Source organism: Podarcis pityusensis, assembly GCF_964106645.2.
Source record: "Podarcis pityusensis genome assembly, chromosome: 13".
NCBI classification, from domain to species: domain Eukaryota; kingdom Metazoa; phylum Chordata; class Lepidosauria; order Squamata; family Lacertidae; genus Podarcis; species Podarcis pityusensis.
Genome location: NC_138038.1, coordinates 18760754 through 18832431, shown reverse-complemented (window position 1 = coordinate 18832431; position 71678 = coordinate 18760754). Strand labels below are relative to the sequence as shown.

General features: G+C 47.2%; 1 protein-coding gene across 1 annotated transcript; it reads right to left on the bottom strand.

Moving 5' to 3' along the window:
- Positions 1 to 37491: 37491 nt before the first annotated feature.
- Positions 37492 to 51229, bottom strand: MEOX1 (mesenchyme homeobox 1). Its single transcript, XM_080979511.1, has 3 exons — positions 50492 to 51229; positions 42237 to 42436; positions 37492 to 39945 (listed from the first exon to the last, which is right to left on the bottom strand). Exons 1-3 carry the CDS (start codon positions 50943 to 50945, stop codon positions 39823 to 39825), a joined length of 777 nt encoding a protein of 258 aa, XP_080835637.1. The 5' UTR covers positions 50946 to 51229; the 3' UTR covers positions 37492 to 39822.
- Between the last annotated feature and the right edge of the window lie 20449 nt (positions 51230 to 71678).

Genomic DNA, 71678 nt, shown 5'->3' with positions numbered 1-71678 from the left:
CATGAAACATGGTCCAGGATCAGTCCAGAATCCATAGGTTCTGCTGGAAGTCAGTCCGATAGGGCCAAGGCAGGACACGAGGCAGGAAACCAGGCAAGGACAGGTACAGGATCTCAGGCAGGATCTAGCATACAGCAATGTTGCTCCCGCAACCTGGGGCGGGGTCTGACAGCCTTTTATCTTTGTTGGGGTAGCGACCGGTCCTGATCCCCCGGCGACTCACCTCCCTGTTTCGCCCGAAGGCGAGTACCCCTCCTGCGAGTACTCAGGTCTCTCCTTCTCTCAGACCTTAATCTCTGCAGTTCGGGAGGCGTCGGTGGGTTACCAGATCCAGGAGCGGCCTCAGCCTCCCCTGACCAAACCGGTAGTGGAGCAGCTGTAAGTGATGGCCCAGCTGGAGGCAACGAGGTAATCCCCGCATCTGGAGCCAGGGCAGGCTCAGGCCCCTGACTCAGCCCAGCTGGTGTTGCAGGGGAACCTGTGCAGACTGGGACTCTTCAGGATCAGGCCCCAGACTAGGTTCAGATGATGCCTGAGGCAAAGGATCCGGTGCAGACTGAGTCTCCTCTGGTTCCGAGTCCAAGCCCAAGTCCCAGGCCATCACAATGGGGAAATAAGACGTTCGTACCATGGTATTTTATTCAATATTCACAGAGAGAGACTAAGGACTGCAGTCTCTCTTAGATAATGTCATTGCTCCAAGTAAAGTCCCACCCTTTCAGTCCCTCCTATTCTACGTCACCCCTGTGCCGGCTGATCTGTGCTTTCTGCTTCTGAGTTTTCTGTTCTACTACAGTGGTGCCCCGCAAGATGAATGCCTCGCAAGACGGAAAACCCGCTAGACGAAAGGGTTTTCCGTTTTTTAGTTGCTTCACAGGACGAATTTCCCTATGGGCTTGCTTCGCAAGACGAAAATGTCTTGCGAGTCTTGAGATTTTTTTTTCGCTTCCCCCCCCCTTTGTCTAAGCCGCTAAGCCTTTAATAGCCTTTTAGCAGCTAATCCGCTAAGCCTTTAAGCCTTTAATAGCCGCTAAACCGCTAATAGCGCTAATCCGTTAAGCCGCTAATAGGGTTGCTTCGCAAGACGAAAAAACCGCTAGACGAAGACACTCGCGGAACGGATTAATTTCGTCTTGCGAGGCACCACTGTACTCTCAATGCACACCGGGTCCTGGGAGAAGGGAGGTCAGGAATGCTTTCTAGAGACACTGAGTTTGTCGGCTGTCTCTCTCCTGGTGGTGCTTCTTCTTCCTGCTGTTCCTCCCCCAATATTTCCCAGCTCCTCCCCTCTGCAGCCTCTGATCAACGTCCTTCTACAAACCACTGTTCTAAGTCTATACTGTCCTCCTCTTCTCGGGAACGTGCAGGAAGAGGGAGGCGGCGGTTCCCACTATTCCTCCTCAGTCCAGCCCCTGACACTGAGACATTTGTGAATGGGTTGTGTAGCTTTCAGGTGCAATCAGGTCCCCAGGGGCTAAGCCAGCATTCAAAATCTACCAGGCACATTTTGACCTGTTTTATTGGCCACTTGCGAACAAGTGTGGATGCCAGGGTGGCACCCAACATTTTCACCATCTGGAGGTGCCTACCCAGTGCTGGATTTACGTATAAGCTAAACAAGCTATAGCTTAGGGCCCCACTCTCTTGGAGCCCCCCCAAAAAATTAAAGAAAAAAACCCCTGCATGTACATTTCCAAAATATAAGCTATAAAACAAATAAAATAAAACCTACATACAGCAACAGTGTTTTGTGTTGTGTAGGCTCCTATGACGTAAGTGATGGGCCGCGCCTGCTAGCCTGCTCCCTAAAATATCACTGGTTTGCTCCTTTCTATATATAGGGTGCCTACATTCTGCATGGACTGGTTGCCTGGCAACATGGTCAAATGGCTTTAGATACCTATTAGGTCCATAAAATACCATATAGCATATAGGAAAAGGTAAAGGGACCCCTGACCATTAGGTCCAGTCACGGACGACTCTGGGGTTGCGGCGCTCATCCCGCTTTACTGGCCGAGGGAGCTGACGTTTGTCCGCAGACAGCTTCCGGGTCATGTGGCCAGCATGACTAAGCCGCTTCTGGCGAACCAGAGCAGCACACGGAAACGCTGTTTACCTTCCCGCCGGAGTGGTACCTACTTATCTACTTGCACTTTGACGTGCTTTTGAACTGCTAGGTTGGCAGGAGCAGGGACCGAGCAATGGGAGCTCACCCCGTTGCAGGGATTTGAACTCCGACCTTCTGATCAGCAAGCCCTAGGCTCTGTGGTTTAACCCATATATTCAACACAAAAAACAGTGGCAATTTGTTGTTGACAAAGGACAGCTGGACATATAAAGGGCCCCATTACCTTCAGCAGCCTAGGGCCTCATCAAACCTAAATCCGGCCCTGCAGCCTGCCCATGGTGAGGGGAGTCCCACACGCCAGCCACGGGAGCAGGTGGGGAGGCAGCCAGTGTCTTAGCCAAGGGTGTTTGGGTCTTTAGCGACGTTCCTGCACCACACACCACGCACACACACTTGGAGGAGCCGCCAATAAAACCCAATCAATGGACGGCCTTTTAAGTTGCGGTGGATCAGCGACCCAGCTAATAGCTCCCCTGCAGAAAAAGGAAGTGATAGTCAATAAAGGGAGAAATCAATGGGAGAAATCTATTAACGAGAGTGAGCAATGGGGGGACCTTTGGTTTAACAGCAACCTCTTTTGGAAAGGAGCCACCAAACGGCGCAAGCAGGCTTTTAACTCTCAGAGCCCCAGAGAGCTGCCGATACAGGTGCATTTGGTGTAGGAAAACCCCTGTTCTTCTCTGGGCACTTCCAGATGATCTGTTTATCAATTGTGTTTGTTCTGATTTGATTGCAGGGAGGTTAGATGATGCTGGCTATTGAGTGAGCCTTCATTCTGGTTTTAGGCAGTGAGGTGTGGGGATGTTGCATCCAAGCCAACTGTTGTCTCACAGTGTCTGGTGCGTTTCCCCACTGATTTCCCTGATTGCAAGAAGTGGGAGCTTTTGGGGGAAGTCGGTTTGTGTTGCACAAGGCCTCCCGAGCAACTATAATCACGCATCCTGAATTTGGCAGTACAGTGGTACCTTGGTTCTCAAACTTAATCCGTTCCAGAAGTCCATTCCAAAACCAAAGTGTTCTGAAACCAAGGCACGCTTTCCCATAGAAAGTAATGCAAAACGGATTAATCCGTTCCAGACTTTTAAAAACAACCCCTAAAACAGCAATTTAACATGAATTTTACTATCGAACGAGACCACTGATCCATCAAATAAAAGCAATAATCAATGTACTGTACTGTACTATAAAATAAGATAGTATTGTACCTGCACTGATGATAGTCATTGTTTGGATGGGGGGCTTTTATCGATTTCTGCAGTCACACAATCAATCAATCAATCAATCAATCAGTAGCTGAACTGGGTTGCACACAGTCACAAACCCAAATTAACCGAAAAAGCTTCAGAAACAAAAACGCAAAATAAATAGCAAAAACAAAAGCGCCAAACTTAATCCATTCCGGAAGTCCGTTTGACTTCTGAAATGTTTGAAAACCAAGGCGCAGCTTCTGCTTGGTGCAGGTGCCCCGGAAACAATAGCCGACAACCGCATCGGATGTTCGGCTTCTGCAAAACATTTGAAGACCGAAACACTCCAGGTTTTCAGCATTTGGCATTTGAGAACCAAGGTACCACTGTACGTGGTGAAATCCCACTGGAAATGAGTGACAACTTGGAAGCGCCCTCTGCTTCCAACCAGGCAAACCAGGCATAGGCAAACTTGGCCCTCCAGATGTTTTGGGACTACAACTCCCATCATCCCTAGCTAACAGGACCAATGGTCAGGGATGATGGGAACTGTAGTCTCAAAACACCTGGAGGGCCAAGTTTGCCTATGCCTGGCTTAGAGCATCCAGGGGCGAGGGCATCTCATTAGATGGCATTCATACTGTTAAAACGGAAAGGGGTCAAACCACCACAAGAGGTGTTGAAATTTTGGAAGGTTGGATAGTTACAATGGAATGGTCTCGGGAGTGGGGTGCACGTTTTTGTTCTTGTCTATTTGTGATTGTTGCTTTGTCAAAATAATTATTTTAAAAAGGGAAAGAATAGACTGCATTCAATGGAAGAAGGAAGCGCAAAGCAAGGGTTCTGGGCCACCCATCCTGGAGAGGGCATCGGAAAAGCAGGTGTTATGTGGCTTGGTCCGCGGGAAAGACCCAATAATGTTGCATTTCCAAGGGTTGTCCACAAGAGGGTACTGTCCAAATGTCTAAGTTCCACCCGTTTTCTCCGGAGCCCTGGCACTCATTTCTCAATGTACCTTTTTCCTTTTCGGTTTTCGGAGAAGGGGGCAGAATTCAGACTGGAGGTGGACGCACGGCACGGATATGGCCCTTGGGTGACCCCAGCTGGCCTGCTAGTCATATCCACCCCCACTTTTGTTTGCTGTGCTTGCCACTAAATAAGGACCCCAGTGGCGCTGTGGGTTAAACCACAGAGCTTAGGGCTTGCCATCAGAAGGTTGGCGGTTTGAATCCCTGCGATGGGGTGAGCTCCCGTTGCTCGGTCCCTGCTCCTGCCCACTTAGCAGTTCAAAAGCATGTCAAAGTGCAAGTAGATAAATAGGTACCGCTCCGGCGGGAAGGTAAATGGCGTTTCCGTGCGCTGCTCTGGTTCGCCAGAAGCAGCTTAGTCATGCTGGCCACATGACCCAGAAGCTGTACACCGGCTCCCTCGGCCAATAAAGCAAGATGAGTGCCGCAACTCCAGAGTCGGTCACGACTGGACCTAATGGTCAGGGGTCCCTTTACCTTTACCTTTAACTTTACCTCCTTCCTTCCATCTCAGTGTGGTGTAGTGGTTAAGAGCGGTAGTCTCGTAATCTGGGGAACCGGGTTTGCGTCTCCGCTCCTCCACAGGCAGCTGCTGGGTGACCTTGGGCCAGTCACACTTCTCTGAAGTCTCTCAGCCCCACTCACCTCACAGAGTGTTTGTTGTGGGGGAGGAAGGGAAAGGAGAATGTTAGCCACTTTGAGACTTCTTAAAGGGAGTGAAAGGCGGGATATCAAATCCAAACTACTACTACTACTACTACTACTACTCTTTTTCTTCTTCTTCTTCTTCTTCTTCTTCTCCTCCTCCTCCTCCTCCTCCTCCTCCTCTCTCTCTCACACACAGTTATACAGCAGCGATGGGAAACCTGTAGTACAGCCCAGATGTTACTGGAACTACAACTCCCATCATCCCTGGCTGGTTGGCCATGTGTCTGCCTGGGGCTGATGTCTGGAAGCCCAACAGCATCTAGAGAGCCGCAGGTTCCCCATCTCTGCTCTGCAGAGAAGAAAGAAATAGGCAGGGCATGCCTAGGAAAACGGCTGGTGTTTGATGCTGTGGCCCTAATCAAGATTAATAAAGATCAAAAGATCTCAAGACGATTCACAAGATAAAAACATGAGATGATGTTTAGTCGTTTAGTCGTGTCCGACTCTTCGTGACCCCATGGACCAGAGCCCGCCAGGCATGAGATAAAAGCACAAATAAATAGTTAAAGCAGAAACAACAAAACAGCAAACCCCCCACATGTTTGCACTTTTTAACAAAAATCAATAAAATATTAAATATCACAAGCATCTACCGAGGAAAATATACAGGTACCCACAGAATACATTGAAGGCGTTTCCCACATGGCAAAATAGCGGCAGGAGTTAAAATTTAGGTCAGGAAAGCAAGACATTGAAAAGAATTAAAACATTTCTCTCATCTCTGGTGTCGCAGTCCCAAACTAAGCCTCCCTCTTGTGGCTGCTTTTAACTTCTTCTTTTCAAAAATGCATATCTGATCATGGTTCTCCTAACGTTTCGTTTAGTTTGGCCCTAAGCCCTCCAGGCTTTTAGAGTCTGAACATTTTTAGACAAATGTCACACCAAGTGTTCTATTACATTAGGGTGCTATGTGATATGTCGCCGTGAGGTGGCAGCATCGGAAGTAACAGGAAGCAGACAGGGACAGATAGGTAAGAAATTAAAGCACATTTAACTTATGCACATTCAGCTTTTTGGGCAATTTTTTTTTTTAAGAAACAGAAAGGGGCAGATGTCCGGGGGGAAAGACTGGCAATCTCACCCGCTGTTGAACTCACGATTTTGGCTTTGGGTGTAATATCCGGAACGTAGTCTCTGTATAAGTTGCAGGCTTACTGTGTTGCAAGGGCTGTTCAGACCCCAAAATTCCTGCCAGCCGATCATCCAACCCAGGAGAGGACTGAGATAGGTGGTGAAATAAATAAATTAAGATCTTATGTATATAATAAAGGTTCATAAATGTACCAAGCAAACATGTACAGAGATATATAGGCCACATGTCTGAAGCTGCACAGGAGAGCAGCCATGAAGCCATTTTGACTCCCAGGCTGACCAGGTGTTTTTTTCTGCAAGGTCAAATGGAAGAACCTCCCCATTGTCTTTTCTTTCACAAATGCTGTCTTAAGAGTAGGTCTGTGTATGAATAGGGTGAGCCTGTGACTTGGTTCAGGAACTAAGTACTTATCATTACAAAAGACTGGCCAGGCTCCCCAGGGTATCAATCCAGTAAACATTAACAGGTAACTTGCCAGACAGGAGGTAAACAACCCACTCAGGTTTCTGCCTTAGCCCGCCCTTTCTGTGATGTGGGTATGATGTATCTGGGGGTGGTCTTTGACTTCAAGGTGGACAGTTTAAAATGTCTATATAAGGGCGGACACACCTTGGTTCTGGGTCCTCCTCCTTTCCTGCGTGTGAGAGGAGCACCCCGTTGCAACAGTCCAATAAAGATCAGGCTTACAAGCTGCTTTGCTTCTCAATATTCTCTGGTTGGCCTCTGTTTTTTTCCTCCGACCGATGGAGAACCTACAAAGGACTCTATAAGGGCTCTTGTGTCCCCCATAAGGGAATAAGGGCAGGTTTTAGTTTATTACAGTGGTGTTCAAATACTTAGGGTTATGGTTAACTGCAAAAAATATAAATAAATAAAAACCTACAGGTGTGGGGAAGGATGAATTTATCATTTTGGGGAAGGATATCGGCTATAAAAGTGAATGTGCTACCAAGAATGCTATTTTTGTTTCAATCAATAGCTGTGATCAGTGGGGCAGGGCACTTTAAAGAATGGCAAAAAACAATATCTAAATGTATCTGGCAGGGGGGAAAGCCAAGAATAAAATATAAGTTACTGATAGATTCCAAAGAAAGAGGTGGCTTCTCCCTGCCAGATGTGAAGTTATATTATGAAGCGTCCTGCTTATGCTGGATTTGGGATCGGATACTGTTAAAAAATACAGATGTATTAGATTTGGAAGGTCATGGCAACCCAGAATCTGGGTTTATGGCCCACCTCTGCTCTGCAGTAACATTGTGTGGTCCCTCATAAGTTGCTGCCTCAGCCTTAGTTCTCCATCTGTAAAACAGGGATAATTTCAGACCTCTCTCTCTCAGAGGTACTGTGAGCAGAGACGCCAGACTCTCCGGAGGATTGAGGGGACCTCATATGACGTCCTGACTCGTGCGTAATGACACACGATGTCTGACGTTGCGCACAAGGCCCATTGAACATGGGGGGGACCAGCCCCCTCAAACAAATAAAAAAGATTGAGGGGCCCCAAAGTGCCTTGGCCCCCAGGAGCCAGCGCCCTTGGCTGTGAGGATTTATATTGATTTATTTCCAATATTTCCTCCCTCCCTTTCTAGCACAAGCCATCCAAGACCACCGGCAAGATTAAGAGATAAACACAATGCAGAAGAATCCATTCCATTAGATAAACCCTATAATTAACAAAACGTAAAGCAATTGAAAACATCAGCAGGAAAAAAAGAAACGCCCTCAGAAGTACGAAAAGAGGAACAACCAAATTAAGTATAGAAACCAAAGGAGATTTTGACAAATGAATTCCCGGTTGTTTCCAGACCACCTGCTTATTGAGCGTTCCTCCTCATTTGCTTGCGCTTTTGATTTGCAGGGAGGTTAAATGACGACGGCTATTTATTGAACCTTCATTCTTATTTGGTTGGCAGGGAGGCTAACGTTAAGTCAAGCAAGTGTTATCCCTCATTTTCCCAGCATGTTTTCCCGCCGCCCCCATCACTTTCCTTACTGCAAAAAGTCCAGTTTGGTGGAGGGGGAGCAAGTTTGTTGTGAAAGAGCTCCAAATCACCTTTAATTGTGCAGCCAGAATTTGCCGGGGGGGGGGGGCGTTTCTTAGATGCTGAGCTGATGTGTAAACCAGGGCTGTGTTTAAACCTTCCCTGCCAACCCCTACAGTCCCATCCCCCCCCCACCCCCGTTCCCTTGAGAGCAAAACCTACATGATTGATGATCCCAGGGCACCGCCACTGCTAGCAGCTGAATAAACAGGCCTAGCTGCCTGCTGAGCTGGGGCAGCGGGTGGATGCAGTTATGAAAAGAGACCAGATGAACTCAGCAGCAACAGCAGGCCTGGGAGGCAAGGAAGGTCTCTGGGGTCGCAGGCTGCAGCTTGGGATTTATTTAAAAAAAAGGAAAGGAAGAGTCCCTTTGCTCCAAACCTCTGGAAAAGCCTAACCTTTCACTGTTGCAGCTTTACTAATTTTTAGATTGCCCAGCAATGTAATTCGAACCCAAGACCCATCAGGATAGGTTTTGGATGCAGTGGATCTTGGACTTTCTCAGCTGAGCCAGGGCTACACCAGTGAAAGCCACTCAGCCAGAGATAACACTGGAATATCAGACAGCATAGGAGCCAATTTCTAGGGGTCGAGGTCTCACCTGGCCTCCCCAATATTTTATTCATGTTGGCACTGCTGTCAGTGTAATTTATGCTGGGTTAAGCCTCCAAAAAATGGGTGTTCTGGGGGAGTAGAGGGGCAAGGAGAGACTTGTAGCTATTCCAAATTCTGTTCAGCTGGGTTCATGTGACCCAAACCTCACAACTCGGTCCCACACTCACCTGCCAGCTCATCCCTCCTAGAGGCTCCTGTACTGAGTTTAGGGTAACCTATGCCAGCCTAATTTACACCAGCTTCCTATAGCTGAGGTTGCTCTGCAAATAACTTAGAACGAGCCGGTTCTGTGTCAAAAAGAGAGGGTGGTATTCAATAGAACAATTAATAAAGTTTTTTTTTAAAAAAGCCTCCTAGTGGTGCAGCAATAAAACTGCCAGTGCATTTGCAAAGCTAAGCAGGGTCCGGTCTGGTTTCAAATTGGATGAGGAGCCGCATGTTGAGATTGCTGCATTGCAAGGGGTTGGGCTGGACGACTGTATGCGAAAGCATGGTTCTATGCCTTAGTGCACCCCACTGCAGTGATAGGTGATGCAGGGAGGGATGGGAAAGAAGGAGCCCTGAAATGATGGCCCGAATATGCTCACAAGATGAACAGGGATCAAATGGTCTTATGTGTCCACAGGTGAAACCCACATGGCTTTAAAAGAGGGCTAGACCGATGGAATGGAAGTGTATGGAAGTGAGAGCTGGACCATAAAGAAGGCTGATTGCCGAAGAATTGATGCTTTTGAATTATGGTGCTGGAGGAGACTCTTGAGAGTCCCATGGACTGCAAGAAGATCAAACCTCTCCATTCTGAAGGAAATCAGCCCTGAGTGCTCACTGGAAGGACAGATCCTGAAGCTGAGGCTCCAATACTTTGGCCACCTCATGAGAAGAGAAGACTCCCTGGAAAAGACCCAGATGTTGGGAAAGATGGAGGGCACAAGGAGAAGGGGACGACAGAGGACGAGACGGTTGGACAGTGTTCTTGAAGCTACCAACATTAGTTTGACCAAACTGCGGGAGGCAGTGGGAGAAAGAAGTGCCTGGCGTGCTCTGGTCCATGGGGTCACGAAGAGTCAGAGACGATTAAATGACTAAACAAAAACAACAGACCAATTCATGGAGGAGACAGCCACTGATGGCTACTAGCCACAAGGGTTAAGCTTCTGCCTCTGCAGCTGCAAACCCCTCCAACATTCCTCAGATGAAAATAGGGACGTTTCTCACTCCCCCTCCACAACTGACCTTATTTTATTTTATTCTTTGGTAGATTGACAAAAAGAAAAACACAAGATGTTTAAAATGAGAAAGCCCGAAGCGTTTCTGATAGGGATTATAGGGGCAGAAATCCCCACCACCATGTTATGTATGAATGTGGACGTGGGTGGCGCTGTGGTCTAAACCACTGAGCCTCTTGGACTTGTCGATCGGAAGGTCGGCCGTTTGAATCCCCGTCACAGAGTGAGCTCCCGTTGCTCTGTCCCAGCTCCTGCCAACCTAGCAGTTCAAAAGCACACCAGTGCAAGTAGATAAATAGGTACCGCTCCAGTGGGAAGGTAAACGGCGTTTCTGTGCGCTCTGGTTTCCGCCATGGTGTTCTGTTGCGCCAGAAGCGGTTTAGTCCTGCTGGCCACATGATCCAGAAAGCTGTCTGTGGACAACCGCCGGTTCCCTTGGCCTAAAAGTGAGATGAGCGCCACAACCCCATAGTCGCCTTTGACTGGACCTAACCATCCGGGGTCCTTTACCTTTACCTTATGTATGTATGCAGACATGCCCCCCCTTTTTAAGTCAAGACTCTCCCTTTCTTCATGCCCAGGGCAGCCCTTGCCCTCTGGATGTCAGCATCCGGGGGTTGAGAGGCCAGCTGGTTAGGCCCCAGCTGGATCATCTCCCTCTCAGCCTTCATGCTGCAGAGATTCATCAACCTCTGGCTCCGACGTAAATCAGCGACTCAAGCTTGCTGCCTTGAGCACACAATACGTAGCAGAGTAAACTGCACAACAGAAGAGGCTGAGGCTGTGGATACATACTAAAACGACGGATTTATTTTACATAAATCAGAACAAGGAAACATGTCGTCTCTCCTTGCCGTCTTCTCGGACAGAGAGTAAAAAACAAAAGTTATACACAGAGCAGAAGTTCCGCTCATGGGACCCAGCAGTCTGTGCTGGAATGTAAACAGACATGTGACACGCAACAATCCCATGTCTGCAACAAAAGGTGGAATGGAATCTCCAATACTGCTTACCCTTCAGAACTGGCATGTCACGCAGGGCTGGGCCTTCACAGTGGCAGCTTCTCCTCGTCCTTGTCCACTCTCCAGCAGCTGCTACGAGCTGCTCAAGGAAGGAGGCCGGCAGCAGTGGCCATGGAGAGGCCAAGGGATGCTCTCTCGCATCCGCCACTACTGCCACTGCCGCTCAGGACAAGCACCGGCTCATCCTCCTCCCCAAACTCAGAGCTGGAGAAGCTGGCAGGGAAAATAGGGGCATTCCGGGTTCAAATCAGAAGCCGGGGTGGCTTTTGTAATTCCGGGACTGTCCCTGGAAAATCAGGACACTCGGAGGTGTACGCGAGTTGGAGGCAGCCATGTTTGGGAACGCCGCTCACTGGAAACCACAGGAAGGAAGAGTGCTCTTGCACTCAAATCCTGCTTCCTGGTTTCCCCCAACTTTTCGGCCTCTGTGGGAGCAGGATGCTGGATAATAATAATAATTTATTATTTATACCCCACCCATCTGGCTGGGCTTCCCCAGCCACTCTGGGCGGCTTCCAACCAAATATTAAAATACAGTAATACATCAATCATGAAAAGCTTCCCTAAACAGGGCTGCCTTCAGATGTCTTCTAAAAGCTTGGTAGTTGTTTTTCTCTTTGATATCTGGTGGGAGGGCGTTCCACAGGCGGGCGCCACTACCGAGAAGGCCCTCTGCCTGGATCCCTGTAACTTGGCTTCTCGCAGTGAGGGAACCACCAGAAGGCCCTCGGCGCTGGACCTCAGTGTCAGGGTAGGGGGTGGAGACGCTCCTCCAGATATACTGGACCGAAGCCATTTAAATGAGCCTGATCCAGTAGGATCTTCTTTTGCCCTTCAACCTTGGTTTATGTAGAAGTCAAAGGGCTATTCCATGTCGTGCGACAGCAGAGCATCTATTGATGGTCCCAACCCAGAGGCTGGCCCGGTCCCAGCAAACAAAGGGACTCGGGGCTTTCCAGATTGGCTTACTCAGGGATGAAGTCATGGTTTCCGTTTGGCGAATGCCAACTCCCCCCCCCCTTGAAAACAGAAAAGCAGCTCCTGCCCAGAGAGTCTTTTCGGTTGTAGGTTTCAGTCGATGAAACCTCAAACCCTGATTTAGTGTGATTCAGAGGAAGAAGTGTTTGCTACTTGCTGCAGCAGCAGCTGCCAGGAGCAGATTCCGACAGCCAGGAAAATGTCATCCATCTGGAATTCAACAGGAAAGATGGGGCTGTGCAGCTCTGGGGGGAAGCTGATGCTGTATTCGGGACGGCTGGGGAAGGCCTCCTTCAGCTGCCCAAGGACCACCGAAAAGGCTTTTGCATAACACCAAAATTGAAGTGGCCGTCAGCACACTTAGCAACTGAACACCTTCTGGCTTGGCGCTTGATATACCTTTAGGGCCACAAAGGAACTATACACACACGATTTAGGAGGAGAGGCTGTAGCTCAGCCGTAGAGCTTTGGCCTCGCATGTAGAAGGTCTCAAGTTCAATCCTCAGCATCTCCAGGTAGTCCTGGGAACAATCCCCAGCTTGAAATCCCCCTAGTGTTGACAGTACTGAGCTGGCTGGACCAGTGCTCTGATCCTGTATAAGTGTCGTGAGCGAGCCTGCAGTAAATCACACGGATTAGATGAAGTTAACTCTTTACTGGAAGAAACAGAATCTGCTCAGGAGTGCCAGGCCCAATGACCACAGCCGCTCTTCTCCAGTAAGTCTGAAGGTTGTGGAGACTGAAGGTCGGAGAATCATAGAACTGTGAGCTAGAAGGGACCCCAAGGGTCATCTAGTCCAACCCCCTGCAATGCAGGAATCTCAGCTAAAGCACCCATGACAGATGGCCATCCAACCTCTGCTTAAATACCTCCAAGGAAGGAGAGTCCACAACCTCCCGAGAGAGACCATTCCCCTGTTGAACAGCTCTCACTATCAGTTTTTCCGTATGTTTAGTCAGAATCTCCTTTCCCCACCTTCCCAGAGCTGCCTAAGTCTCATCTCCTGGGCCCTTCCCAAGTAATCTGAGATTGTGCCCATGTGAAGCTAACTTCCCCTCCACCCTTTTCATGCCTCTCCTGGTTCTGGGAGACCAGAGAAGAGGGAAGCTTGTTGCAGCAGGAGGGGGAGATACTTGTGACTCTTCAGCAGCCAGCCTTCTCTGCCTCTTAGCCCCCCGCCCCCCTTTTCTCCTGCTTCAGCTTCTGCCTCTGATGCTAGACTTCTGTCTGCCACAGATTCTCCCCGCTCACTAAACCCTGTGACCGCTTCAGCTTCCAACTCCTCCTCTTTCTAGTCTTCTCCCTGTGACCACCCATCATTGTCCCACCACCACTCCCTGGGCTCTTAGCCTTCTTCCCTTGGGGGTTCCCCAGCTGGTTGGTTCCTCCCACCATTCCTCTACATCCAGCCAATTCATGACAATAAGGCACCTTCCTGTTGTTGATTAGTCGTTTAGTCATGTCCAACTCTTCGTGACCCCATGGACCAGAGCACGCCAGGCACTCCTATCTTCCACTGCCTCCCACAGTTTGGTCAAACTCATGTTCGTAGCTTCGAGAACACTATCCAACCATCTCGTCCTCTGTCGTCCCCTTCCCCTTGTGCCCTCCATACTTCCCAACATCAGGGTCTTTTCCAGGGAGTCTTCTCTTCTCATGAGGTGGCCAAAGTATTGGAATTTCAGCTTCAGGATCTGTCCTTCCAGTGAGCACTCAGGGCTGATTTCGTTAAGAATGGATAGATTTGATCTTCTTGCAGTCCATGGGACTCTCAAGAGTCTCCTCCAGCACCAGAATTCAAAAGCATCAATTCTTTGGCGATCAGCCTTCTTTATGATCCAGCTCTCACTTCCATACATTACTACTGGGAAAACCATAGCTTTTACGGATCTTTGTTGGCAAGGTGATGTCTCTGCTTTTTAAGATGCTGTCTAGGCACCTTCCTATGTTCCACCAAACACAACTTTCCTGCAGTTTCTTCGTGCCCCTTCATTCTCCTGTAGCAGTTGGCTTTGCTCACTTGCTTGAGTCATGCGGGTTGACGGTGACCTATGCTTTTAAAATGTCCACAAAACCAAGGCGGAACACATGTTGCTCCTTCAGTTTTCACTGAAAAAATAAGAATTCCAGCCCACGTTTCAGCACCAGGGGTTTTATCAACCGTGAGCCAACCAAAATACGCAATGGGTTTTCATACAGTCTGGCATTTGTAGATGACAATGGGGACAAATGGGCAGCCAGCCAGTCACTTGGAACATGTGTCATGCCTTGGCTGTCTAAGCCTGGAAATGGATCTTCAGGATTTTGCGGTGCTGTTCTCCAACCCTTAAAAAGTAAAGGGACCCCTGACCATTAGGTCCAGTCGTGGCCGACTCTGGGGTTGCGGCGCTCATCTTGCTTTACTGGCCGAGAGAGCCGGCGTACAGCTTCTGGGTCATGTGGTCAGCATGACTAAGCCGCTTCTGGCGAACCAGAGCAGTGCACGGAAACGCCGTTTACCTTCCTGCTGGAGTGGTACCTATTTATGTACTTGCACTTTGCTGTGCTTTTGAACTGCTAGGTTGGCAGGAGCAGGGACCGAGCAACGGGAGCTCACCCCAATGTGGAGATTCGAACTGCCAACCTTCTGATCGGCAAGTCCTAGGCTCTGAGGTTTAACCCACAGCGCCACCCATGTCCCAGTCTCCAACCCTTAAGGTGTGCATAAAAATTGCAACTCTTAAGGAACGTAGCACACAAAAATTGGGCATATTTGCATGCAAAAAAAATATGTGTCTATTAGGGAAAAATCTGCATGGAAATGCTGCTGGCTTTGCACAAGGACTTTAAAATATAACAAACGGATGGGGAAATGTAGCAAAGTGAATTTAAGATTAGGAAAATGAGAAGCAGAGGGAAATCGAAATTGACAGATTCACCGTTCCCTCTTTAGAATACTAGAAATGTAGGTACTTTGCAGCAACATCCTCCTTCTTCTGGCTCATTTCTCTTTCTGGGAGGAAAACGAACTAATTTTGCTCCCTATAATGATGCCTGTCCCAGGCCAGGAAAGTGATTCTCTCGCCAGTTTCCTGGATTCCGTCTGCGTCCAAATCCAATGTTATAAACCCGCATTGTTTTCCAAGTGCTTCTTTACATCCTCTCTCTCTCTCTCTCTCTTTCCCTCTTTTTTTCCTGGCATTTGTAAGAGATGGCAAAGCAACAAACAGCTCCGTGAACATCTGGAGAAGGAGCAGCCTTGGAGCACAGGGTCTCTATCCAAGCTGCGGCTTTTAGAGCATCCCACACATTTCTTTCCTTGCAGCTGCTCTTTTCCACGTGTGAATAATAGAGATCAAAACGTCCCTAATGTCAGGGAGGCCTTAGGCCCCTTTTTAAATGCAGGAATAGGTGACCCGGTGAAAAAGAAAATAGTGCTTCTGGGCTACGGTTTCTGCACAAATCTGGCAGCATTGCAGAATTGCTTGTGGGGGAAAGTTTTCCGTTTTGCTCCATTTGAAATTCGTTTATTCGTTTGTTTCAGTGATGCCTTGAAACAGGGGTAGGAAACCTTTTTCAGTCTAAGGGCCACATTCCCTTTTAGGTGACTTTTCAAGGGCCACACGGAAGTTGTTATGTACTGAGTTGAATAGGATCCAAAATGCATCAGTCTGATTGGTCCTAGAACAATAGGATTCAGAATGCATCAGTCTGATTGGTCCTAGAACAATAGGATTCAGAATGCATCAGTCTGATTGGTCCTAGAACAATAGGATTCAGAATGCAGCAGTCTGACTGGTCCACAGGAGCCACCCAATCCAGCTCCAGGTGGAAGTGAATCTGCAACGTGATTGGCCTACAGGAGAATCCCAGAAATAGCCAATCACGTGGGGCCCATTGTGTAAATAATGTGTATAAAGCAGACATTCTGGGGGAACTTCCATTCCTCCTCACCACTATGAGCTGAATAAAGAGCATGAAATCCACTTTCAGAAGTGGTGGGCGAGGCCAGAGGCAAAAGTAGGCGGAGCAACAAAGGATTACTTTTAACCTTTGTACAAAGTAGACTAGATTCTATACACAGTAGGCTAGTTTCTCTCTATTGTCCATCCAACATTGTCTTCTTAATAAAGCCCCCTTTAAAAACCATACAAATTAGCTAAAGAAGAATGTCAGCCCTCCAGTTTTTCAAAAAAGATAGGACTGACGTTTTGCAGTTTGGAAAGTGATGGGGAAACATGGTGAGAAGTATGGGAGGAATGAATGAATGAATGAATGAATGAGCAGGAAGATGTATCACCACCCAGCAAAAAAATCAGAATGAATGATCAGCATGGCTGTATACACACATTTAAATCCCATCTTCCCCCTGCCCAAAGAAACCTCAGCACTGCAGTTTGACAAGGGTTCTGGGAATTGTAGCTCTGTGTGGGGTGGTAAACTACAGTTCCCAAGATTCTTTGAGGGTGAGCTTTACGGGATGGTGTGCATGCAGTCGTAGTCTGACCGTTGTGTAAATGCTGGGCAAGAAAACCAGGACCAATGCTCAGTCTAGAGGAGCACAGTCCAGTGAGATGGAGAGTTTGGGGAAATGTTATAAGTTTGCTTGTTTGCTGCATTTCTGTCTCCCAGGAGGTTAAGGTGGTGTACAGTGGCATGCAATGAAATTTTCCGCAAGGGAACAGTTAGGGCCAGAGGCGCCAGCTTGCGAGGGTGATGGGGAGGGCCGACGTCATGCATGTGAGCATCGTGCCTAGGCACCCCCCCCCTTCTCCTGAACCTTCCCAAGAACAGGGGACAGTATAGATTTAGAACAGTGGCTCGAAGAAGGGCATCGTTCAGAGGCTGCAGAGGGGAGAAGCTGGGAAATATTGGGGGAGGAACAGCAGGAAGAAGAAAAAGCACCAGGGGAGTGTGATGGCCTGGGATTCGGACTCAGAGGCTGAACCTGAGGAATCCCAGCCTGCACAGGAGTCCCTGCCTCCAGAACCAGCTGAGCCGGGGCTGGGGCTTGAGCCTGAAGGGTCCTCACCTGTGCTGGATCCTCAGGTGCAGGCACCAGCTGAGTCTGCTCTGGCTCCTGAGGTGATGGAGGACCCATTGCCTGCAGGTGCTCCACTCTCAGCCTCGTCAGAGGAAGCTGAGGTTGCCTCTGGGTCTGGTAACCCTCCAGCCTCTCCTCAGTTGCAGAGGCTCAGGGCAGAGAGGCAGAGGGAACTAAGTTTCTGCAGGAGTGCTCGCCTCCAGGCCAGGAGAGGCAAGTCACCTGCGGACCGGGGCCGCCCTATGCCTCGGGCAGATAAAAGCCAGTCAGTCCCAGGTTGCTGGAGCAACATTGTTGGTAGCTTGTTCCTGCCTGCACCCTGTCCTGCTCTCCTGCCAGAGTTCCTGACCCCACCCGACTCCCTGCCTTGGACCCTGCTTCTGCCTTGACTGACAGCTTACACACCACACCCTCGACCCCGGACTGGACACGGACCTTGCCGCACGGTAACCCCCCGGGACCAGCACAGGGAGAGACAGCCGACAGACTCAGTGTCCTTGGAAGGCATTCCTGACCCCCCCCCCCTTCTCCCAGGACCAGGCGGGCATTGAGGGTATTACAACAGAGAGCTCAGAGGCAGAAAAGTCAGATTAACCAGCACAGGAGTGACGTCTAATAGGGGGAAATGTAGGGGGGCAGGACTTTACTTGGAGAAACACCATTACAGTGGTACCTCAGGTTACAGACACTTCAGGTTACAGACTCCACTAACCCAGAAATAGTACCTTGGCTTAAGAGCTTTGCTTCAGGATGAGAACAGAAATCATGCTCTGGCGGTGCAGCGGGAGCCCCCATTAGCTGAAGTGGTACCTCAGGTTAAGAACAGTTTCAGGAACAAATTAAGTTCTTAACCGGAGGTTCTACTGTATTAGGGAAGGCTGCATTCCTTTGGCACTGTCTGTGAATTATTGAATAAATTGCTTGGTAAATAAAATATAAATAAAAATTTATTATTATTATTATTATTATTATTATTATTATTATTATTATTGGTTTCTGAGTTTTCCAGTCAGTTTTGCCATTTCAGCGTAGTCCATCAGCTTGGTTTGCCATTCTTCTATGATAGGGATTTCTTTCCAACTCTGGGCTAATAGCATCCGGGCAGCTGTTGTTCCATACATAAAGAGTCTTTTGTGCTCCTTTGGAATATTGGTACCTGTAATTCCTAGTAAGAAATTCTGGTTTCTTAACTTTTAAGCATTTTTTCCCTTTTATTATATGTCATCTCCCAGAAAGCTTTTATTACCTTACACATCCACCACATATGATAAAAGGTACCTTCTTCTTCTTTACATTTCCAGCAGATATTTGAACTTGTCCTATACATCTTTGCTAACTTTTGTTGTTGTTTAGTCGTTTAGTCGTGTCCGACTCTTCGTGACCCCATGGACCAGAGCACGCCAGGCACTCCTCTCCTCCACTGCCTCCCGCAGTTTGGTCAAACTCATGTTTGTAGCTTCAAAGACACTATCCAACCATCTCGTCCTCTGTCGTCCCCTTCTCCTTGTGCCCTCCATCTTTCCCAACATGAGGGTCTTTTCCAGGGAGTCTTCTCTTCTCATGAGGTGGCCAAAGTATTGGAGCCTCAGCTTCACGATCTGTCCTTCCAGTGAGCACTCAGGGCTGATTTCCTTCAGAATGGATAGGTTTGATCTTCTTGCAGTCCATAGGACTCTCAAGAGTCTCCTCCAGCACCATAATTCAAAAGCATCCATTCTTCGGCGATCTTAGTAGGAGTCAAATACCACTGGTACATAATTTTCATATAGTTTTACAGTGGTACCTTGGGTTAAGAACTTAATTCGTTCTGGAGGTCCGTTCTTAACCTGAAACTGTTCTTAACCTGAGGTACCACTTTAGCTAATGGGGCCTCCCGCTGCCGCAACGCGATTTCTGTTCTCATCCTGAAGCAAAGTTCTTAATCCGAGGTACTATTTCTAGGTTAGCGGAGTCTGTAACGTGAAGCTTCTGTAACCCGAGGCACCACTGTATTTCAATGTACAACATGCTGTAAATTTCAAATCTGATTTCCATAACCTTTCCCAGTCTGCCATCTGAATATTATGTCCCAAGTCCTTTGCCCAGTGTATCATAACCCACTTAACCTGTTCCTAGTCTGACACTCTAACCACTGTGCCACATTGCCCCTCAGAGAAATGTCAGGCCCACAGAAATGAAACGATCGTTGGCTGTTGTGGAGAGAGAGGGGAAAAATGGGTTTGGAGGAGGAGGAGGAGGAGGGTAGAGGCCCAAGACTGACTCAGAGCTGTTCCCTTTTACCTCTGAAATAAAACCACGCGCCGGAGGAGAGGAAACCACACGGCTTAGCTTGCACCTGCCTGCGCTCAGCCTTGCAATAGATACCGCAAACAGCTTCGCCGTGATTCAGACATGCCGCCCCAAAAGCGGTTGTCCAGGGGGGGCGTGTTTGGAGAAGTGGGAGAGGGGAAGCCTTCCCGGGGTCCCTGGCAAGCCCCAGCCAGACTGAAGCCCCTCCAGTGTCGGAATTGTGAAAATGGAGGAAAGGCATTTCCTGACTCTTCGTCAGAGCTGCAGAGACCTTGGCCTGTGTGGGACGCCTGGCTCGCCAGAGGAAAATGTCTCCTCTTTCTCAAGGAGGGTCTTATCTTCCACAAACACGTGCACCCCTCTGGTGCGAGGAGTCAAGTCCCGGCATGATTTAGTGGTTGAGGCAATGTCATATTAGCCACGGGCACAGACAGGGGGAGAAAGGAAAAGAGACCCAGAGGGGCTCTCTCCTTAAATGGCGCAATGCATTTGGAGAGTAGTGGAAAATCCCACCGGTAGTCTAGATGGGCAAGATCTTTAACTGCTAACCCCCCGGCGTATCAGATTTAAAATAAGGGCACTTGGAGGTCTCAGGTGAGCTCATTCGGCTGAAACCAGGCCTCAGAAAGCAGACTGCATCGCCGTGCATAAGTGTCCTGTTTTGTGAGGGCTCTGGGAGCGTCCACAGACACGTGGCAGAATGTGGACAGTATGAATCTTCGCCCTTGTTTCAGTACTGAACCCCATCTTCGCATCTAACTGCCCCAGATTTAGTGAAGGGGCCCTAGCCAGAGAATCTCTGGTTCCTAGAATTATTATTATTATTATTATTATTATTATTATTATTATTATTGACGTGGGTGGCGCTGTGGGTTAAACCACAGAGCCTAGGACTTGCCGATCAGAAGGTCGGCGGTTCGAATCCCCGCGACGGGGTAAGCTCCCGTTGCTCGGTCCCTGCTCCTGCCAACCTAGCAGTTTGAAAGCGCGTCAAAGTGCAAGTAGATAAATAGGTACCGCTCTGGCGGGAAGGTAAACGGCGTTTCCGTGCGCTGCTCTGATTCGCCAGAAGTGGCTTAGTTATGCTGGCCACATGACCCGGAAGCTGTACGCCAGCTCCCTCGGCCAATAAAGCGAGATGAGCGCCGCAGCCCCAGAGTCAGTCACAACTGGACCTAATGGTCAGGGGTCCCTTTACCTTTACCTATTATTATTATTATTATTATTAATACCCCACCCATCTGGCTGAGTTTCCCCAGCCACTCTGGGCGGCTTCCAACAGAATATTAAAAACACAATTGTCAGGGGTTCAGGAGCAGAGGCAAGGGCAAGGGAGGAAACAGAGAGCGAGGGGGAGGAGGCAGAAGAAAAGATGAGTGATGACGACGACCCGAGATCTCCGAGTCTTTCCAGTGAATCAGAAGATTCACAGAAAGGAGCACCAGTGGCCAGGGCAAGGGGGGAGCCTAGGGGGACACCCCAGGAAGATAGAGCCAGAGGGGACTCAGAGGGGAGCAGTTGGAAATCGGGACCAGCGTCACCGCCAGAGAGCAGGGAAGAGGAAGGGCGCCAGGGATCAAGCGCTGGCAGCTCACAACAGGGGGGAGGGCACGAGTCAGGAGTGGCCACACCTCCATCGGGGAGCGAAGAAACGGTCAGACGGAAGGTGGAAGGTTGGGCGCGCGCGACAAGTTCAAATGCACAGGAAGGTGGCGCAGTAGGCAGCCCGGAAAGGGAGCCAGGTCCTAAAGCCCGCCGAAAGGAGGGAGAAGAGTCAGGGGGGTCAGAGTCAGCGTCAGAGGAATCCCGGAAGGAAGAGACCCCGGGGGGCAGAGGGACCCAGAGAAGAACAGTCAGGCGGAAAAGGTGGAGCAAGGCTAGGATATTAAGTTGGTGTACAAGGGGCGGAGACTCAGATGGAGCTTCGCCGATCTAACCATTAGACGTAGGGTTGCACGCAGCAGCTTGAGAATGGAAACTGTAACTCAATAAAGACTTTTATTTAATGATCGCTGGCTAGCGTGATCCTCTGTGAGCTAGGATCTGGAAGCAACTCTGACAACAATAAAACTTCAAACTTCCCTAAACAGAGCTGCCTTCAGATGTCTTCTGAAAGTCAGGTAGTTCCTTATTTCCTTGACATCTGACAGGAGGGCATTCCACAGGGCGGGCGCCACCTCCGAGAAGGCCCTCTGCCTGGTTCCCTGCAACCTCACTTCTCGCTAGGAGGGAACTGCCAGAAGGCCCTTGGAGCTGGACCCCAGTGTCCGGGCTGAATGATGGGGGTGGAGACGTTCCTTCAGGTATACTGGGCCGAGGCCGCTTAGGGCTTTGAAGATCAGCACCAACACTTTGAATTGTGCTCGGAAACACAACTGAATGGGAGCACTAGGATCATCTAGTCCACCGCCTGCAATGTAGGAATCTTTTGCCCGACGTGGGGCTTGAACCCACAACCCTGAGATTAAGAGTCTCATGCTCTACTATCTGAGCTATCCCAGACCTCCATCCCCAGTTATCTCCAGTGGTAGTCCATCAGGAGAAGACACCCTGCCCCAAGCCCAGCTGTATGGCTGGAATGCAGCCTATGGCTAGTTCCTAAGAGTCAGGTCTATTCCCTGCCCACCAGCAGCAGAACGCAGCTCCCGGAAGGTTCTCTGTGAGGGAACGGGACCCTCGAACCCGAAAAGGTTCCCAAACCCTGATCTAGCTTAGTCTCAACTGACTGGCGGTGGCTTTCCAAGTTTTCAGACTGGGCTCTTTCGCAATGCTAGTTGGAGACATCCAGGAATGAAACCCGTGACCTTGGTGAAATCTACACACATATATATTTAAAAAACGCTGTGAAAATGCTTTTGTTTAAAACATTTTGAAAAACATATTGAAATTGACATAGCTCGGCATCGCCATCTAGTGTCACATCTGTATATTGCAGTTTGCAATGCACTTGAAACGTTTTATTTACAGCTGCATAGCTGAGTCCCTTGTGAATGCAAAGCAAGTTCTCCAGCACTGGTCATAACTGGCAGCATGTAAGTCACCCAAGCAGATTTGCCGATGCAAGAATGTGGCTTTGCCTACATCACTCATGTCTGTAATATAGGCATGCTTGAAAAGAACTCCCTAAATGTTTCTAAAAAGCTCTCTACAAGAAGGAATCCGAAGGGGACTAGTGTCATGAGAGATGATGTGAGCAGTCTTTCTGCTGGACACCCCCTCTCTCAATAGTGGCGGCGGCTTCCCCTCTTTCAAGTGAAGAACTAATATTTTCCCTGGATTTTGAGCCTTGCACGCTTTGAGCAGATCGGTTCTCCCTAGAAATATGCGAGCACCTGTTGCACGTTAACCTTTGCCCCTCTTAACCAAACATTAGCCTTTGACAGTCATACGATAAGACAGATTCATATCTAAGGGGAGGGGAGAGGGAAAGGGGGAGTCTGGTCTTTCCACTGACTTCGGGAAGAGAGGCTGTAATTTCTAAAACGAGCTCTCTCCCTGGGCAGGTTGAAGGAAGCGGTGGGATTTTGTGCAAGATGCTTGATTTATTTACTTAGGTTGTTTATATCCTGCTCAGCATCCAAAAGTTTCTGGGCAGGTAATGATAAAATTCCATAAAACATCATCAACCTCATAAAAAAACAACATAAAACACAATTTAAACAGTGTGCAGCACAGGGCACTCCCAGTCTGTCACTACTTTTGAGTGGGATTCAATTGCATACCAGCAAATTCGTGCCACCTGATTATAATTGACTAGGAGATCTTGCACAACAAAACTGCTTCCCCCAAAGATCGGTCTTTTCGTGATAAGGAAAGTCTTGGAAAACTGCATGTGACAGTGTGGGATTTGCTTTGATGCAACATCATCTAATCTCGCTGCAAACAATTCGGAATGAATGCTCATTGAATAGCCAACGCCCTGCAAATAAGCCAGGCTGAATGCTCTGTTAAGTATAATTGCTTTAATTCATACTGAAATGCAGAATGCCTGGCTGTTTATTACTGAAGGCTTTAACATGGGGATTTTCCATGGGGCTATATTAAGCTCTCTAGATGGGTTGGTCTCTAGATGGGACACGGGTGGCGCTGTGGGTTAAACCAAAGAGCCTAGGACTTGCCAATCAGAAGGTCGGTGGTTCGAATCCCCGCCACAGGGTGAGCTCCCGTTGCTCGATCCCTGCTCCTGCCAACCTAGCAGTTCAAAAGCACAGCAAAGTGCAAGTAGATAAATAGGTACCGCTCCAGCGGGAAGGTAAACGGCGTTTCCGTGCGCTGCTCTGGTTCACCAGAAGCGGCTTAGTCATGCTGGCCACATGACCCAGAAGCTGTATGCTGGCTCCCTCGGCCAACAAAGCGAGATGAGTGCCGCAACCCCAGAGTCGGCCACGACTGGACCTAATGGTCAGGGGTCCCTTTACCTTTACCTAGATGGGTTGGTAATTAACTGTTGAATGTTTTCCACTCTAGTCGTACCTTCAATCCCGAACGCCTTGTGACTCGAACATTTTGGCTTCCGAACGCCGTAAACCTGGAAGTGAGTGTTCCGGTTTGTGAACGTTTTTTGGAAGCCGGCCATCCGATGTGGCTTCCGCAGCTTCCGATTGGCTGCAGGTAGATTGGTGCTAAGTCATTCAGAGCAGATCATCTGTAAAACCTTGAATTCAGCCCAGAGATTTATCAGCAGCCATGGGCGATTCTTTAAGAACCAGAACACAGTTCTGATAGGTGTCAGAACCTGTACTTAACCATGAAGTTGTTAGTGCCACACTTTTTAACAAAAACAGAAAGAGCTGCTGGTACTGCTGCTTCAAAATAAGAGCGGCTCGCTTAAGCATACTTTTATTTGTTATAGGAAAATCCTTGGGCTCACTTGGATTACCAAACAAAGACACTAGCCATGAATATAGGAGCAAAACAGCAGCCAGTAGGCCTGGTCTTTATTTTAAAAGACTGTTGCAACAGGACTTCTACTCACCACATGGAAGAAGCCCAGAACAAAGGATGGCTCCCGCTTTTATCAGTTTTACAAAGATACCCACAACACCCCTAAAATTACATCATGTGTACATCAGAAATACATCACAAATTGGGAGGGTCTCGTGACAGAAACCTGAGCATCAGGTTTGCCCCCACCCTTCCCTTGACCTCCACCTCACACCCATCAAGTAAGACAAAAGAAATACTTACAAGTTCCTGGTTTCCCAGGCCAAGTTAATCACACCTCTTTGTCCCAACCAAGAACCTAATCCATTCCTGGGTGGTTTACCATTGTCCATGGGATGACTGCCTGTCTGACACCCATTTGCCAGGATGCCAGCGATTACCTCTTGTGCAAGAGACTGCTGTGTATGTGATCCCAGGTTTCAGGGATTATGTCCGCCCAGCTCCCAGACTCATAAGCCATTCCTTTCCTGAACAGAACAAAGTTGGAATGGTGCAAATCCATACTGGAGCGATTTTATGTGACTTTCTAAAATTTTCCCAGTGAGCCAGTACATAGATACACTTATCAGTGAATTGTTACATTTGGTAATGTGCAGCAGAGGCCCTTTGAATGTTGTTGTTGTTTAGTCGTGTCTGACTCTTCGTGACCCCATGGACCAGAGCACGCCAGGCACTCCTGTCTTCCACTGCCTCCCACAGCTTGGTCAAACTCATGTTGGTGGCTTCAAGAACACTATCCAACCATCTCGTCCTCTGTCGTCCCCTTCTCCATGTGTCCTCAATCTTTCCAAACATCACGGTCTTTTCCAGGGAGTCTTTTCTTCTCATGAGGTGGCCAAAGTATTGGAGCCTCAGCTTCAGGATCTGTCCTTCAAGTGAGCACTCAGGGCTGATTTCCTTAAGAATGGATAGGTTTGATCTTCTTGCAGTCCATGGGACTCTCAAGAGTCTCCTCCAGCACCATAATTCAAAAGCATCAATTCTTTGGTGATCAGCCTTCTTTATGGTCCAGCTCTCACTTCCATACATCACTACGGGGAAAAACCATAGCTTTAACTATACAGACCTTTGAATAGAGATAGGAAAAACTGTGATGAAGTGTTTTGTGGGGACATTTGCCGAAGTGATTGTGTTGATTTTGGTAGTCGTCTGTGTGTATGATATCTGCTGGAGGGGCAACCCCCCAACCTTTACATAAATTCCTGCAACATATTAAAAAACAAAAACTTATCATAACGTTTTGTTTGGCCCTCTGTTCCCTTCTCCAGGTGTTTATGGAAGCTAAATATCAACCAGGGCTTAACTGTCTGGGCTGCTGTTAGAAGAGACCCAGCAGCTGGGTTGCAGGAGCCAGGATTTGTGTTGAGAACACTCAGGGGACACAGCGAGGAGTCGGAGCCAAGGAACGAAAACCAGGAGTCTGAACATAACCCAAACACGCCAAAGAGCCAGGAGAACCATTGTTTGCCAGACAAAGCCCCAGGATAAACAGGAAGCCCTGAAAGCATCTTTCTGTCTAGGTGAGGGACCAGCGGTCCACTTGGGTGGGCAAGGCCGGTCCTGACTCAGCCAAGATCACCTTGCCGCCCAGGAAGGTGCTCCATGCTGCAGTTCCAGTAGCTCACCACAAGGGGTAGCTGCACAGGGAACTGAAGGTCCCTGGTTTGAATCCCAGCAGCGTTCTCAGAACTGGGATGGTGTTATCTTGATTCTAGTGCAGAGGCAGGAAAGCATGACAACGCCCTGCTGGGCGCTTACTGGGAAAGTGGGTGTTGCCGTGAATGTGTTTTGAGTTGCAGCTGCCCTGTGGGAGCCAGATCCATTGAGCAAGACTAAACAATCTGAAGCTGAATGGAAAAGGAACCGCAGTTCAGAATTGGACACCAAGCGCCACTTCATAACAGGCTGATTCAGAGCCGGCAAACGCCATGCAACTTAGGCGTCTAAGGATTTGCCCATTTCACTTCTCTCCGCCTCTTGTTTTTCCAAGTCTTAAATTCAGTTCTCCACATTTCTGCAGCAGTGTGTGTGTGTGTGTGTGTGTGTGTGCGTGCTCATCTAGAAAGTTATTCAGCATTTTGGTTCAAATTTCTCCTGATACACATGCAGCTTTGACTAACTTGCATGTTTCTGCAAGCAACTTCTAATATGGTGCAGATTTGCATGCTATTCCCCCCCCCCCCCCACCAATGTCTTCATTTTCATCCGCACTTTGCCCTAAGGCAGGGATCAGCAAACTTTTTCCACAGGGGACCAGGCCAATGTCCCTCAGACCTTGTGGGGGGCCGGACTATATTTTTTGGGGGGAACCCCCCCCCGACTCTCCCCTCGCTTCTCCACAGCACCGGACAAGCCCCGGTGGCTGCTTACCTGTGCCTTGTGAGCTGCAGGGGCTGGCAGCGGGACGATGAGCGATGCGAACGGGCTGGCTCCAGAGAGGGGCTGCTTAAAATGGCGCTCAGCCAACCGTGGCTCAACAAAGCCCAGCCCTCTTCCTCCTCTAGGCAGGGCAGGGAGAAGCCAGGAGGAGGGAGGGAGGAGGAGGCGCCGCGGTGGTGGTGGTGGGGGATGGTGCAGCCCGAACAATCAGAATCCCCACGCCAATCCACAAGGAGATTCCCGGACCATCCGTGGGCTGGATCCAGAAGGCAATTGGAAAACCAATTGTTTTCCCCGTGCCTGCTCAGCCTGATGTCCACAAACTGATTCTTTGATGGGCTATTTCAAAGCGTCTGCCTTACCATTGTGTGGCTGTAAAGGTAAAGGGACCCCTGACCATTAGGTCCAGTTGTGGCTGACTCTGGGGTTGCCGCGCTCATCTTGCTTTATTGGCCGAGGGAGCCGGCGTACAGCTTCCGGGTCATGTGGCCAGCATGACTAAGCCGCTTCTGCCGAACCAGAGCAGTGCACTAAAACGCCGTTTACCTTCCCACTGAAGTGGTACCTATTTATCTACTTGCTCTTTGACATGCTTTCAAACTGCTAGGTGGGCGGGAGCTGGGACCAAGCAACGGGAGCTCACCCCGTCGCGGGGATTCGAACCGCCAACCTTCCAATCGGCAAGTCCTAGGCTCTGTGGTTTAACCCACAGCGCCACCCGTGTCCCTTCAAACTGCACACTGCAAATAGAGGGACGTCCTCTGTATAGTGTGCCACTTGGCCACCCCAGACGCAACTCTAATGGAAATCCAGAAGCCGGCACAGAAAAAAGCAAAGAAGGGAAATCGTTGGATCACATGCTCAGACCCGCCAAGTGTCCCTATTTTCCAGGGAAAGTACAGGATTTAGAGAAGCCATCCCAGTTTCCGATTTGATCCTGGAATGTCCCGCTTTTCCTTGGGACGCCCCTTTTTTCATCGGAGAAATGTTGGAGGGTATGGAGTCATGCGGCCCCTGAGCCAAGGAGATAAATAACTATACAACCTTTAGAAGACATCTGAAGGCAGCCCTGTTTAGATAAGTTTTTAAATGATTTGTTATGTTTTTATACATGTTGGAAGCCACCCAGAGTGTGGCTGGGGCAGCCGAGTAAAATGGGCAGGATATAAAGAATAAAATTAGCATCATCATTATTATTCTGGAATGGGAAGTCCCTAATTTGATCGGAGAAATGTTGGAGGGTAAGCACAGTTCGCCCTTGGGCTCCTTCCCTGGAAAAGAAATGGAGTTTAAATAACCTTTCCCCCGAAACAAGAGGTGGCATTTTCACTCCCCCTCTTTGAATCACTTGCCATGTGGGTCTTGCAATACAGTGGTACCTCGGGTTAAGTACTTAATTCGTTCCGGAGGTCCGTTCTTAACCTGAAACTGTTCTTAACCTGAAGCACCACTTTAGCTAATGGGGCCTCCCATTGCTACCGCGCCGCCGGAGCACGATTTCTGTACTCATCCTGAAGCAAAGTTCTTAACCTGAAGCACTATTTCTGGGTTAGCGGAGTCTGTAACCTGAAGCGTATGTAACCTGAAGTGTAGGTAACCCAAGGTACCACTGTACTTCTTAACTCCCTAGGACGGTCAATCACCATTTAGCAGGGGTTTTTAAAAACAAATAAATAAATAAATGGAGTGGGTTTGAGGTTGCATTGCAAAAACGTTGCCTAATTTCCTCTCCCCTGCCCCAACCCCTCCCCTTCTGGAACATTTTTGCTCTCCGGACCCAGATCCACCCTAGCTCAAAAGAAGTATTGTCTGCCTTGACGTACTCTGGCATCCATTACTGCTCAGGGAAAGGAAACCGAGAGGAAGGAGTAATTTAATGTTGTGTCATATGATTGTAGTTCATCCAGACATATTATGCCGGGTGAGCAGGGACTCGTTTCCCCAATCCCAGAAGGGCAACAAATTTAGCTGGATAAAAAGAGCGGCCATTTTTATTTTATTTCTTGGCGGAGGGGGATCTGAGGGACGCGCAGCTTCTGGAATGTTCTGTCATGCTTGCTGTGTTCCTTAGCGCCACGCTTTCCTCCTCCCTCCCTCAGGGCCCAGAGGGAGGATGAGCGGAAGAAATCAGAGGGATTTGTAGGGGCAGGAGACAATTGGCTGTTGTGGAGCCGGGTTAAGCTTCATCAAGGGCTTTGCCTCAGGCCTGGTCAAGGAGAAAGCGAGGAGGAGAAGCGATCGGCAGGTGGATTAAACAAACTTTGCCACGGGATGTGTCACAGGTTTCGAAAGCACACCGAAGGAAAACGGAACCGTCCGCCTTCGGTTTCTTACCGGCTCAGCTCCCCGATGAAATGCCGTCAGATCCACTTAAGTAATGCCTCCTGGAAAAGGAAGCATCGTGTTTTTATTGGACACCTTTGTGACTCCGAAACTGGCGAGAAATGCGCTCGCCGGCAGGTATCCATTCCGGAGGCTTTTCACCAGCTTGTAATCCTGACAGCACCAGGCCTGCTCTTTCAATTAGACCCTTCGAAATCTCGGTAGTGGGAGCCTGAGGGAGGGTGGGGATGAAACTCTGTGTTTCTCCGGGTTCTCCAAGCAGCAGCTGCTTCAGATTTGGGTTTTATAAACCACTGTTGGAGGCCAGCATCTTCCCCCGAGCTCACTTTCTTGATTGAAAACATCCTTTACATTTTGAGCCGGGGGACACTGCCAAGCCAGACTTTGGTTCTGTGTGAAATTCTTGTGTTAGGGAGCCGTCTTTGACTAGAGGTGCACTGCTTGTTCCTCGAACTCCGTAGCTCCAGCCTTTTCTCCAACACAGACCGCTCCCAGACAACCAGTTTCATGAGCATTCAGCCTCATTCACTGGTGTGGAGATCAGATAGCACTAGCTATCTGATGAGCCTTCATCCTGATTTGTTTGCGGTCAGATGGTGATGGTGTTGCGTCAAGTCTGTTGCCACGTCTGTTGTGTGGATGCCTGATTACCGTCTTCCAAAACAACTACTCTATGGAAGACAATCCGAACCAGCAGTTATTATTTACGACGGATTATTTCTTGCCTCCTATATCTGTGATCCCAACATTTGTTTCGGGAGCTCGGGGGTAGGCATAATACATATATGGAACTACATAACCTAGGGAACTCACTGCCACAAGGTGTGCTGGTGGCCACTGGTTTTAAGAGAGACAGATTCACAGAGATATGCATGTCTGTCCCTTTGCTGCCTGATGATCATCTTCCAAAGCAACTACTCTATTCCGAACTTGAAAACGGAATGCGTAATGCTGGTGGTCAACAAAAGAGGTTCAAAGACTCTCTCATGGCAAATCTTTAAAAAAGTAGTATAAACACTGACAACTGGGAAACACTGGCCTGAAAGCGCTCCAATTGGAGAACAGCCTTTACCAAAGGTGTCGTGGGCATTGAAGATGCTCGAACTCAGGACGCAAGGGAGAAACGTGTTAAGAGGAGGGCACGCGTGGCAAATCCACGCCGTGATCAACTCCTGCCCAGAAACCAATGTCCCCACTGTGGAAGGATGTGTGGATCCAGAATCGGCCTCCACAGTCACTTACGGACACACTGTTAAAACCATGTTTATGGAAGATCTTCTTCTTCCTCTTCCACTTGTAGCCAAGTAAGATGAAGAAGAAGAAGAAGAAGAAGAAGAAGAAGAAGAAGAAATTCTGTACATGGAATGAGGGGGGGGGGGTGTCATCTTGTCTGTCTCCTGAGGCAGGAAAATGTCTTGGGCCAGCCATGAGACCAGGGGTGGGCAGTCTGAGGTGAGCTGAAGAAGCAGAAGCCATAGGAGAAGACAGAAGTCAGGACTAAAGGACAAACCAAGAGGCAAGGTCAAAGAGCAAGCCAGATGTCAGGACCAAGAAGCAATTGGTATCCATGGGCAAATCAGGGCTGAAAAGTAAGAACACACACACGCAAAACATGCGAGAGCTCATTGTTGCTCAAGCAACAGAGGAAGCCCTCTTATATTTCTCTCTGGCCAGAGAGGTCCAATGAGCAGTCTGGGTGGCAGATTCAGTCCCGAAGGCCCTTCATAGATATGTACGGTACATCCTTCAAATATCACAAGCACTGCCATTTTATAAAGATACACATTTCTCTGTACCCCATTGAAACCTGAGAGAGGGAGATGTTTAAACCCAAACTATGGTTCTGATCTGAAGGAAATCAGCCCTGAGTGCTCACTGGAAGGACAGATCCTGAAGCTGAGGCTCCAATACTTTGGCCACCTCATGAGAAGAGAAGACTCCCTGGAAAAGACCCTGATGTTGGGAAAGATGGAGGGCACAAGGAGAAGGGGACGACAGAGGATGAGATGGTTGGACAGTGTTCTCGAAGCTACAAACATGAGTCTGACCAAACTGCGGGAGGCAGTGAAAGACAGGAGTGCCTGGCGTGCTCTGGTCCATGGGGTCACGAAGAGTCGGACACGACTAAACAACAAACAACAACAACATGGTTCTGATTGCATATTTTAAAACTGATTTTAATATTGCATTGTTATATTGTTGTAGCCCATCCTGGGACCTTATGGAGAAGGGCATATTAGTAGTAATACTCAACTCAGCTGGTCTGAGCCAGTTGGGAGGGAGTATTTTCAGTGGGAAAAGCAGATTTTAGGGGCCCTTGCATGGTTATCTGAAAGGCCTTTCCCACATCGCTTGGCTCCTTCCCATGGCACCCCATGAGGGGTGAGGGCATCAGGGCACCATGTAGCCAGTCAGATAAGGCTGCCCAAAATGATGCCAACAGAGCCAAATCTGAGGGAGGGACATCAATAATTCCGCCGGGGCCGGCCTGCCTGCCTGCCCGTAAGGCAAGGTGAGGCGACCGCCTCAGGCGCTGGGGTCCATAGAGGCAGCAGATCCCCATGTAGATCTTTATTCCGGCCCCTTGTTCCTGATGTAGATCCTCACTCGCTGGTTCTTCCCTGGCAGGCAGGAGGGTGCCATTTTGTGCTTTACCCATAGCTGTCAACCGTCCCTTATTTGGCGGGAAACTCCCTTATCCCAGCACCGTGTCCCGCTGCTGTCCCTTATTGATGATGTCCCTTAAATTTTCCGGGTTTCAAAAGAAGCTGCTCCTCTCCCTCCCTCCCTGCCGGCCAGGGAGGATGGAGGCTCCAGCTGTGTTGCTTGACTGCGTTGCTCACACAATAAGAACGACTGGGGGGTGGAGCTTGCATGCCTTGTGCCAATCAAATCGGCCGCGTTGCCTGGGGACTCTCCTTTGCTCAGTGCTTCCCAGTGGAGAGGTGACGGTGGTTTTCCTTGCTGCATCCCCTTTGCCGGGTTGCTGCGCTGTGGGAACCACAGCTTGAGGCTTTGTTTGGCTGCTGGCTGGGCTTTCTGCCTTTGGCTCGGAGGGGCTCAGAAGTTGAACATACCCGGAGAATCCCTTATTTTGGCTGCTAATCCCTTATTTTCGAGGGTGCTGGTCCCTTATTTTCAAATCTGTAAGTTGACAGCTATAGCTTTACCTCAGGTGCCAAAATGTCCCGAGCCGGCCCTGATTCTGAATGGGAGAACATTTTTGACCTGTTTCACAGAACTTCCAAGTTATCCTGAAATGGGGAAATGTGTCTGGCAAGGGGATTCCCCTCTCCACTGCCCCCCTCCCCCCTGCCAAAATGGCACCTCCTCTGTTTTGGCTAGCGCAGATTTACAATTTCCTATATGGATCAAGTTTAGGGGAAACAATTTGCCAGTTCACAGCTGCTGACTGTCTGACACTTCAGGCATCCCAAACTCTGCTCCAGCCCTATTCCCCAGAGCAGCTCTTTCAAAACAGATTTTCCTTTGCCTTTTAAATTGAGAGCGGTACATTGCTGCTGTTGTTGTTAAAGGCTAAAAGGCCACCGAAAATTTTGGGAATAAAAATAAATTCAACAAGAACAGCTAAAAGAAGAAATTGGTTATACCTTTGTTTGCCGGAGGGGCAGGAGCAAGCCAGTGGAATAGCTGGGGATAGGGTTAAAAAAATTCTTGAATTATGTATATAAGAACAATTATGAATAGTTATTAGGAGAGATATTCCCTAACAGAAAAAATAGGGAAATTATTATTATTAATTTTCAGTGGTGCAGTTTGGTGTCGATGCCAAAGCAAATCTTTATGTTACAGAGATTGCCTTTTTAAAAAATCTATCAGCATATATTAAGTACTGTTCAGGTTTTTAAAAGGGCAAAGGTTAATGTCAAAGTTTATCTGGCAAGATAAAACGCTTCGAATTAAATCAATTGTTATTTGGGATGATAAAAGGAGAGGCTGCCTTTCATTTACCAATGTTAAAATTATTATTACCATTCTAGTTATATTAACTGGATAATGGAGGGTGGGGTGGAAGACGAAAGGCACCCTGTATATGTTCAGAGGCGCTCCTGCCATTCTGTAGTTAAGTTCTGGGACTTGGTGTCTCAGCTGCGATCTCTTTTGGTTTGTTTATCCCTAATATGTGATCTTGGGTTGTTTTCCAGGAGGGCCCATCACCAGAAATGTTGTTGTGAGGGGGCCTGAAGGGGTAGGGAATCATTGCAGAAAAGCCAGGACAAAAATGCAGGTATATATATAGTATATTTAAAATTCTTCATTGTATTCATTTTAAAAATTAAGGTTCTTGGGCTCGCCTGTTATTCTGCTCATCGGCCAGAATAAAGCATGGTGGAAACTTTTTTTTTTCTTCCAGCAATGCAATCCAAACCCAAATGACAACTTGAAAGGAGCTAGGGGCAGAGGGAGACTGGACTGGGCCCAGTCCTTCTATCCTTCCACCAGCTGCTGTATGCAGAGTGGCTCAGGTGGCAGGGAACTGTCGCTGGAGACAGGGGGGTGGATCTGCACGCAGGAGGAAAAACCCCCCACTATAAATAAGTCATAAATCAAATTGTAATAACAAACAAAAAACCACTATGGAAAACCGCAAAGAATTTTATTTTGCTCTCTAGCGCCATCTGATGTTGAATATTCATAATGCATTCAAAGCACTGTATTATTATTTTTTTACTAATGTAGCTGAGTCCAGGATTGAGCTGGCCTAGGATCCATTGACTCCTGAGATGGTCCTGCAGCTGCCACATGGACTGACCTCTGTGGGCTGATCTCTGTGCCACCTTTCCACCCTAGGCATGGCAGGGCTGCAGATCCATCAGCGACAATAAAGACCCTCCAGTCTGGGATGGTGGTAGAGAGACAGGATCTGTCCCTTAGTGAGCGATTGGCCAGAACCTTGCATATGCATGCTTTCCCTCACATCTCCAGCAGTCTAAAAGAAGAAAATTCTGGGAGCAGGCCTGGAATATCCCCAAGGAAGCCACCCTCAAACTCACACAGGCAGAGAGATGCAGTGAAAGCGAAGCTCCCAGGACTTCTTCACTTGTGCTTACAAAAGTGAGCGGCTGGAGCTCAAACCGCAACCAGCATTGGGACTCTCCTCCTGCTGGCACTGTGGACCTGCTTGGAAGCAAATGCAGGAAACAAAATAATAATAATAGACGGGGGCGGAGGTTTCCTGTGAAGCGTTCTTGCCTATTGGGCAAAGGATCGAAGAAAAATTGGCAGAGTCGCTTTTCAATTGTCGAACTGGCAATAATGTGAAGTTCTCAGGGCTCAGTCCCAGCCTGAAAACAGAAGATGGCTCTGAACTCTGGCTCAGATTAAGCCCTTGCATTCCACCCCCTCACTTTCCTTTAGAGCAGAGGTTGCCAACGTGGTGCCCTCCAGGTAATGTTGTACCTCTGAGAGCCAGTATGGTGTTGTTGTAAACAAAATCCGCCCTTTTTCCCTTATGGGGTATCCAAGAGCCCATATAGAGTCCTTACATAGGTTCCCTGTTGGTAGGAGAAAATAGCAGAGGCCTACCAGAGAATATTGAGAAGCAAAGCAGCTAGTAAGCCTGATCTTTATTGATCTGTTGCAACAGGGTGCTTCCCTCACACGCAGGAAAGGAGGAGGAACTCAGAACAATGGCGCGCAAAGCCGTATATAGACATTTTAAATTCCCTGCCCTGGAGCTCAAGACCACCCCTCCATGCATCATACATACATCACAGAAGGGGTGTAACCTAAGACCACCCCCTAGATACCTACATCACAGAAAAGGTGGTCTAAAACAGAAATTTGAATGTTGTTTATCTCCTGTCTGGCAGGTTACTGTACTTGATTGGATACCATTCTTACTTGATTGGATTGCCTGGGGAGCCTGGCCAGTCTTTTTTAATGATAAATACTTAGTTCCTGGGTCAGGTCACAGGCTCACACCCTATTCATATCTTAAAGGTAAAGGGTAAAGGGACCCCTGACCATTAGGTCCAGTCACGGACGACTCTGGGGTTGCGGCGCTCATCTTGCTTTATTGGCCGAGGGAGCCGGCGTGCAGCTTCCGGGTCATGTTGCCAGCATGCCTAAGCCGGTTCTGGCGAAACCAGAGCAGCACATGGAAATGCTGTTTACCTTCCTGCCAGAGCAGTACCTATATATCTACTTGCACTTTGACGTGCTTTCGAACTGCTAGGTTGGCAGGAGCAGGGACCGAGCAACGGGAGCTCACCCCGTCACGGGGATTTGAACTGCCAACCTTCTGATCGGCAAGCCCTAGGCTCTGTGGTTTAACCCACAGCGCCACCCGTGCCCCAATTCATATCTTAAATGTGCCCTTAAGACAGGATTTGTGAAGGAAAAAGACAATGGGGAGGTTTCCTACTTGGACCTTGCAGAGAAATAATTGAGGTCAATTTGTTCAGGACTTTTTTTCTGTGGGGTTTTCAGACATGTGGTTCATATATCTATGTACGTGTTTGCTTGGTACACTTATGAACATTTAACATATATCTAAGACCTCAAAATTCCTATCACAGTGTAGTGTTTGGCATGTCAGACAAAGGTCTTGGGAGATCAGGGTTCAAATCTACACTTGGCCATGAAGCTCACTGGGTGACTTTGAGTCAGTCATGGCCTCTCAGCCTGACCTACCTCACAAGGTTGTTGTGGGGATTGCAGGAGGAGCACCAGGAATGAGACTCCTGCATTGCAGGGGGTCGGTCTGGACGACCCTCCGGGTCCCCCTGCAATTCTTTGTACTCCACCTTAAGCTCCTTGTGGGGAAAGGTGGGGTATATTGTGTTTTATTGCATTTACAGCTGCACTGGCTAAAGGCTGGTGGGACTTGGAGTGCATGCTCTGGTTATCTCCCGCTTAGACTACTGCAATGCGCTCTATGTGGGGCTACCTTTGAAGGTGACCCGGAAACTACAACTAATCCAGAATGCGTCAGCTAGACTGGTGACTGGGAGCAGCTGCCGAGACCACATAACACCGGTCTTGAAAGACCTACATTGGCTCCCAGTACGCTTCCGAGCATAATTCAGTGTTGGTGCTGACCTTTAAGGCCCTAAACGGCCTCGGTCCAGTATACCTGAAGGAGCGTCTCCACCTCCATCGTTCTGCCCGGACACTGAGGTCCAGTGCCAAGGGCCTTCTGGCGGTTCCCTCGCTGCGAGAAGTGAGGCTACAGGGAACCAGGCAGAGGGCCTTCTCGGTAGTGGCACCCACCCTGTGGAACGCCCTCCCACCAGATGTCAAAGAGAAAACAACTACCAGACTTTTAGAAGACATCTGAAGGCAGCCCTGTTTAGGGAAGCTTTTAATGTTTAATAGATTATTGTATTTTAATATTCTGTTGGAAGCCGCCCAGAGTGGCTGGGGAAACCGACCCAGATGGGCGGGGTATAAATAATAAATCATTATTATTATAGTATATGGAGGGCACCACCTTGACTATTCCCAGAGCATCCTGTGGCCGCTACAACAAGAGACAGGTTTTGGTAGTACGCAAAGCACTCACCCCATTACATTTCCTCCCCCCCCCCAATTTGCTTTGCTCATGCTCCAGGGCTGACATGCTTCTGTGGTCAGGAAGTAATTTCCTCCTGGGTCAAGCTAGCAGTGACCCTTGGGGCTTATTGGCTTCCCAATCCCATCTCTGCTTGCATGAGTCATCCCACGCTATTTGCCGACTAAGCACTTTCCTGCTGCTCCTTCCGTGCGCAACACGTACCTACCCCTGGCTGACGTTGACCAGGGACGGTTCTGGTTTTCCCATGCCATGCAAGCAACAAGAGCGAGCTGCAGGTGGTCAGTTTCATTCTCTCCAATGGTCCCCTGTGGCCAGCAAGCTCGGTTTTATTTTATTTTATTTTTAAGCCTTCTGACAAGCAGACTGGCGGAGGTGCGACAAAGCGATCTGTTATGGGGCAAGACCAAAGCTACATCCGAATCAGCAAACAGCACGACAAATTCAAAGATGCGACAAGTTCTCTGCACTAAAACAGAAATAGCCAGGGCCCCTCCAGACATCCTTTTTACAGTGTACTCATGATCTGTGTGAGGGACATGGGGCGTGGGTGGCGCTGTGGGTTAAACCACAGAGCCTAGGACTTGCCGATCAGAAGGTTGGCGGTTCGAATCCCCGCAATGGAGTGAGCTCCCGTTGCTTGTCCCTGCTCCTGCCAACCTAGCAGTTCAAAAGCACGTTAAAGTGCAAGTAGATAAATAGGTACTGCTCTGACGGGAAGGAAAACGCCGTTTCCGTGTGCTGCTCTGGTTCGCCAGAAGCAGCTTAGTCATGCTGGCCACATGACCTGCAAGCTGTACACCAGCTCCCTCGGCCAATAAAGCGAGATGAGCACCGCAACCCCAGAGTCGGCCACGACTAGACCTAATGGTCAGGGGTCCCTTTACCTTTACTTTACATGATCTGTGTCCACGATTCTATTATTACACACAATCCTGCTTTCAATATTGTTTGGGCCTGCAGAAGTTTTGGGGCAGTCACAGGGCCAGATTTAGGTTTGATGAGGCCCTAAGCTGCTGAAGGTAATGGGGCCCTTTATATGTCCAGCTGTCCTTTGTCAACAACAAATTGTCGCTGTTAGAAATGAGCAAACCAGTGACATTTTAGGGAGCAGACTAGCAGGCAGAGCCCATTTCTTACATCACAGGAGCCTACACAACACAAAACACCGTTGCTGTATGTCGGTTTTATTTTGTTTGTTTTTTATCTTATATTTTGGAAATGTACATCCAGTTTTTCCCCCTGTAAATTTTGTGGGGGCCTAAGCTATAGCTTGTTTAGCTTATACATAAATCCAGCACTGGGCAGTCAAACTGTTTCATCTCCAGTCACTTCCTGTGGAAATCCCACAACTTTTAACACCGCAAACTTTCTAGTTTACTTTTTCTTCCGCTTTTGTTGCCCTATAGCCCCTTCCGGACAGGGATAGCGTCATAGCATTGGGGAAGCATCGCTGGAACAAACCAGAGCAGAATAAACCCACCGCTAATTAGCAGTGATTTCCTGCATTCCAGGGGGTTGGCCTAGACCCCTTCCAGCTTGGCAATTCTGTGATTGTGTAGCGCACTATCCTTGTGTCAGAAATGCGTTGCAGAATACAACCACGGTAAAACATCAGCCTAGAGGGACCCCCACACTGGCCAGCTCATGTCACAAACAGAAGCAGGCTACAGACACCTATGAACAAACCCAACCCTCCTTTTTATAATTTATCAGTACAGTGTCATCTCAGTTCCTGTATATAGACTTCAGGTTTATGTTAGAAGCAGAGAAAGGCCTGGACGACCAAGAGAAGGAATCAAATTGCAAAGTCCCCCAAATCTGCAGAACTGTTGCACAACCAAGTACAGTGGTACCTTCGTTCTCAAACGTCTTGGTTCCCGAACACTGAAAACCCGGAAGTAAGTGTTCTAGAATATGAACGTTTTTCGGAAGCCGAACGTCCGATGCAGCTGTTGGCTATTGTTTCTGGGGCGCCTGCACCAATCAGAAGCTTCGCCTTGGTTTTCGAACATTTCGGAAGTCAAACGGACTTCCGGAACGGATTAAGTTTGGTGCTTTTGTTTTTTGCTATTTATTTTGCGTTTTTGTTTTTGAGGCTTTTTCTGTTAACTTGTTTTTGTGAAAGTGTGGAACCTAGTTCAGCTACTGACTGACTGACTGATTGATTGATTGATTGATTGATTGTATGGCTGCAGAAATGAATAAAAGTCCCCCCCCCATCCAAACAATGACTATCATCAGTGCAGGGAAGAAAAAATAAGAATTGTATTTTTTATCATCTACAATACCATCTTATTTTATAGTAAAGCACATTGATTATTGCTTTCATTTTATGGACCAATGGCCTCGTTAGATAGTAAAATTCATGTTAAATTGCTATTTTAGGGGTTGTTTTTAAAAGTCTGGAACGGATTAATCCATTTTGCATTACTTTCTATGGGAAAGCGCACCTTGGTTTTGGAACGCTTTGGTTTTGGAACGGACTTCCGCAACAGATTAAGTTTGAGAACCAGGGTACCACTGTAGCTGCCCTGTAATTACTGAGAGAGATCCAAGCTCTTCAAGTGGTTTTTGCAGGGAGGTGCGGTGAGCAGCAGGGATCAAAATTCACAGCACACACTTCCAAGCAACAAAGCAGCCTATTAATCATAGGCAAGAAAGTGGCAATTCTTGACACATTCTGGGAGTGCAGATTCTTGTCCAGCCCTTGGCAAGGACTGATCGTTTTATTTCTTTTAATGGCGGAAGATAATATAGTACTAGGGGCGATCTATAACACTTCGCAGTGGGATTTGAAACTGCCTAAGGCAATTCTATATGCACACTTTTTCTTCTGGGGAGCTCGAGAGACCGGCTGTAAGATTTTTTTCGGTGACCTCCTGGGTGGTCTAGCCTCCTTCTGCTGTAAACTCGAAACGTCGGCTTGTTTCTGTTTTCCAGAATGTGATCCTGGAGAGGGATGCTAAGTTGGGAGCAAACACAACGTACATGCTCGCTTCATGGTTCTAACAATGTCATGTCTGCAGCGTTAGAATGATTGGGAAGACATCCGTGCCTTGATTTCCCTTGTTGGTGGCTTGTGAAAAGCAATTCCGTCAGAGATAAGAAGGAAGGAAGGAGAGAGTCCAGGTCTACCTGGGAAAGCAAGGCCAGGTCTTTTCCGAAACTGCTCCTTCTTCAGCCAACTCTTGCAAAGTCTTAGGGAGAGAGCAGACGATCTGGGCTGTGATGATGCCAAGAGATTGGTCCAGGCCTTCTGAGACACTGTGTACAGGGCTACTCTGAGCTTGGAGAAGCAGCTGAGTCCATGTCTTCCAGGCTGTGGTCCTGGGGTGACACCGGCTGCCCACCTTTCACACGTTTCCATTTCATCCTGCGGTTCTGAAACCACACTTTGACCTGTGCGAGAAGAGGGAGAGGATTAAGGTGAGCTTGCATGCATGCAAACACAGCCCTTGCAAATTCACACTTTTCCGAATTTTGCAATGCGGTTCTCTAGCCACATGTCCCCCAAAAAATTTGCACCGGCTAGGGTTGAGTGTGCATAAGACTGCATGTACAGTGGTACCTTGCTTCTTGAATTTAATCGTTCTGGGAGTCCATTCGACTCCCGAAAAGGTTCAAAAACCAAGGCACGGCTTCCGATTGGCTGCAGGAACTTCCTGCACTCAATCGGAAGCCGCGTTCGGACGTCCGGCTTCCAGAAAACGTTCGCAATTCTGGGTCTGCGGTGTTTGGGAGCCAATTTGTTTGGGAGCCAAGCCGTTTGACTACCAAGGTACCACTGTATTAGCGAATATAAATCATGCATCACATTAAGGGAAATTGCTTGCAATAATGTTCGTATTGAGAGAAATCTGGACTGAATAGTTGTTGAATTTACAGTGGTACCTCGGGTTACATACACTTCAGGTTACATACACTTCAGGTTACATACACTTCAGGTTACATACTCTGCTAACCCAGAAATAGTACCTCGGGTTAAGAACTTTGCTTCAGGATGAGAACAGAAATCATGCTCTGGCGGCGCGGCAGCAGCAGGAGGCCCCATTAGCTAAAGTGGTACCTCAGGTTAAGAACAGTTTCAGGTTAAGAACGGACCTCCGGAACGAATTAAGTACTTAACCTGAGGTACCACTGTACACTTGTTTAACTTGCGCCATTTCAACCATACACAGTTGAAGACAGACTGGTTGTAATTGCGCCAATTACAGTCATATCTCCATTTACAAAACCCTCTGGTTCTGTAAACTTCGGGATGCAGGCGCGGCAAACCCAGAAGTATTTTACTGGGTTTCGCCGGGCGTGCATGTGCAGAAGCAGTCTGCGCATGTGCAGAAGTGGTCCTCAGGTTGCGGAAACCTCAGGATCCGACCGGACCTCTGGAACGGATCCCATCTGCAACTGGAGGTACCACTGTAAATGCAAACAAGGCAGAGAGCTTGGAAGCACTGAGGATTCCCTCTCTTCCCCTCACCCACTAGCCTTGGGGGCAGCTCAAAGGCTTTGGGTACATGCCGTTTTTGTGAATATGTGGAACACTGGGAACTGAACCCCCAAGTAAGATGCAAATGTGGAGAACTGAGTTTCAGGCTGGTGAAATGAGAAAAAGAGCAGACCTGAAATTCACAGATTCACCTATTCCCATTTTCAGCTCTGTGATTCTATATAGGAGTGGCCGTCAAGACCATACAACACAGGCCCTGAAAGACCTACATTAGTTCCCAGTACATTTCCAAGCACAATTCAAAGTGTTGGTGCTGATCTTTAAAGCCCTAAACGGCCTCGGACCAGTATACCTGACGGAGCGTCTCCACCCCCACTGAGGTCCAGCACTGAGGGCCTTCTGGCAGTTCCCTCACTGCGAGAAGTAAGGTTGCAGGGAACCAGGCCAAGGGCCTTCTCGGTAGTGGCGCCCACCCTGTGGAACGCCCTCCCATCAGATGTCAAGGACATAAACAACTATCTGACTTTTAGAAGACATCTGAAGGCAGCCCTGTTTAGGGAAGTTTTTAATGTTTGATGTTTTGTCGCTTTTTTATATATTCTGTTGGGAGCCGCCCAGGGTGGATGGGGAAACCCAGCCAGATGAGTGGGGTATAAAGAAGAAGGAGAAGAAGACGAAGGAGGAGAAGGAGGAGGAGGTGTTGTGTTGGGTGAATTCGCCTTGTGATTGTGGGGTTTGTTTTTTGTTTTTGGTAAATGAATCAGTGTACAGTGGTACCTCGGGTTACAGATGCTTCAGGTTACAGATGCTTCAGGTTACAGACTCCGCTAACCCAGAAATAGTACCTCAGGTTAAGAACTTTGCTTCAATATGAGAACAGAAATTGCGTGGCGGCAGCGGAAGGCCCAGTTAGCTAAAGTGGTACCTCAGGTTAAGAACAGTTTCAGGTTAAGAACGGACCTCCGGAACGAATTAAGTTCTTAACCGGAGGTATCACTGTATATGCTATATGATAATTTATGGACCCTAATAGGTATCTAAAGCCATTTGCACATGCAGAATGTAGGCACCCTATATCTAGAACGGACCTCCGGAACGAATTAAGTTCTTAACCCGAGGTAGCAAATGAACATTCACCCAATATTTTCCCTCTCCTTTCCACCATTGTCTCCAGGCATCGTTGTCCAAAGCTGGAGGGGAGGCTGCCCAGCCTCAAGGGGCCGCTGGAGCAGAGGAGCTTCACCTGTCTTTCCGTCAAGTCGAGGTTCACCGCAATCTCGTATCTCCGGAGCCTCGTCAGGTAATTGTGGTGTGCAAATTCCGCCTCCAGCTCCCGCAACTGGTCCTTAGTGAAGGCGGTGCGTTCCTTCCTTGCTTTGGAGCTGCTGACTTCTGCTTTTGTGCTGCTGCTGCTGCTGCCCCCGCCACCTGTGTCCTGGCTTTCTGGAAGAGGGAAAGGACAGAAACATTCCTTGTGGAAGCAAAGTGAGCCCACTAGGGGAAAGAGAGGGACGCAGGTGCCGCTGTGGTCTAAACCACAGAGCCTAGGGCTTGCCGATCGGAAGGTCAGCAGTTCGAATCCCCATGACGGGGTGAGCATCCGTTGTTTGGACCCAGCTCCTGCCCACCTAACAGTTTGAAAAAGTGCAAGTAGATAAATATGTACCGCTCCAGTGGGAAGGTAAACGGCATTTCCATGCACTGCTCTGGTTCGCCAGAAGCAGCTTATTCATGCTGGCCACATGACCTGGAAGCTGTCTGCAGACAAACGCCGGCTCCCTCAGCCTACAGAGCGAGATGAGAGCGCAACCTCAGAGTCGTCCGCAACTGGACCTAATGGTCAGGGGTACCTTTACCTTTTAGGGGAAAGAGAGCTGGCCCAGTTCAAGAACCGCAATACCTGAAGGACCGCCTCTCTCCATATGAACCGACCCAAACCCTACGACCATCACCTGAGGCCCTTCTTCGCATGCCTCCTCCACGAGAGGTCTGAAGGGCGGCAACACAAGAATGGACCTTTTCTGCAGTGGCTCCCCATTTGTGGGATGCTCTCCCCAGAGAGGCTCACCTGGTGCCTTCATTACACATCTTTAGGCACCAGGTGAAAATGTTTCCCTTTGGCCGATTAACCTTCTATGTCATTTTACATGTATTTGTGTGGGGGATATTTGTTGGTTTCTGTTCTTGTTTTTATTATGTATTTTTGTTCTCGTTTTGTATTTTTATGCTGTGATTTTTGGATGAAGGGCAGGATACAGATCCAATAAATACATTATTAAATAACGAAAGAAATGCAAAGATCAAGCAATCCCAGTTCATTGGTAGGGTCTCTAGGTGGAAAACAGGGAGTAGCATGCAGCTAAATTTTACCCAGAGTAGTCCTACTGAATTTAATGGGCATAACTTCCCATCAGCTCCAGCCAGCATGGCCAGTGGCCAGGGATGATGGCACTTATAGTCCAGATACAGGTTCCTCATTCGTGTCTTAGCCAGCATTCACAAATCAAGATGGTTAAAGAACGAGACGAAGGTGGTTTTAGTAATCCACCTTCTCGGTCCCCAAGTATGTGACTCTCGTATGGGGAATTCACTCTGGTATGTTTGGTGATGAGGGGAGGGCCCTCTTTTATGGCTCGATACATTTTCTTCATCATCAGGATCACACACATTCCAAAACCTGTGGAAGATTAGCAGCCAAACCTTATGCTAACTAGCAAGAATGCGTATTCTTGCTAGTTAGCATAAGAAGGGGTTAAATCCACAGAGCTGTATTGCTGATAGGCAGATACTCAGACCATAGAGATGCGATTGCTAGAGAGGGTTCTGTGTGGTGTCATTTCCCCTCTCTCCTGGAGAGGAAGGAGCACAGAGTACTTCCTCTTCCTCTCTCTCACGTACTTCAGTCCCAGGCACTTCCCTACGACTGGTTATGCTGCAAATGTAAGTATTTTGCCTGCATAGTTTTTACTGCTGCCTTTGCTGTGGACCAATGCATCATTATAAAGCAAGCAAATCATATTTTTGAACTTGCTCCCCAGATTGTTGCCTGATTCATTCTCAAGCTTTGTAAGGAGGGGGAAGCCAGCTTGCTTTGTAGCTAGATTCGCTCAAAGGAGGCTTTGCAGCCTAATTCCTAGGCTTCTGGTTTTGCTGCCAAAGACAGGATTTTGAAAGTCTGTTCAACCCAACACACGTGGGTGCTTGGAGGGATAAACTGCAATTCATATATCCTCTTCTACCTTTTCAACCCATCCCACAGAACCAAACCTCAGTGTCCAGAACAGGACCAGTCTCAAACTCAACCACGAGAAAAGCCTGCTAGAGCAAGCCAGTGGTCCATCTAGAGCAGCCTTTCTCAACCTGTGGGTCCCCAGATGTTGTTGGACTACAACTCCCATCACCCCTAGCTAGCAAGGCCAGAGCTCAGGGATGATGGGAGTTGTAGTCCAACAACATCTGGGGACCCACAGGTTGAGAACTGCTGATCTAGAGCCAAGCAGATGCCATGGGGAGACCCAAAAGCAAGTTCAGTGTCAAGCAACGCTCTTGTCTGCAGAACACTCCTCTAACATAATGCAGGTCCTGGGCTGGGATTTCTGCCTAAACCGTCCTCTCAGCCGCAACATTTTTGGGCCTCACAGGGAGCTGCTGGCTGTATTTTCCTGGCCCGCAGTACAGGTCTGGATTAAACGATACGACCGCTCATGCTATCTAGCCTTCAAATCCCCTGAAAATGACTGCATGTGTTTTCTGTCCAGGAGGAAGGGTTGAATTTAGGAAGGAACAAAGAACACTGCCTTATACCAGACCTAATTCATGGATAGTGCCGGGTGTGAGGGAGGCCCCAGCCCTTCCACAGTGACCACCCCACCCCACTGAAGCAAACAGGCTTCCCAACAGTGATGGTGGCCGTGAGCAGCAGCAGCATCAACGAACGTGTCAGATAATCTACCCCCACCCATTCCATTCATTGGAACAGCCCCACAATGCCCACATCCTGCACTGGCCCAGGGCACTGTGGGGACATCAGTCACCTGCCACTGCAAGATTCCTGAGCCACTTCTCATTTGTGAGGGCATATTGGGTTCTGGCTACATTTGGTGTGGGAAATCCATGATTGGATCAAGGATTAATGTTTGGGTCTCCTGATATTCTATTTTAAACCAGGTGTCTGTGCATTGCCAGGAGGCAAGGTCTGAAATGAACTGGAGCAACAGAACCTGAGAAAATAGGTTCCCCTTTCTTCCTGTAGCATTTCTCTGACTTCTTTCCTGCACTCACACACAAAAACCAGCTGCTATTTTTGCTGCTAGAGAAAAATATATTTACCTGCTCGTAGGCCTACTCAGATTTGTTGTCTTAAACCAGTGGTTCTCAAACTTTTTTCCCTCTGGCCCACACTTTCAGAATAAACATTTGCTCACAGCACGCCAGTTTTCTTTTTGGGAAACAAAAAGAAGCAACTCTTAGCATGTGCTGGAACACAACAACTTTATAATATGATCGTGGGACATCCAGAAAGTACAGTGGTACCTCGGGTTAAGAACTTAATTCATTCTGGAGGTCCGTTCTTAACCTGAAACTGTTCTTAACCTGAGGTACCACTTTAGCTAATGGGGCCTCCCACTGCCGCTGAAGCGCGATTTCTGTTCTCATCCTGAAGCAAAGTTCTTAACCTGAGGTACTATTTCTGGGTTAGCGGAGTCTGTAACCTGAAGCGTCTGTAACCCGAGGTACCACTGTATAAAACAACGCAGCCACGTAAGAACACAAATCATTCCCAAAATATAATATTGATGAATTTTCCTGCCACACTTGCCATCCTCTCCTGCCATTGGTGTGGTATGCCACACCCTTTGAGAACCACTGTCTTAAGCTGTTATTTTATTACCACTATGATGTGGTGGTTGTTATTATTTTTAGTTACCTGGTGTTATTCTCCCAGAGTAATGAAAATTCACCTCAAAGAGCTTTTGCTTATTAGGGGAGGGAAGAGTTTGTCCCGTGTTTTTATGATGGCGTGAGGGCAGCAATGCCAGCGGGTCCTGCCAGGGCTCCCCAAGGTTCATGCCAGCCTTTCCCTATAGCACCTATTCTGACTGGCAGCTGCTCTGCAGGGCCTTCACTGGATGCCAGCAGAAGAGATCATGTGTTGTCTGCCCTGAAAGAACCAGGTTCCTTGCCTCCAAGCTAGACATGTGCTTCCTTGTGCATTGTTTCAAAGGTTATGGGGCAAGGTGTGGTTGTCTATGTAGCTAAGACAGATGCTGTCATTCAACAGACCTACACAATTCTGATAGGGTAGCTAATGCATTGCTTGAGCATTTGGCCTGACCTACCTGGCAGAACTTCCAGCTCAGAGAGCATGTTTTCAAGGCATGCTCAAACCTCAGCATCTATCTGTGTGTGTTGAGTACTGTAACTAGAGTTGCCAAGTTGTGGTCTAGGGATGTCTCATATTCCGGTGGGGATGATTCACGAGGCTTTGTAGGATGGTGCAGCTGTTGGTCCTGCTGATGCATTATCCCAGGGATGGGGAAGCTTTGCAGCCCTCCAGATGTTGATGGACTCCATTTCCCATCAGCCCCAGCTAGCATGGCCAATGGTCAGTGAAGACTTGTAGTCCATCAACATCTGGAGGGCTGCAAAGGTTCCTCAGCCATTAGTCGCCTTGCCCACGCTCTTCCTGGGCCTGCTATAGCAAGCAGGAATCTGATTCCATCCCAAAGGAGTCACAGGAAGTAGACAAGGAAGGGGACCAATGGGAAAAGAGGAGAGGGGCAGCCAAAGTTGCATGGTCTCTTGAAAACATGTGACATTTAAAGGACGTTACACACCATCTTTGAGTTGCAACCTGGGAAGCTTATTTGTAATGACTGCAGACTGGAGATAGTCTCACTCTCATCTCCAGAGGGAATCAGGGATGTTTTTATTTTAGATAATCCAAACGCCTGCCTTCCTTTCTTGCTCCTTCGGCTCATAAACCAAACACTGTGCTTTATTATTGTTGTCTTCTAACTAGACTTTGTCTGCAAAAATCTGGAGTTGCGATCATCTCCATGATGTGAAACAACATCTGCAATGGTGGCTATTTCACAGAGGAAGATTCGCCTTTCTAGAACCTTCTAGAAAGGACACCTGAGCATAATCTCAGAGTTACACTTTCCAAGACTCTTGGTGGGAGAGAAGCCATCACATTTGAAATCCATTTCAGAATCGTTTCAGTTTGTTGAGAAGAGGTGCCCGGGCGCTTTAACCCAATATTGCCAACCAGTCCAAAGGCAGAGCAGGGTCACCTTCTCTCACAGGGCAGGGTCACCTTCTCTCACAGGAACCGGCCCACCCCCTGTGGTCCATTGGACACGGCAGGCCGTGCTCTGCTTCCCATTGCCATCCAATTGGCTGGCTGGGCTGCCAGAAAGGGCCCTTTTCTGTAGGGGACCATAGCTGTCAACGTTTCCCTTTTCTTGCGAGGAATCCCATTCGGAATAAGGGAATTTCCCTTTAAAAAGGGAAAACGTTGACAGCTATGTAGGGGACCCACATTGTGGAATTCCCTTTCCCCCAAGAAGCTCATTAGTCTACCTCCTCTTATGACTGGCTTTTAGATGGGCCTGTTGAAATCATGTTGTTCCATGATAGGCCAGGGCTGGGGGAACCTGGAGCCCTCAAGACATTCTTGGACTCCAGCTCCCATCAGCTGCAGTCAGGAATGATGGGAGATGGAGTCCAGCAAAATCTGAAGGACTGCAGGATTCTCTAACGTGGAATTCATTTCAGTGCATTTCCCACCACTTGTTTTGCTTAATCTCTGTTCTATGATGTCTTGTTTCCTTTCATCATCTCCATGATTAATATGCCAGAGAGTTTTTTGTCTACATTCCAAACTGTTTGGAAGGTTTCTGCCCAAAGATGGAAGGAAGATAAAGTACCTACTGGAGAAGAATGGCTGACAAAGATGATGGACTATGCTGAAGTGGCGAAAATGACAGGGAAGATCGAAGATCAAGAAGATAACAAGTTTAATAAAGAATGGGGGGGAAATTTATAAGTTACCGTACTTTTTGCTCTATAAGACTCACTTTTTCCCTCCTAAAAAGTAAGGGGAAATGTGTGTGCGTCTTATGGAGCAAATGCAGGCTGCGCAGCTATCCCAGAAGCCAGAACAGGAAGATCCCTCTTGCTGTTCTGGCTTCTGAGATTCAGAATATTTGTTTTTTTGTTTTCCTCCTCCAAAAACTAGGTGTGTCTTGTGGTCTGGTGCATCTTATAGAGCGAAAAATACGGTGCTTAAAAGAACACTGTGTAAACAATTAAAAACACTGGCAGGATTTTAGAAAACACTTGCACTGTAGCGAGAACTGTGGTGAGAATGGAGTATTAAGAAAATATAGAGACAATTATAAGATGCATTTGGAAAAGAATAACGAGGGGTGGAGGGGAGTCCAGGGATTCAGAGAAGCCTATGTGTTTACGATTATGATTCATTTGTGATGGTAATCATTAAAGGCAAAAATGGATTTATTTATTTTTTATTTTATTTTTGAAAGGAAGGTTCCTGGACCAGATGAAAACAAATCAATAATAGATACTAGAGTGGCCATGTGTCCTACTTCACAGAGAACAGCCCTCTCTTTGAAGGACCATCCAATCGAAGGGCACCTTAAAGATAAAGAACTACAGGAAGGGAAATCAGAGGAATGGGCGTAACTCAGTGGCAGATCACACACCTTGCAAGCAGAAGGCTGCAGGTTCAATCCCTGGTCTCTCCAGGAAAGGCTGGGAGAGACCCCAAGTCTGAAACACTGTATACAGTAATGAGTTAGATGCACCATAGCTGTCAACCTTCCCTTTTTTTGCAGGAAATTCCCTTATTCCAGTGCTGTTTCCCACTGCTTCCTGATGCTATCCCAGATTCTTAGATATCCCGTAGACTGTCCCCGGGACAGGTGAGGCTGCTGATCCCTTATTTTCAAATCTGAAAGTTGACAGCTATGAAAGTATGCAGCAAATTCCTCTGTTGAGGTGGAGCAAGCAGATGGGGCACCTGGTCACTGTCTTCCCTGACAGGGTGAGATGGATTTCTATTCAAATCACAGTGATCATTTCTAAACTTGCATCTCTACATATAAACTAGCAAATGCATGTAAATTATGCAAATCTGTGTCTTTTCGTGGTCCACATTTTTCTGTGATGCATAACTGGACTCACACATAGATATTTATATATTTGGGGGCTGCTTCCTTGGAAATTTTTACGCAGAAGTCGGGTGGCCATCTGTCATGGATGCTTTATCTGAGTTTTCTGCATTGCAGGGGGTTGTACTAGAAGACCCTTGGGGTCCCTTCCAACTATTATTATTATTATTATTATTATTATTACTATATTATTATTATTATTATTATTATTATTATTATTATTATTATACTGCCCTATACCCGGAGGTCTCAGGGTGGTTCACAAAACAGATCACAATATATAAACTCAAAATAAAAACAATAACCCAATAATACCACCCCCCAAGAACCACATTTTAAAAGGGCATAGGATGTAAATTGGATCAACCAAAGGCCTGGTTAAAAAGGAATGTTTTTGCCTGGTGCCTAAAGGTGTGTAATGAAGGCGCCAGGTGAACTTCCCTGGGGAGAGCATTCCACAGACGAGGAGCCACTGCAGAGAAGGCCCCGTTCTCGTGTTGCCACCCTCCGTACCTCTCGAAGAAGAGCCTTCTTCACACGAAGGAGGGCCTCAGAAGGTGACCTCAGGATCCGGGTAGGTTCATATGGAAAGAGACGGTTCTTGAGTTATTGCGGTCCTGAGCCATTTAAGGTTTCATAGGTCAAAACCAGCACTTTGAATTGGGCCCGGAAACTAATGGGGAGCCGGTGCAGTCGGACCAGGACTGGTGTAATATGCTCAAACCGTCTTGCTCTGGTGAGCAACCTGGCCTCTGAATTCTGCACCAGCTGAAGTTTCCGAACCAACTTCAGAGGCAGCCCTACGTATAACACATTGCAGTAATCTAACCTTGAGGTTACCAGAGCACAGACAATAGTAGTTAGGCTATCCCTGTCCAGATAGGCAGATCCTGAAGCTGAGGCTCCAATACTTTGGCCACCTCATGAGAAGAGAAGACTCCCTGGAAAAGACCCTGATGTGGGGAAAGATGGAGGGCACAAGGAGAAGGGGACGACAGAGGATGAGGTGGTTGGACAGCGTTCTCGAAGCTATCAACATGAGTTTGACCAGCCTGCAGGAGGCAGTGGAAGACAGGAGTGCCTGGCGTGCTCTGGTCCATGGGGTCACGAAGAGTCGGACACGACTAAGCAAACAAACAAAGTCCAGATAGGGGAATAGCTGGGCCACCAGCCAAAGGCACTCCAGGCCACCTGAGCCTTGAGCAACAGCAAAGGATCCAGGAGTAGCCCCAAGCTACGAACCTGCTCCTTCAGAGGAATCGTAACTCTACCAGTCTAGGATTCTTAAACGCCACCTTACCTGCGCTCCCTTTTTTCCTTCTGGATGTCTTCTTTTCCGTTTCGCTCACCACGTTCCCTGCCAGGACGTAGTCTTCGCTCGTGCCAATGGCGGCATCCACCACATTTGGGCCGCTGCCCTCTGGCTCTCCGGAGACCAAAGCCAGCTCGGCCGCCAGACGTCGCCTGCCCTCTGCGGCTGCAAAATGCCACGCGGGGTGCTGGAAGGAAGAGTGGTGCTCGTCGAAAGCTCGCTCGTCGCGGGGAAGGCTCTGGGGGGCTGCAGCCAGGCAGGAGTTGGAGAAGTCCGAGTAGATGCCAAAGTCCGGTTTGTGGTGGAACGAAAAGGGGGCTTGTGGGTAATGGTGTGGCCCAGTGGTCCCTCCACCCTCGGCATGCTGGTTTCGCAGGCAACCCCAGAGCGCATTGGTAGGGTGAGAGCTTCTCATGCAGCTACTGGCAGCAGGTGGATCCATCTAGGAGTGCCTTGTTTCTTAAGATGCTTTTCAAACGCAGTTGCAAAGGGAGCCCGATGGTCTAACTTTCTGCTCAGGAAACGAAACCGGTCCTCTGCAGCTAGACAGCTCTCCAGCCTGCCACAGTGGCTTTGCCGGTGAGGGGGAACCCTGCAGAATTCTCCATAGCTTCCACAGGAGAAACTTCACATCTGTTGCATTTGAAGCCCGAAGCTTCCTTGCTGTGAAGTGCTGAAGCCCAGAAAACACTTTTTAAATACTTTGCTGGGGTGTGAGTGACAAGCTTAGGAAGGGAAATGTGAGAGAGGAGCGAGGGGGAGGGCTTAACCTGCATGAACAACCCCTCCATCCCAAGCCAAGCATGCAAGCTATTAATCACCCGAAACCTTAGAGGCGCATCTAATGGGAACTGCAGATGGAGACTTTTAAAGAAACATTGTCTGCACTTTTTTTTTGTAGAGGGGGCGGGAGAGAAATGTACACACGCACACAAAAGGAGGGTTTAATGTTTCCTTCTCACACACTGGAGTTATTTTTATTGCCCTGGTAAAGAAAACCCTTCGTCTTCCATTTTCAGAAAAGGACCCACGAGCCAGTCCAAAGGGGGACAAGATAAGAAGGAGAAGTCAGGTAAAGAGGGGAGATATTTAAAAATCTGAGGCGTGACCTAAAAGTTTGAAAGCTTATGCAGAGAGTGAGGCGCAAAGACTTCAGGAGCGGTCTAAGCAAAGCTGCAGAATGGAAACCCTGAGTTGCTTCGTGAATTTAATTGCTACATGGAGGGTTAGGCTAACAAGGACTGCTAGCCGTGATGGCTCCGGCTGAGTATGAAGCACTTGTTTTCCTTCAAAGAATTCTGGGCACCGTAGTTTACCTCCAATAGAGTCACAATGCCCAGCAACCCTTAAGAAACTACAGTACCCAGAATTCTTTGAGGGCAGAAATGTGTTTCAAATTCCCTTTAAAGGTAATGTGTCTGCACAGTCTATATACTTGCCAAAAGGGATGCGGGTGGCGCTGTGGTCTAAACCACTGAGCCTCTTGGGCTTGCCGATCAGAAGGTCGGTGGTTCGAATCCCCATGATGAAGTGAGCTCCTGTTGCTCTGTCCCAGCTCCTGCCAACCTAGCAGTTCAAAAGCACGCCAGTGCAAGTAGACAAATAGGTACCACTGTGGCGGGAAGGTAAATGGTGTTTCCGTGAGCTCTGGCTTCCCTCACGGTGTTCTGTTGTGCCAGTAGCGGTTTAGTCCTGCTGGCCACATGACCCGGAAAGCTGTCTGTGGACAAACGCTGGCTTCCTTGGCCTGAAAGTGAGATGAGTGCTGCAACCCCAGAGTCGCCTTTGACTGGACTTAACCATCCAGGGGTCCTTGACCTTTATCTCTTATGTACTTGATTCTTCTGTCAAAGGCTGTATGCCTCTGAATACTTACAGGTGAGTGGGTGTCCCCCAAAGCCTCCAACATTCCTCCGATGAAAATAGGGACGTCCTATTCAAGAACAAGAAGAAAAAGAAGAAGAAGAAGTAGATCATTTATAACACGCCCATCTGACAGGGTTGCCCCAGCCACTCTCGGCAGCTTCCAACATACATATAAAAACATTAAACATTAAAAAGCTTCCCTATACAGGGCTGCCTCCAGATGTCCTCTATAGGTTGTCTAGTTACTTATCTCCTTGGCTCAAGGGATTGTATGACTCTATACCCTCCAACACTTCTCCAATGAAAAGAGGGACATCCTAAGGTAAAGCGGGTCATTCTGGGATCAAATCAGAAACCGGGACGGCTTCTGTAAATCCCTGGAAAATAGGGACACTTGGAGGGTCTGTGACAGTCACAGGACTATTTTTATATATATGCTTAACTTTCCTTTCTGGTTATTTTACAAAGGCATTTTAAATTCAGTGGATGTTTCTGTACTGGATAACTGCTTTATTGAATCCTTTGTCATACCATTACCCAAACCAGAAGCATTCATTAAAGCATCCATAAACCCTTGAACTCATATTCTTTCGCGAAGAGCCCTGAGTTGAATTCATAAGCCTGGAAGTAAAATTCTAGACATCATATTGCGGCTTTGTTCAAATGAATGCGGGATATACTTGGATCGAGGGCTCAGTCCCCCAGCGTTTGCCAGCAGTGCTACAGTTTGGCCTTACAAAATCTAATGTAATCATACAAAGAAAAGAGCTTCTGATAGGGTAGTCCCTTATGCATCACCCAACAAGAGGACAAAATGGGACTGAGATTTGCATGTAACTTTCATATGCTACCTTAAATAGGTGCAAATTTAGATATACCGTATTTTTCTCTGTATAAGATGCCCCCGTGTATAAGACGGCCCCTATTTTTTTGAACCCAAATTTAAGAAATCAATATTTTAAACATCAAATGGAACAACATTGAGCTTTTTGTAGGGAGGTCGCCCAAAGTTGTTGAACTTTTTTGAGGGAAGTTGGCCAAAGTTCAAAGTTGCTGAGATTTTTTTCCTGGATGTCACCATATTTCAAGAACCTGAGACCCGAAACCGAACCCCTGTGGATTCACCATCCGTATGTAAGACAACCCCCAATTTTTGACTATGAAAAAACATCATCTTATACACATCTTATACATCAACCCCTACAATGCAGGAATCCTGCCCACAGGTGTTCTTGGGTGGGCTCAATCCACCAACCTTCTGGTTACGCACTGAGCCATTGTGCCACCCTAGCTCCTGAGCATGCACAGAGTACAATACTTCATATGAGCTTCTAGGTACATTTGAGACGCAACATCTCACTTTCTGGAAACTGAATATTGTGCAAATCACTTGCAGATTAAGGTTGACCGCTAGCCAATATTTCATGAGCCTGAGCTATAAAACTATGTCCCGTCAGATGCTAACTGTACTGGGGAAATGTTGTTTCCATCTAGGGACTGGGGAGAAATTTGATTCATTTCACATTTCAAGGCAAACCTACATAATTCACACTTTCTAAAACCAGTATGCAAACACTGAAACACAGATATCCATTGAAATTCACTTCTCCAAATTTTTCAGTCCGATTCTCCACCCAAGCAATGTGTATGAAAATGCATTTGCGGGAGGTAAAGCTTGCATAATGATGTGTGTCATTGCTGAAAATAATATAGAGAAGTATTTTTTAAACTGCTTGTCTTCATCCCAAAGCCAGTAACATCCAATTTAAATGTAGCTCTAGCTCCTGTCCCTGCTTGGTTAGCCTGTTTTTTTGTTGTTTTTTTTAAATCAGAATTTAGCAACCCTCCCTACAAGTGTTATTTGAATGAACTCTTTTCATATCCCTTTGGAGAGAAAATTCTCAAAACTGGGAGGGCAGGGGAAGGACTGATCCTGCAAGAGCAATCAAACAGCAATACCCCTATTCCTACCCAAGTAAAATCACAGAGGCAGCAAGCAGAGGACGACGACTCTTCCTTGATTCTTCCATTGACCGCTGACTTCTCTGCCTTCCGCAATATTCAATCTGCAGCGTCAAAGTTGTACAGTGGTACCTTGGGTTAAGTACTTTTTATTTGGAGGTCTGGAGATCCATTCTGGAGGTCCGTTCTTAACCTGAAACTGTTCTTAACCTGAAGCACCACTTCAGCGAATGGGACCTCCCGCTGCCGCTGTGCTGCCGGAGCACGATTTCTGTTCTCATCCTGAAGCAAAGTTCTTAACCTGAGATATTATTTCTGGATTAGCGGAGTCTGTAACCTGAAGCGTATGTAACTCGAGGTACCAAGCTGAGCCCTCTTTGGCTGAACCTGAAAATAAAAAAATAATAAATAAATAAACCTCACACAACCTGTTTTCCTTCTCTGTCGGGATTCTCACGCCAAATGGCTCCCACTGGCAAGACATCGATAGTTGATTTATGAGGTCATGTCTGTTTTTGTAAACACGGGCTTAGAAGAGGAGGTTGGGGCGAGGAGAGCCCTAGGGCAATCCAAGAAGTGGAGTCAAGAACAAGGGAAGAATGATAGAATCTCACAGAATTGCAGAGTTGGAACGGACCACGATGGTCATCTAGTCCAAATGCAAGAATCTTTCGCCCAAAACGGGGCTCAAACCCACGACCCTGAGATCAGTACAGTGGTATCTCAGGTTACATACGCTTCAGGTTACAGACTCCGCTAACCCAGAAATATTACCTCACGTTAAGAACTTTGCTTCAGGATAAGAACAGAAATTGGGCGGCGGCGGCGCAGCGGCAGCAGAAGGCCCCATTAGCTAAAGTGGTGCTTCAGGTTAAGAACAGTTTCAGGTTAAGAACAGACCTCCGGAACGAATTAAGTACTTAACCCGAGGTACCACTGTAGTCTCATGCTCTGCCGACTGAGGTGCCCTGAATTATCCGCTCTTGCTAGCCATCCAAACGAGATTAATGGATCTGAAAGGAACCAGGAGCTCATCGTCTGACCTCTGCCCCTGGGAAGGATATTTGACGTTAGTCACCTCTTCCCTGACCAGCAAAATCCAGCCCTTAATAAGCTTGCCCACTGACCAGCAAAACACACCTCCCAAGACTTTGTCAATATCCTTGCATCGGGCAGGGATCTAGACAAGACGATCTCCAAGGCCTTGGTGTGCAGAAATTAGGAGAATAAGCTTCTCCATGGCCCGGGTTGCACACACAAAAAGGCTAACTGATTGTAGGGACCGAGATTACAAAGCAGGAAATATTTTTTATGTATGCGACGACAGCCGCACAGATGCTACTTGCCCAGAGATGGAAAGAAGACAAGGTCCCTACCAGAGAGGAATGGAAAACCAAGCTGTTGGACTACGCCGAAATGGCAAAACTGACCGGAAAGCTCATGAACCAAGAAGGCCAAAACTTTAATAAAGAATGGGGGAAATTTATAATTTACCTGGGAGACCACTGTAAGCAGACGGAAACATTAGGAGGATTGCAATAACGCTTGTAACGTAGCAAATATTATGGACAAAATGGAGAGGCATAAAATATGGATTACTAAATAATATGCAGTTGAAAAAGTTGACAATAGGACCCATGGAGGGGAAGGTGGGAAGCCCTGAGATTCAGAGAAATCTCTAAATACGGACTTTTTTTGTATTGTTATAATTCTATACAGTACTTGTAAAATCAAATAACAATTATTTTGTTTTTTTTAAAAAGGGCTAACTGAGCCCTATGGCACCCCAGCTCCTCGGATGTTGCATACACACAGGGTTGGATTTAGGTTTGATGAGGCCCTAAGCTACTGAAGGTAATGTTGTTGTTGCTGTTTAGTCGTTTAGTCGTGTCCGACTCTTCGTGACCCCATGGACCAGAGCACGCCAGGCACTCCTCTCTTCCACTGCCTCCCGCAGTTTAGTCAAACTCATGCTGGTAGCTTCGAGAACACTATCCAGCCATCTCGTCCTCTGTCGTCCCCTTCTCCTTGTGCCCTCAATCTTTCCCAACATCAGGGTCTTTTCCAGGGAGTCTTCTCTTCTCATGAGGTGGCCAAAATATTGGAGCCTCAGCTTCAGGATCTGTCCTTCCAGTGAGCACTCAGGGCTGATTTCCTTCAGAATGGATACGTTTGATCTTCTTGCAGTCCATGGGACTCTCAAGAGTCTCCTCCAGCACCATAATTCAAAAGCATCAATTCTTCGGTGATCAGCCTTCTTTATGGTCCAGCTCTCACTTCCATACATCACTACTGGGAAAACCATGGCTTTAACTATACGGACCTTTGTTGGTAAGGTGATGTCTCTGCTTTTTAAGATGCTGTCTAGGTTTGCCATCGCCTTTCTCCCAAGGAGCAGGCGTCTTTTAATTTCGTGACTGCTGTCACTGAAGGTAATAAGGCCCTTTATATGTCCAGCTGTCCTTTGTCAACAACAAATTGTCACTCTTTTGGTGTTGAATATATGCTATATGGTAATTTATGGACCTAATAGGTATCTAAAGCTATTTGCGCATAACAAATAGGAGCCTACACAACACAAAACACAGCTGATGTATGTAGGTTTTATCTTATTTGTTTTTTATCTTATATTTTGGAAATGTACATCCAGGTGTTTTTTTCCTTTAATTTTTTTGTGGGCCTCCAAGAGAGTGGGGCCCTAAGCTATAGCTTGTTTAGCTTATACAGTGGTACCTCGGGTTAAGTACTTAATTCGTTCCGGAGATTCGTTCTTAAGCTGAAACTGTTCTTAACCTGAAGCACCACTTTAGCTAATGGGGTCTCCCGCTGCTGCCGCACCACCGCCACGCAATTTCTGTTCTTCATCCTGAAGCAAAGTTCTTAACCTGAAGCACTATTTCTGGGTTAGAGGAGTCTGTAAGCTGAAGCGTATGTAACCCGAGGTACCACTGTACGTAAATACGGCACTGCACACACAGCTTCAGAACATTGCTTAACATCAGGACATCACCCCCTCGATCATCTTGCGAAGATGGCACCCCTGGCCTGAGAGGTTTTTCAGGACGTCCCTCTTTTCATCAGAGAAATGTTGGAGGGGATGTGTTTTCCCTGCTTCTTTCCCTGGGAAAACTCACTGTTTACCCCTGATTCAGAGCAAACGCCATTCCACAGAAAACACAAACACACATGTCCTCTGCCGCCCTATGCTTCTCTTTAGGGCTACACAGGGCAGTTCACATTCTTCAGTAATGGGAACCCGTGACCCCTTCCGGCCGTGACCCCTTCCACAGCTGCTGTTGTCAGGCATCTCCTCTGCAGGGGGGCAGCGCTTTTCTCTGGGGGGTGGGTGGGGGGCAGGAGGGAGAAACGGCCTCCCCCTCTCCTCCTTACTCGCGCAAAGCAATTTGTCATTAAGAGATAGACACCTTTAACCTCAGAAAAGTCACCATCTCCCACATTCATGGCAGGACAGCTGGAAGACGTTCTTCTGGTCAAGCGTGAATGCCAGATCCTGGCTTTGTGATCCTTGTGTGTTTGTGTGTGACAAAGCTTGCCCTTTAAGGTTTGTTTTGCTTTTCTGTTAGTAGGCAAAGCTCACAGCAAGGGGAAGAGGAATGCCCCTTGGTGGTTTCTTTCCAGGGCTCAGTTGGTAGAGCACCTGCTTTGGGTGTCGAAGCCCCTTGGCTCCATTCCAGGCAGGGCTGAGAGGGTCCCCTGTATGAAAACTCAGAGAGATGCTGCCAATCAGTGTAGACAGTACTGAGCTTGATGGACCAATGGTCTAACTCACGGGTAGGCAAACTAAGGCCCGGGGACCGAATCTTGCCCAATCGCCTTCTCAATCCGGCCCGCAGACGGTCCAGGAATCAGCGTGTTTTTTACATGTGTCCTTTTAAAATGCATTTCTGAGTTATTTGTGGGGTATAGGAATTCGTTCATTTTCCCCCTTCAAAATATAGTCTGGCCCCCCACAAGGTCTGAGGGACAGTGGACCGGCCCTCTGCTGAAAAAGTTTGCTGACCCCTGGCTAACTCAGTATATCACAGCTCCCTGTGTCCCCGCCACTTGTTAGCATTTCTCAGTATCACACACACACACACACACACACACACACACACACACAGTGGTACCTCGGGTTACATACGCTTCAGGTTACAGACTCCGCTAACCCAGAAATAGTGATTCAGGTTAAGAACTTTGCTTCAGGATGAGAACAGAAATCGTGCAGCGGCGCAGCAGCAGCAGGGGGCTCCATTAGCTAAAGTGGTGCTTCAGGTTAAGAACAGTTTCAGGTTAAGTACGGACCTCCAGAACGAATTAAGTACTTAATCTGAGGTACCACTGTATATATATATATATATAATTTTTATTAAATTTTCTGTTTTACAATTTAAAGCACTCATTTTTACACCCTTAAGATATCAATAACTTCCCTTCTTCTCTTTCCATGGTTCATTTTACGTAACATAAATCCCTGCATATTTTACATAAACTAAACCATTCAGTACTCTATTATTACACCCATCGGAACTTATTTACACTGCCGAATTTATCTTCATGCTGCCAGTGTTTTCCGCTGTAAGCAGCATTTCTCAGTATCAATACTTCAGCATTTACAGAGTGCTTTCAAATGTTCCAAGTGCTTCCTGGGCATTACAGCCGTACCTTGGTTTTCAAACAGCCTAGTTCTCAAACGTTTCGGCTCCCAAACGATCAAAACCTAGAAGTGACTGTTCCAGTTTTCGAACGTTCTTTTGGAAGCTGAACATCCGACGGGGCTTCCGATTGGCTGCAGGAGCTTCCTGCGGCCAGTCAGAAGCTGCGCTTTGGTTTTCAAATGTTTTGGAAACTGAACGGACTTCCGGAATGGATTCCATTCGACTTTGAAAGGTACAACTGTATCTTGATTCAACCCTCACAGCAACTCTGCAAGGTAGGTCAATAGCATCATCCCCATTTGACAGATGGGGTGGCACTGAAAATGAGAATGTCCTGTTTAAGGTGACTGAGTGAGTTTATAAAAGGCTGTTTTTCAGATTCTGGGAGATCCTGAATGTTCATTCTTCCCCCCAGCATGTTCAGCACTCCAGAATCCCACACTTTCTTAGGAAAGAATAACGCTCCATTTCCCAAGCCCATCCACAACCGGATCCTCTCCTGCTTTCCCTTCCAACCCCAGGCTGATCTCTTTGGCTCTTGTTAAGTTTTCTGACATCATATTTCTATATTGCTAATTTTATGGCAGTGCGTCTTATCGCACAGGATTACTGCTTCCGACGCTGATGAAATGTGCTTGGGTTTATAATTGCCTTTCTCTCTCCACTCCTTCCACCCCCCAAAGTCACAGGAAACATGGAAATACAGTTTAGGTTCATGAGAGGGTCCTCTTCGCCGGAGAACAGAGAGCAAAGAAACAAGGATATCTCCAGGAATCCTTTTTTTATTGTGCATTTGTGATGATTTGTGCTCAGGATGCTATTGGGGCAGTCACATGCAAATAATAATAATAATAATAATAATTTATTTATACCCCACCCATCTGGCTGGGTTTCCCCAGCCACTCTGGGCGGCTCCCAACAGAATATTAAAAACATAATAAAACATCAAACATTAAAAACTTCCCTAAACAGGGCTGCCTTCAGATGTCTTCTAAAAGCCAGATAGTTGTTTATTTCCTTGACATCTGGTGGGAGGGCGTTCCACAGGGCGGGCGCCACCACCGAGAAGGCCCTTTGCCTGGTTCCCTGTAACCTCACTTCTTGCAGGGAGGGAACCGCCAGAAGGCCCTTGGAGCTGGACCTCAATGTCCATGATGGGGGTGGAGACGCTCCTTCAGGTATACTGTTTGTACCTGCAAAAGGTTTTGGGGTAGACATTCTGCTTCATTTCCAATCTGCCCTTGTCCCCTAGCTTCCTCTGTTTTAAAGGTATTGAATGGCGGTCTGCCATGGATGCCTTAGTTGAGATTCCTGCAAGAGGACACTCCTTTATAAAGGAGGACACTCCTTATTTTTCTGTTTGAAGGGCTGTCCAGTCCCAAATTGGTTTAAATACAGTGGTACCTCAGATCGCATGCCCTTCAGGTTACATACGCTTCAGGTTACATACGCTTCAGATTACAGACTCCACTAACCCAGAAATAATACCTCGGGTTAAGAACTTTGCTTCAGGATGAGAACAGAAACCGTGCTCTGGCGGCGCAGCAGCAGCGGGAGGCCCTATTAGCTAAAGTGGTGCTTCAGGTTAAGAACAGTTTCAGGTTAAGAACGGACCTCGGAACGAATTAAGTACTTAACTCGAGGTACCACTGTATAAGAAACTACAATGGAGAGAGCAGGAGCTCAGAAGTTGCCCACCAGCAGTTTGAAGCACCAGGTCTGCAAGCTGAGCACTTGAGTCCACTGGCGTCTTCCCCACTATGATGGAATGCATTATATTTCTGTTTAAATAATGGTGATATTTACAAGTGTGCAGACCTTCCAAGTGTCCCTATTTTCCAGGGATAGTCCTGGATTTACAGAAGCCATCCCAGTTTCTGAACGTCCCACTTTTCCTTAAGATATCCCTATTTTCATTGGCGAAATGTTGGAAGGTATGGAGTCAAGGAGATAAGTAACTATACAACCTTTAGAAGACATCTGAAGGCAGTCCTGTATAGGGAAGCTTTTTAATGTTTAGTGTTTTATTCTGTTTTTATATATGTTGGAAGCTGCCCAGAGTGGCTGGGGCAACCCAGTCAGATGGACAAGGTATTATTATTATTATTATTATTATTATTATTATTATTAAAATATTTTCATCAGAGAAATATTGGAGGGTATGAAGTGCGTCTATACATATACATGCAAATCGCTATCTTCTTTTCATGATGATTACGCAAAGTGGCTTGTGTGCAAAGTTTAAAAAGTAAAATGCAGATACAATCAATCCAACATTCATACGATGCAGCCAAGATAGGCATCCCTAGGATTTTGGTACCCTAGACAGTTGCCTGGTTTGCCACTCCTGGTCATGAGACATACCAAGGGCACTTCCAAACTTCCTTTTCCTTGCACATCCATGATAATCTGTTTAGTGGTTTAGACCACAGCGCCACCAGCATCCCTTGGCCTCTTGTAGGCACCAAGGAACCCCCCGTGGTGAGGGGGAAGGGAAGGTGCTCTTCTGCTCACCCTGGATAGTTCAGTTGGTTAGAGTATGGTGCTGGCAATGCAAACATTGCAAATTCAATCCTCGCACAGGATGGCTGCATTGCAAGGGAGTTGGACTAGACAATTCTCTCCCAACTCTACAATTCTACGATTCCAAGAGCTGCCACACGGCAAAATCATTGAGTGGGGTTCATCTGCATAGCGGTACCAGGTTACAGGATGCTGCCCACATGACAGGGTTCAGATAGCCAGAGAGAGAGGCAACTCCGTGTGCAGAAATCCGGCTTGTATTTCCTGGGCAAATGGAGTAAGAGGAGACAAAGAAGGAGGGCAGGCAGGCAGGTTTGGCCTGAGTGCATGGAATCCTTATTTAAAATAATAATAATAATAATAATAATAATAATAATAATAATTCTTTTTTTTTTGTTTTACAAGTTTATAATTATAATCATACCACATCAAATCCACAATTAAGATATTCCTCCAAATCTCTGGACTTGACTGCTTCCCCTCCGTGGGTTCTGTTATCACCCCTTTTCTGCTGCATTTTTTTCCAATAATCCAAATATTATTATTTTTGTAATCCCATTACAGTGGTACCTCAGGTTAAGTACTTAATTCATTCCAGAGGGCCGTTCTTAACCCGAAGCACCACTTTAGCTAATGGGGCCTCCTGCTGCTGCCACGTCGCCAGAGCACAATTTCTGTTCTCATCCTGAAGCAAAGTTCTTAACCCGAGGTACTCTTTCTGAGTTAGCAGAGTCTGTAACCTGAAGCATATGTAACCTGAAGCGTATGTAACCTGAGGTACCACTTAATGTCCATAGTTCTCGTAACATTACAAGTGTTATTGCAGTCCTACTAATGTTTTCGACTGCTTACAGTGGTCTTCTAGGTAAGTTACTCTCCCCCCCCCCCCAATTCTGTATTAAAGTTTTAGTCTTCCTGGTTTCTGAGCTTTCCAGTCCGTTTTGCCATTTTGAACGCATGGAATGCTTGGGCAATTGCCAGACCATCTCCTGGAAGGATGAGCTGCGGCTTCCTGCCCAACACACTGGCTGGACGCACAGGGATGGCTCAAGGTGTTTTGACCCCTAAGGTGAAATACCCCGTTGCCTCGACCAGACCTTGTACGCCTCCTTCCGGCAACTCCTGCCGCCACACTGGTGCCAAACATATTGCTCTGCTTTCCTTTGGACCACATCAGTGAGTCCGAGGGGGGTGTCTTGTCGTCCGGGCAGCCCAGGACCTCCAGACACACGGCCCAGACTTGCGCCCTGGGGAGGTAACTTCGGGGCTGCTAGCATAGCAAGAGCAATGCAGGAAGCAGCAGTTATGAGCTACCGGTCTCTGCAGCCGCTGCAGCCGCCGTCATTCTCCAGCCATTTGATTTCACCTCCAGAAGCGCACTCCATTGTTTCTCGAGACTGGCGGATGCCAACAGGGCCGGATTTAGGTTTGGTGAGGCCCTAAACTACTGAAGGTAATGGGGCCTTTTATATGTCCAGCTGTCCTTTGTCAACAAAAAAATGTCGCTGGTTTTTGTGTTGCATATATGATGTGTTGTAATTTATGGTATCTAAAGCCATTTGCACATAACAAAATATGTGTTTTATCAAAGTAATTGTTGAACTGAAATACAATTATGAAAAAGTATTTTAATAGTGAAATAATTATTAAGCTCTAACTTAAAATGATTGGGGGCCTATTACTTACATCATAGGAGCCTACACAACAGAAAACAGAAACTGGGACGGCTACTGTAAATCTGGGACTGTCCCTGGTAAACTGGGACAAGTGGACGATTTGGAGTTGACCAAGGATGAATCCAACCTGTAGGTCAAAAAATATCGCCTACAAACACACCTTAGAAGACTGAATCTGAACGCTTCATTGCAAAATGATTTCAGGAGAAAATAATGGTTTCCCATCCCACTCTGTCTCACACTTACTAAACTAAATTGAAACCCCCCCTCACCCCCCCTCCAGTCCACCAGACATCGCCTCCCTGCCTAGACGGTCAGATGCACAAAGGAGCTCAGCTGTTTTGTCTTGAGTCACCAAAGTCTGGAAATCTTCCCCACATGCAGAAAAAGAAATACAATAATAATCTCAGCCCCTCCCCCCCCCCCCCCACAATTACAGAATAGGACAGAGTCAGTCAGTATTAAGAGTGCATTTTGAAATCTGATAGCGGTTGACTAAGCCAGAAGAGAACAGGAGGGCTTTTGGGCTGGAAGACAAAAACCATTATAAAGTCCAACAGCTGGGAGGTGAAGTCAGACGAAAATGAGCCCTGAAATAAACCCCACTTCCTGGTGGAGGAGAATACATACGCTCTGGAGCTTCTTACTTAAGGAAAGAGCGAGGGGGCGGGGGGAGTATGCACGCCACCGGCCAATTTTTACATGACTCGCACCTGAAAGACTGCAAATGGAAGCTTAAGAAGTCCACACTCCATCCTGTGTCCTGTTCGGCTTAATACCTTCGTTTCTGCACTTCCTAGGCCTCCCTCCCCAGACTGGTTTTTTTGTGTGTATGTGGGTGTATTGTGCAATATGCTATTGGCGTGTACACCCCAAAGTTTTAAGCGCACGTGGTCACACAGATTTCTCCATGTGCAGATCCGGCCAAACACAAGAGCTTTCAATTGCCCCATCCCGGTGTTTTCTATCCAAACCATAGCTGTCAACTTTCCCTTTTTTTGTGGGAAATTCCCTTATTCCAGCACCATTTCCCGCTGCTTCCTGCTGCTATCCCGGATTGTTAGATATCCCGTAGACTGTCCCCGGGACAGGTGAGGCTGCTGATCCCTTAATTTTGAGGCTGCTGAACTTTTATTTTCAAATCTGAAGGTTGACAGCTATGATCCAAACCTGTGGGCAGTGCTTAAATGGGATGCATTCACACTGCACGCTGTTACCCCGCTGAGTTTTGAAGCCTAAGGTGCATTGTGGGCATGCACACAAATATTTGTTTACCTGTGTGCATGGAGATTTTTTTAAAAAACTGTGATACCAAGATTTCTGCTATACCTGGGATACAGGTGGCGCTGTGGTCTAAACCACTGAGCCTCTTGGGCTTGCCGATCAGAAGGTCAGCGGTTTGAAACCTCATGACGGGGCGAGCTCCTGTTGCTCTGTCACAGCTCCTGCCAACCTAGCAGTTCGAAAGCACACCAGTGCAAGTAGATAAATAGGTACCACTGCGGCGGGAAGGTAAACGACATTTCCGTGCGCCCTGGTTTCTGTCACCGTGTCCCGTTGCACCAGAAGCGGTTTAGTCCTGCTGGCCGCATGACTCAGAAATCTGTCTGTGAACAAATGCCGGCTCCCTCGACCTAAATGCGAGATGAGCGCCACAACCCTATAGTTGCCTTTGACTGGACGTAACCGTCCGGGGGTCCTTGACCTTGACCTTTTACAAGAGGCCAAACAGGTTCCTGTGCCCACAATTCTCTTGTCACAGAGCTGTAGAGGGCAGGAAAAACTGAACTATTTGTATCAAAGAGACTCAAGCAAGGGAGATGGAAAATAAAAATGTGGTGGATGTTTCTCCTTTCCTCCTCCCCCCCTCTTTTTTTTGTAATGGTTGGAACATTTGCTAAAAATACATCTGAAAAGAAGATCATAACATTGGCAAACCGAACCCAGATTTTTTTATATTTTTTTAACAGAATGATGTTAACTTGATTAATGAGACATATGGGTCACTTCCATTAAAGCCATCACTTCAGAGAAATCATTATCCCCGTGTTTCTGAGCAGAGAGGGGAGAGCGAGAGAGAGAGTAAAAGGACAGACATAATGAAATGTCTAATGTGGAGATATGAAGATAATGGATGTGACTGCCTCGCGCATAAACCCCAATCGCTTTGGCCTCCAAACCTCCTCCCCATAGAAAACGCTAATGATTGTCAGGGGGGTCAATCTGAATGACTGGGGTTCCCCCCCAAAAAAAATAATGACCCCTGAATTTTTGAATTTTATTGATATTGATGCTGCATTTTATGTTGTATTCTATGCTATTTTATGCTGTTTTTAAGTTGCATTTTAATCAATGTTTTATATTTGCTGTTAGTCGCCCTGAGCCCGGTTTTTAAACCGGGAAGGGCGGGGTATACATAAAATTGTGTCTGTGTGTAATTTTTATTAAATGTTCTGTTTTACAATTTAGAATATTCATTTAAGCAACCTTGAAATATCAATGACTTCCCTTCTTCTCTTTCCATGGTTCATTTTGCATAACATAAATCCCTGCATATTTTACATAAACTATACCATTCAGTATTCCATTATTACATCGATCAAACCTTGTTTACACTGTTGAATTTATCTGAATGCTGCCAACGTTTTCAAGTGTACACAATCCGCCCCCCCCCCCCATATAGTCAAAAAACATTTTCCAATCTTCTTCAAATGTATGTTCTTCTTGTTCTCTTATTCTATAAGTTAGGTCCGCAAGCTGCACATATTCCATCAGTTTAAGTTGTCATTCTTCTTTGGTTGGGACCTCACTCCTTTTCCATTTGGGGGCTAACACAATACAGGCCGCAGTAGTGGCATAACAGAAATAACATTTTTTGACACTTGGGTCAAGCCCTACGGTATGTGGCCTTGAAGACGAAGCTCTGGCTATGGCTCAAGCTTTGTTTTAAACCAGTGGGTATTGCCCCCTTGATATTGAGGGACGATTTCCAATCATCGTGGGAAAGGGAGGTCATTAATGAGGTCCAATCCTGCGGATTGTCTCACCTCTACTTTGAGTCTATGACGTACAATCAAGCTAGAGCTGTGATCTCCCGGAGACTGAGTGACATTGCCAGACAAGAGGACATAGCCCAGGTAAAACCAGGGATGTTCCTAGGGGACCAGATTTATCGGACCATACCAGCCCCCTACCTTGCAGAAATCCATTATGTGCAATACCGTAGACTTCTTACAGCGGCTAGATTAAATGTCCTTGACTCTGCGATATTGTGGGGAAGGTACAGGGGGGTACCATACGCCCAGAGAACCTGTCATTGTGCCATGGGTGTGGTTGAGTCCACTGAACATATTCTTTTGACTTGCCCTTCTTATGCAGAGCTTAGACAAAATTTTATAGACCCTCTCCTATGTCAATTCAGCTTCCTACCCGGAGAAAACCAGGTTTTACACTTGCTGAATAATGCCACTAGAGCTATACCTTCCTTGGTGGCCAAATTTCTCTTTTTAGCTTTTAAGCGTCGCAAGACTATAATTGACTGTATTGATATGGTGCTATCTGTTTAGCCCATTTTAGTGTTGGCTAAGTTTTAAAATCTTCCTGGATGTTTTAACTGTGTATTGATAAAATGTACTTTTTTCTGACTGACGGTCGAATAAAAATGATGATGATGATGATTTGACACTTGGAAATTTCAGTCTGAATTATCCCCAACAAAAAGGACTCTGTTTTGTTTTGTTTTGTTTTGTTTTGGAAAAGTACTTTTAAACATTTTTTCCAATTCATTATGGATCATTTCCCAATACTCTTTTAACCTTTTACAGGTCCTCCACATATGAAAGAACGTTCCCTCAACCTCATTGCATCTCCAGCACTTATCTGAAGTGAAACTCTGATCCTAAACCACTGCTGCCTTGTGGGATGTCTTCAGGAGAAGAAAAGGCTAAAGGGTTCACTCTACTCAGATCCAGAGTAGAGTCCCTAAGATGGCACCTTGTACGCCTCCTTCCGGCAACTCTTGCAGCCACTCTTGGTGCCAAGCGTATTGCTCTGCTTTCCTTTGGACCACATCAGCGAGGCCGAGAGGAAGGTCTTGTTGTTGTCGACACACCCTGCCCAGACTTGTGCCTCAGAGAGGTCCTTTCAGTGCTGCTAATGCAGCGGGTTTGACTTGGCTCCCAGAGGGTGCACTCCATTGTCTCTCAGAAAGAGAGAGAGAGAGAGAGAGAGAGAGAGAGAGAGAGAGAGACCAAGAACAGTTGTGACTGCTTTTAGAATGCTTTGGCCTGTTTGAGAATTCTGTTTTATTTTTTTAAATGATGTACAGTGGTACCTCTGGATGCGAACGGGATCCGTTCTGGAGCCCCATTCGCATCCTGAAGCGAACGTAACACGCTTCTGCGTGTGCACGGGTCGCGTTTCGCCGCTTCCGCGCATGCCTGTGATGTCATTTTGAGCGTCTGCGCATGCGTGAGCGGCAGAAGAGATGAATGTGACTTTTTAAAAGTCTAGCCGAGTGGCGAAACCCAGAAGAGATGAATGTGACTTTTTAAAAGTCTAGCCTGCTTTCCTGATTCTTAGGGTCATTTAGCCCAACCCGCTGCAGGAATCTTTTGTTCAACATAGGGCTTGAACCCACAACCCTGAGATTAATAGTCTCATGCTCGACTGCTATCTGCTTATGGGTGAAGTGATGGGAGACTTTAAAGGGCCTGGAGGTGGGTCTCTATAGATCATCAGCAGAACAAACGTTCTGGGCCTTGGCTCTGCAATTCCAAGCCCCAGACTGGGAGTTCTGGCACTGCCTCCCGTTAAAGGCTCTCAGGCCGTGGGCTGGGAGAGATCTAGAGTTGCCAGCGAACTTCGCCTACAATGAAACTTGAGGAAAACCTGGGTGTTCCAGCCCGGGCAGGACATCCAAGGAATGTCAAGGGGGGTGTTAGGAAATCTAACGAGCGAGGCTTTGCTTGGGAAAAGGATTTTAAAAATAATTGGGTTTTGGAAGTGCAGGCTTACAGAGCAATCTTCTGCATTTTACACAGACGCAGGGATGGAAGGATCTGTCAATCTCGGTCTCTCTCACTTTCTCATTTTTCCCCCCTTTTCCATGTTTTATGTTTATTTTATTATTTTATTTTGGCAAAGTAATAATCATAAATAAGAAAGAATAAAAATGTGCACCCCACCCCCAAGACCATTCCATTGTAACTATCCAACCTCCCAGAATTTCAACACCTATTGCGATGGTTTGGCCCTTTCTGTTTTAACAGTACAAATCCTACAAACGCCTTCAATATCTCCTCAAAATCATTTCTCCTGCATATTCCCTGTCGTTAATTTCTCGTTAATAGCTATATCCCACACCTCTTTATACCATTCTTCCATTTTATATTCTGTTTGCCCCCTTCCACTTCCTAGTTTTTCTCATTTTGCCAAGCTGATTTTGCACTAACGTGCACATTTTTGTGTGTGGATGCTTTCCTCAGGACGCAAGGGAGAAACGTGCTCTGAGCCCTGAAAGGGGAAACTGTAAGATTTGAGCATTGCCACCAGGGCTGGATTTAGGTTTGATGAGGCCCTAAGCTACTGAAGGTAATGGGGCCCTTTATATGTCCAGCTGTCCTTTGTCAACAACAAACAGACTTCCAGAATGGATTAAGTTTGAGAACGAAGGTACCACTAAAGGTAAAGGTAAAGGGACCCCTGACCATTAGGTCCAGTCATGGACGACTCTGGGGTTGCAGCGTTCATCTCGCTTTATTGGCCGAGGGAGCCGGCATACAGCTTCCGGGTCATGTGGCCAGCATGACTAAGCTGCTTCTGGCCAACCAGAGCAGCACACGGAAATGCCGTTTACCTTCCCGCTGGAGTGGTACCTATTTATCTACTTGCACTTTGACGTGCTTTCGAACTGCTAGGTTGGCAGGAGCAGGGACCGAGCAACGGGAGCTCACCCTGTCGCGGGGATTCAAACCGCCGACCTTCTGATCAGCAAGTCCTAGGCTCTGTGGTTTAACCCACAGTGCCACCCGCGTCCCTTCCACAACACAAAACACTGTTGCTGTATGTAGGTTTTATTTTATTTGTTTTTTATCTTATATTTTGGAAATGTTCATCTAGGTGTTTTTTTCCTTTACATTTTTTGGGGGGGCCCAAGAGAGTGGCTTTTTAGCTTATACATAAATCCTATGCCCTCATCTGGGCAGGCGGAGTGAAAGGAAGTCCTGGGCAGAGTAACGTATGCTGCTTTGTGTACAAAGAATGTGCAAATGTTTGCTTGAGCGCGGACAAGCCTTCTCCTTGCTGCGGTGCCTGTCTTGCATCTGCCAAGCCTAGGAGACCTGGCAGGCTGTAAGTCTACACCTTTCTTTAATAAAGCATCAGAACTGATTACTCTTCTTCATTATCCCTGCACCAAACTACTCCCGCAAGTCCTCCTCTGGGTCAGCAGTTCAAAAAAGCCACCCAGTGAACTTCATGGCTGAGTGGGGATTCAAACCCTGGTCCTCAGCTACACAGCTGCAAAGAAAACGTTTTAAATGTGCTCTAAGGTGCAAAGAACCTTTTAATGAGGGTGAAAGAGGAGAGCGCAGAATATGGTCTGAAGCTCAACATCAAAAAAACGAAGATCATGGCCACTTGGCCCATCACCTCCTGGCAAATAGAAAGGGAAGAAATGGAGGCAGTGAGAGATTTTACTTTCTTGGGCTCCATGATCACTGCAGATGGTGACAGCAGTCACAAAATTAAAAGACGCCTGCTTCTTGGGGAAAAAGCAATGACAAACCTAGACAGACTCTTAAAAAGCAGAGACATCACCTTGCCAGCAAAGGTCCGTATAGTTAAAGCTATGGTTTTCCCAGTAGTGATGTATGGAAGTGAGAGCTGAACCATAAAGAAGGCTGATTGCCAAAGAATTGATGCTTTTGAATTATGGTGCTGGAGGAGACTCTTGAGAGTCCCATGGACTGCAAGAAGATCAAACCTCTCCATTCTTAAGGAAATCAGCCCTGAGTGCTCACTGGAAGGACAGATCCTAAAGCTGAGACTCCAATACTTTGGCCACCTCTGAGAAGAGAAGACTCCCTGGAAAAGACCCTGATGTTGGGAAAGATGGAGGGCACAAGGAGAAGGGGACAACAGAGGACGAGATGGTTGGATAGTGTTCTGGAAGCTACCAGCATGAATTTGACCAAACTGCGGGAGGCAGTGGAAGACAGGAGTGCCTGGCCTGCTCTAGTCCATGGGGTCACGAAGAGTCAGACACGACTAAACGACTAAACAACAAAAAGTGCAATGTACAAATGTGACACTAGATGGCAACCGTGAGCTATGCAAAACTCAATGTATTTTTAAAAACTTTTTTTAAAAAGCATTTTCACAGCGTTTTTTAAATATGTGTGTAGTTTCCACAGGTCCTAGTCTGACACCCAAACCACTATACCACACTGCCTCCATATGCCTCCTGGTATAAAACAGCTTTTCTCTCCCCAGAGCTGATTAAATTTGCACAAATTTTATAAAGGCAATTTACTAATTTGCCTGTAGAACAGTCAGAGGTTTTGTGCATTTGTGCCATTGAAGAAACTTGAGAAAATTAAGAGAAAATGTTGGATAATAATTGGATTGCTTTGTGAGCATAGAGATGATTTACAGCATCTTAGATAGCGTGGAATAATTATCTTGATTCTCCCCTCCACACGGGGGGGGGGGGGGGAGGATAAAGAAGAAGGATAAAGAAGGCAATTTCATCAAGAGACTGCTTTGTGCTCTCAGTAAATGGTTTTCTAATCTAGGACAGATATTGTACCTCTCTATGGAAAAAATGAGAGGAGAAAGGAGGGCTAACTTTCATTTTATTTCACAAAATTCATATGCCACTTGATTGTTGTAAAACCTCTAAGTGGTTTACAAGAAATGTTAAAATCATCAATAACAACAGTTTAAAAACCGATTTAAAACATTTAAAGATCATTAAAATTAACAATAAAAAAGATTAAAGCTCCTTGGCATTGATGTGGCTGGATAAACTTGCCTAAACAAAAATGTTTGAGAGAGATAGAATATTTGCGTCTGCCACAAGCTGTAGCAAAGGAATCAGATACAATGAAATACAGATATAGCTAGATGGTTGGCTAGGCAAAACGTGTTCTGAAAGTTCACAACAATACAAATAAAAGAGTGAATAACTGTCCTTGACCACAAAAAGCAACAACATATGGACGAGTGTGCTTTCTTTACTAGGCATCAAACAGGTTAGTCAGATGGTAGATCTAATTCTAATTGCCCCAGCTAAAAAATAAATGAATTGTCGTGTTTGCTGTCAAACGCGGTACTCGAGGGTTGTTTCTGTCAAATTCTGCTTGAAGAACAAAAATGTTTTGAGCAGGCACCAAAAAAGAACCCAGTGACAGTGTCTTCCTGGTGTCAATAGGCAGGGAGTTCCGAAGATTGATTTCCTGTTGTTGTTTAGTCATTTAGTCGTGTCCG

What these genes read in the sequence shown, in the direction of transcription:
- MEOX1 (XM_080979511.1), bottom strand. Translation starts at nt 50,945, where the DNA reads ATGGATCCACCTGCTGCCAGTAGCTGCATGAGAAGCTCTCACCCTACC. An exon ending in AAGGAAAAAAGGGAGCGCAG is followed by an intron (nt 42,437 to 50,491) that starts GTAAGGTGGCGT and finishes TCCCTCTTCCAG; the next exon opens with AAAGCCAGGACACAGGTGGC. An exon ending in TCGACTTGACGGAAAGACAG is followed by an intron (nt 39,946 to 42,236) that starts GTGAAGCTCCTC and finishes CTTCTCGCACAG; the next exon opens with GTCAAAGTGTGGTTTCAGAA.